The sequence below is a fragment of the Triticum aestivum genome, chromosome 6D (genome assembly GCF_018294505.1).
Source record: "Triticum aestivum cultivar Chinese Spring chromosome 6D, IWGSC CS RefSeq v2.1, whole genome shotgun sequence".
Lineage (NCBI taxonomy): Eukaryota > Viridiplantae > Streptophyta > Magnoliopsida > Poales > Poaceae > Triticum > Triticum aestivum.
Window position 1 is genome coordinate 48839434 of NC_057811.1, and position 72089 is coordinate 48911522.

At 46.7% G+C, this 72089-nt stretch overlaps 1 pseudogene; it reads right to left on the bottom strand.

Moving 5' to 3' along the window:
- Positions 1–9179: 9179 nt before the first annotated feature.
- LOC123142406 (putative F-box protein At3g16210) lies at positions 9180–32031 on the bottom strand (annotated as a pseudogene).
- Between the last annotated feature and the right edge of the window lie 40058 nt (positions 32032–72089).

Consider the following 72089-nt stretch of genomic DNA (forward strand, 5'->3'; position numbering starts at 1 on the left):
AACCATGGCGTCTTCCGTACAACAGAAACGCCACGGTGAATAGCGTAATCAAAAGGGTTAAATCCTGAAAAAGGTTTGTAATTAGGATCAGATTACGTTATGATAAACAAAGGGTTAAAACAGTGGTTTTTGCCACCGTATCTTTGAAAAAAATGCGGCGCCGTGCGTAGGTCAACCCAGGCTGCTGCGCGCGGGTGGGCCGGTCCAAGCTGGTGGGCTGGTGCGGTCCATGTGCGCGGGCAGGCTGGCTCAGGCGTGTGTGATGCGGGGTTGCGGAACATGCACCTCTGGACTGAAGCGGCACACGCAGATTTGTTTGTTGATTCAAGAGGAAAGGAGCACACATGCACGAGAACCTTCCAGGCTTGGGGCGAAAAACATATGCATGTGTGTCATGCCTGACGTGTGCTTTCGCTTGCAAGATGATATTTGCGTTATTTGCTAGCGAACACAAGAAAGGCTACACGGTTTGTTATGTGCTTGCTTGCTTGCTTGTACCCTATTTTGTTACAGTACAATGAAGTGATCTGGGAGCAGAGCAGGTGCGGATGTGGCCGACTCTGTACATGGCCAGTGCCAGCTGGCTTTGGGCTCTCTTTTTTTTGTCCGGGTAGCAGGTTTCTGGGGGAAGGAGTGGGTTTTGCAAAATTTGAACCAAACCATCACACGCTGAATAAGTTTGTGTGCCTCCGATGCATTTACCTCTCAGCAAATCATTCAAGTGTTAAAAAAAAGGCAAATCATTGAATGATCGATCAATTCGTTTTTTATTACTCCCTCCGTTCCCAAATATTTGTCTTTCTAGGCATTTCAAATAGACACAACATACGGATGTATGTAGACATATTTTAGAGTGTAGATCACTCATTTTGCTCCGTATGTGGTCACTTATTAAAATCTATAGAAAGACAAATATTTGGGAACGGAGGGAGTATTATTTCATATTCTCGGGAAAATATATTATTTCATATGCATCCCAGCTCACACTACTTAAAAAACCTTTGGAATAACCAATCCATACAAATCATCCTCTACGTGAGTACTCTAGGACCTCATTTGTACCTTTTTTTTTTCAGGTGTGTGCGCGCGCCTGAGCGTGTGTATGTGCAGGGACAATTTTTCTGGCCGGGTATCTACACACATACACGTTTGTGCCTGAACCCAGTAAAAAATCAGGATTGAACCCATCAACTTGAACGCAACACTTGATGAGAAGCCCAAAACCCACAAAGTAAAACCCTTCGTGCAACTTCTAGGGAGTATTTTCAGAGAGAGTTGGTTATAAAAAGGTCGATGAACCGCCTAGCTTTGTTGTTCGGTAAAACCAGACAAAACTGTTACTTGATGGTAATGAAGTAACAAAGGCTTATCGCATAATTGTTTGGAATAGACTTTCTGATATGCGGTAAAAAAAATAATACTACATGGCACTGACGATCTCACCCTGAAAAGAGGCAACTGATGATCCATACCGTAGGACAGACTGATGATCAATAGAATATGTGTGGTTTATGGGCATAACCTGTGAATATCCGCACACATCTAAACGAAAGGAGTTAATTGCACGTTGGTACCACACTTGCGCACTTACTCACGAATCAGTACCATTAGTCATTTTTTTGCCATGCAATACCAACTCTAAGCCTAAGTGTTGTAAAACGGTCTGACAGCCGTATAAGCGCGTATTGACCACGTATCTGACCGCTGGGACCCGTGTGTCAGGGGCTGACGTGGCATGCTCTTTTACAAAAACAACCCTTACTTTTTATTTAATCACGCATATATCCTCTATTTTTTCAAAAAAAAGGTCTTGCCACAAGAACCCTTTTTCAAAAATAACCCCACGCGCGCGTCCCGCCCGGATTTGATCCCGCACCGTGCGTTTATACGAGGACGCTCGCTGCCGCTGCGCTGCTGCTCCTTTTCGGCTAAACTGCACGCGTAAGTTTATTTATAAGCTTTGAGCCATTCGTTTTTTTTCTACAAACTAGAAAATCGCGCGACCGTCCGCCCGAATCGATCCCGCCGAGTTCGTTCGCCGTGCGCACTTGTTGCCTCTGCCACACGCGCCATCCTATGCAACGCCGAGTCATTCAACTAGTGGCAGAGGATGCAGAGGATGTATAGACGCCGAGTCGTTCAACTAGTGGCTGCCTCAACTAGTACATGTATACTATGCCAAAAAAAAAACCTAATACGTGTATACGTCTTTAAACTCCGAGCCGTTCCGGTTTTTATGTGATACTAAAAAATATTATATGTCCATCGTGTCGTACAATTAAAAAAATGTTCGCCGCATCGTTTAATATGTATATTGAACATTTTTTAATATACAATGATCTTATTTAAATATACGATATCATATTAAAAAACTTAATCGTGTATATATTGAACATTTTATAATATACGATGTCTATATATATGTGTGTGTATGATTTTTATCAATATACACACACTACGTTCGGTCTGAAGAATAAACCTGCTATTCTCTGCATTGTTTTTGGGTTGAGTTCAAAAATTTTAAAATTACTCTGAAAGGTAAATAAAGTGTTTGTGCATTTAAAAAAATGTTCAGAACATTTTTGGGAAAAGTTGAACGCGTATTTAAAAATTGAAGTATTTTATAAAATGTTCAGCATGCATTATAAAATTTACTACGATTACACAATAATGTTTAGTACATGTTATCAAATTTTTAAGTAACTGTGCATTAAAATTTGTTTAGTTGTGTATCTAAAAAATATAATGAGGATGCATGTTCATTAATTTCAAACACAATTGATCATGCTGCCGGTGAGAAGAAGCTCCATTTTCTGATCTTGCACTTGTTCATTAATTTCAAACACAATTGATCAGTACACAATTAAAAGAACATTATTCAGGAATTTAATATGTCATCACTTTTTTTTGAGCTGTCAGAGCACCCACAGGAGGAAAAGCTTTCAAAATGGTGGGCATTCACTTGTAGTTTTTCTTCATGCAGATAGGCCTTCCAACTTTCCAAGATTCTTACTCTGGGTTAATTAATTACACAACATACAGAAGTAGAGTCATGTTGCTGGTCTATTGAGCATAAAAATAAACTATGCATAAAAGCAGGGTTGTTAAGCCTATTCTCTACAAGATTACCTTCGTAGAACTATTACACACGATCGAATGTGAGCACATAAAGTGAACTTTCCAAGATTAACTTAACTTGTGAGAGATACTACTAGCATCTTCTCTGCATCTTCAGTAAATTGTCATTTGGCAGTTTAAAAAAACTCATAAAGTGGAGTAGGAGCATAAAAAATTCAGGGGAGTATATGTTCAGTACTGTCATGGTCACTACTGTTATGGTCTCTACTGCCATGGTCTCTGTATGTGGATGTCTTAACAGTTTGCTGTCAATTTTCGACTGAGTTTACTGAACTTGGTAATTTAATCTCCACTTGTTTTCTTTTGATAGTGAAATTCACTCTGAATTTTGTAAGCAGAGAAGCAATGTAGTGACTGTACTCCAAGTTAAATTCAGTCAAACAATGTGTACACAAAGTAGTGACTTTGTCACCAACTGAACTCAATTATCACCAATACTGTTTATACTGATTTTATACTGTATGTTTATCTACTGTATGTTCACCAATACTGGAAGCATGCAAAGTGCAAGGCTAACTGAATCTATACTGTATGTTCATCTACTGTACTCCATCTCCATGGCTAACTGAATTTTGTCAGTACTGTACTCGTACTCCCAATACATGGCTCACGTGCACCAAAAGAAGCAGCATCCATTCCTCTGCAATACTCCATTCCTCCTCCAATCTCTGCACAAACCAAGCGCTGCAAAAAATCAGCTCACCTGCTTGCTTCAACAGACAGACATCACCTGTAAATTCAGAAGACAGACCTGCGCTGTGGGCGAGCGGGGAGCAGAAGCAGAAGCGGCAGCGGCGGCGCTGGTCGAGCCAAGAGTGCAGGTCCTCCATCATCAGCCCACCAGCTCGAGGAGCAAGACGAGCTGCTGGAGCAAGTCTTCGTCTTCCCCATGCCACCGCCGCCGGAGCTCGAGGTCTGGAGGAGGTGCTCGAGGACGAGGAGCGGGCCATCGAGCGCCGCCGCCGGAGCTCGAGGTCTGGAGGGGGTGCTCGAGGACAAGGAGCGGGTCATCGAGCGCCGCCGACGCAGCCGGCAAGGCACGAGCTTTACAGAAAAGGGGATCCCTTCCCTCTTGATCTCCTAGTGCGGACGCAGAGAAGAGGCGAGACGAGGGGGAGAAGGCGGCCGACATGCGGCGAGGCGACGGAGCAGGCGGCCGGCGCGTGGCGAGGCGACGGAGCAGAGAAGCAGACGGAGGGAGGGCTGCGTAGTTTGTCGGGAGAAAGGGAAGGTGATTTTCGCAAAATGTTGGCTCCTGGCACACGGGTCCCAACGGTCAGATACACCGTTAATACACGTTTATACATAGCTTAGACCGTTTTGCAACACTTAAGCTTAGAATTGGTACTGCATGGCAAAAAAAAGACTAATGATACTGATTCATGAGTAGGTGCGCAAGTGTAGTACCAACGTGCAATTAACTCAAATTAAAGGCTTTGATCTGGCGAGCAACTGAGTAACCACTCTGTTAATTATCTCAGCTATATGCTCAAATGTGTGACTCTGCTGGTGCAGAGGCAACTGGTGTCGCAGCTTGTGTAGATACATCGATGTGTAAATGCTGTTCTGGCTTTTGATTTACCTATCCCTGTCCTGATCACAGCAAACAGACATTTTATGACTAAACTCATAAAAACTCAAAATTTACAAAATTCATCCTAGCCTCCGCAGCATCTCAACGAGAGCCAAGTAGCACCGATTGACCTCTTTATGCGTTAGCAAATACTAGTAGTGCCAGAACTTAGATTCTAAATATACTGAACTTCAAACCAGATAGAAATTAAACAAAAAACACACACAGAATGGGACATCATGGAACATGAGCAGATATCGGAGGTAGAACATCCGTTAACCGGCATGAATGGTGAAAGGTACATTGACTTGCTTCGGTTAATGAGTACTTGACTTGTGTTTCATTCAATTTGTTTTCCTTTATTTTTCACGCAAGCATGTTGTGGCAGGCTCCCTTGCCAATCGATCTTGCTTGCATTTCAGTGTGTACGCATGCGTGCAAGCGTTTGGTTATCTTACATATATAGTATCAGGCAGGTGAATGTCCACAAGAATCAGATAATAGACAGGAGTTACCAAATTAAGAGATTAATTCTTACAAGTCCATTTCACAGCTGATCAGTGCATATGCTACATAGATGGTCAATCTCCTTGGTTGAACACACAAAATGCAAATACCTACACCCAACAAGCCCTTTCAGCGTTTCAGTCGCAAGAATATGTAAAGAGACCTGTGGAGCAAGCAATATAATCAACCAAACAATTTTCTACTATTCATTCAGGACTATCCGTTGGGAATTATTCTCATGACTTCTGTATGACTCGAATAAAAAACATTAGCTTCACCATTGTGGAAGTTAAATCATCTCAGAGTTATTAGGAAAAAACAACATAAGAAAAAGAAAACACTACGTAATTTGTAGCGTAGTATCACACATTCGACCTCAAATTTAGCAGTTTTTTGCTACATTTGATCTGAATAGAAGCTAAAAGAACAATGGGCATATGAGGGGCTCATGGTCTTATGGAGTAGAAAAGAAGGGGCAGGTTTCTAGCTAAAGGCATACTTTTTAGAAATGCAGGACCCAGCTAGACACTAACAAATCGGAGCAAGGGATCATGCGTCTCATCTTATTAACTGAAATTTCCTTAGATCCAAAATGACTGCCATTTTCTTTGTACTCTTCACAGCATCAAGCAATAATTTCAACACTACACCAAAGATTATGCTAGTGAAACTAAAAAGATCTTATTAGGGATGAAGCAGTTTTATGTGACGAATCTAGTCATGATTATGAAGTGCTATTAAACATCCATGATGGCCAAAACTGAAGAACATAACTCCAGATAATGCACGGCCAATGTATGTCGGACCGACCAAATTATTTAAGTGTCTAGTGATCAATTACAAATATATGCAAGTTTAGCGGACAATGAGTGACGTGCTGAGAAAATGTTTAATAAAACCACCTGAAACTATGAAAATTGCCCAAAACTATACTACTATAATAACTCGAAGCAAAACGATGATTAGCAGTATAAGATTTAACAAAACTGCCTACAGTAACCGCCTTCCAGCAATGAACAATCATTAATTCACTAGGTATCACAATGACCCAAAATAAGCAGCAATGTAAAATGGCATACCTATACAACCATATAAATAAAGGAAAATCTGAAACCAGATATGCGGGTATTGTTCGCTATCACTTACTTATTTACTTGTGTAGACAGGACAACATGCAAATCACACTAGGACTTGATAGACCCATAACCACAGGGGAAAAAATGTAGAAGGCAGCCACGACAAGTAAAACAAAAACAAAAATATAACCCTGTTATGACCGGTTTAGCTTATAACCGGAGGAGGCCCACCGGGCAGTAGTTAGGGGCTTGGCCCACAAGCTATCTTAGGTTAATTCTTATGCAAGTTATCTAGGTTATAAATATAGGTTGTAAGACTCTTTTTGGAATTAAGCAATAAGAATATTATTATCCCTATTGCCTAGCTCCCAGAGGAGCCGGAACCCTAGCCGCCTCTAACCCTAGCCGCCGCCGCCACCTCCCTCCGACGCGACGGCGCCAAGCCGCCGATCAACGCCCCGTCCCACTCCATCCTTCCCCTACAACCTACGGAGCAGGTTCGGTAGGACCCCTGGTTCTACCAATTTGGTATCCAGAGGCTTGGGTTTGATCATGTCTTCTTCGACGCCATCACCGCCCCTGCCCGTCGTCACCTCTGCACCGATGACCACCGCCCCGATGACGTCCACCCCGATGACCACCGCCGGGGCCCCCACACTGTCGGACCCGGTCACCGCCGCGGGCTCCTCACCACCACCGCCCCCCATCACTTCCGCGCCGCCACCAGCCGCCGTCTTCACGCCGGAACAGATGACCAGCACGCTGCAGCAGCTCGTGACGGCCGTCCAAGGGCTCCACATGAACCAGTACCACCAGTACATGGCAGGAGCGTACGGCCTTCCGCCAGCTGCGCCGATCGCCACCTACAGCCACCCTGCGCCGTGGCTGTTCCCGGGCGCACCCGCAGGCGGCGGGCCCCCGCTGTTGCCGTTCCAGACGAGGAACTCCAGCAGGCCACCACCAGCCGCCGCGGGCCTGTGGCATCTGCCGCCGCCACCATCGACGGCGCCCCTCTGGCACCTGCAGCCGTTGCCGTCCCTGGCAGCCGCTGCCCCCGTCCAGCCCCCTCTGCTGCCGCTGCAACCACCGGCGCTGCCCCTGCCCAGCTCGGGGGCACCCTCGCCGACCGGCCTCCCGATCCATCAGGTCCGGTTCCCGCCCTCCCCGTCGCCACTTCCAGCATGGGCGGCTGGGTCTTCGCCATCGCCGGTCTACACCACGGCCCCCGAACAGCCGACTCCGTTCCCGCAGTTCGGTGGGCCATCCGGTTCTGCCGGTCCCTACTCGGAGTACTCCGACCAGGCGCCACCCGCCTCGCTGCTCCGCACCTCTGAGCAAGCTCGACACGGCGCTCCGACCCAGACACCGCCGCGGTTCGCCAAGATCGACTTCGCTACCTATGACGGCACGGAGGACCCCCTCGACTGGCTCAACCAGTGCGACTAGTTCTTTCGCGGGCAGCGCACCCTCGCATCGGAGCGTACCTGGCTCGCCTCGTACCACCTCCGCGGCGCGGCACAGACCTGGTATTACGTCCTTGAGCAGGACGAGGGTGCCATGCCCCCTTGGGAGCGCTTCCGCGAGCTCTGCCTCCTTCGCTTTGGGCCTCCGGTGCGCGGGAGCCGACTGGCGGAGCTCGGCCACCTTCCCTTCACCTCCACGGTGCAGGACTTCGCCGACCGTTTCCAGGCCCTGGCGTGCCATGCGTCGGGCGTGATGGCGCAGTAGCGGGCCCACCTCTTCGTCAGTGGACTTTCGGATCACATCCGCGTGGACGTGGAGCTTAGGGGACCCCAGGATCTCCAGACGGCCATGTACTACGCCCGCGCGTTCGAGCGCCGCGCGGTGGCTATCCAGCAGGAATCACTGTCCCGGGCCACTGGGTCGCTACCCTCGCCAGATTCCGCGCAGGGTCGGCCTACGTAGGCTTCCGCGGCACCCCTTGCCGCGACCGCGGTGCGCCCGTTCCGCCGGCTCACCTCAGCCGAGCTACTCGAGCGTCGCCGCCAAGGGTTGTGCTTCAACTGCGACGAGCCCTACACGCCCGGCCACGCCTGCCCGCGACTCTTCTACCTGGAGGTTGCAGACTACATTCCGGAGGACGCCGTCGCCGCCGACCTGGCCGCCCCAGCTGTCGAGAAGGTGTTTGACGCTGGTTGATCACCTCGAGGATTTCAGCAAGCGCTTCCCCACCTTACAGCTCGAGGACGAGTTGTTTGTGCAGGCGGGGAGAAGTGTTATGACCGGTTTAGCTTATAACCGGAGGAGGCCCACCGGGCAGTAGTTAGGGGCTTGGCCCACAACTTATCTTAGGTTAATTCTTATGCAAGTTATCTAGGTTATAAATATAGGCTATAAGACTCTTTTTGGAATTAAGCAATAAGAATATTATTATCCCTATTGCCCGGCTCCCAGAGGAGCCGGAACCCTAGCCGCCGCCATCTCCCTCCGACGCGACGGCGACCAGCCGCCGGCGCGCCCGATCAACGCCCCGTCCCACTCCATCCTTCCCCTACAACCTCCGGAGCAGGTCCGGTAGGACCCCTGGTTCTACCAAACCCTAAAGCACAATAAGGGTTAGTGCTTCATTTGCTACTACTTAGTATGACAATATTCTCATTTCCAAGCAGGCACAAACATAAGCACAATATAGAAAGAGGAAGGTCCTAAGCCATTAGTCATCAGAGGGGCTAGAGGGAGAAGAACCCACATTACCAGAAGAAACTTGGGAGTACTAAGGAGTAGGTAAACTGAAACCAAGGAAGCTGGACGGAAGGGAGGGCAATCAAAGGAGCATATCCAGTAGAGGAGGTAGAACATCAGTTGGAGATAAGCTTACCTGCTCAACCAGCAGGTCAAATAGCATGTCCAACCAGACAATCATCTTACATATCAACCAAAAGCTCAGCCCCATCGTGTCCAACATCAACAAGTGTTCCTACAAACATAAAAAGTCAAACAACATGTCATGTGGGCAGAGAACATCGCCGCCACAACAAGGATAAGGTGAAAGAGCTCAAAGCTTGATCCTCAAGTCAGTCCCCCTGATTTCCATATCAAGAATATTAGATTGTTACTGCACCATATCCATATGATACATCTAAAGCTTTCGCATTTACTAACTCGCTATATAATGGGAGCCCTACTCTGTAACCAATACCAGCGATCAATAAAGCACAAACGTGAGTTTAGGCTCAAAACCCTAAGCACACGACGCCATGGCATTCCAACAAAAGATAAAAAGAAACGAGCACGTGTCAACTAGGTATTAGAAAATCCATTGTTGTAAATTCAAGAAAAGCAACTCAACTTTGATACAGTAATACTCTACTTTCTCTAACAGATAAACATTAACACACCTATGTCAAATATTTTATTCTTCCTCCATCTCTTCTACTTACAAAATTTGGAGTTGACAGTGAGTTCACATGTAGGACCAACAAACTTCACAAACAAGCAAATGCACTTCTACCCACATGCAGGACCGGCAAACTTCAGAAATAAACAAATGCATTGCTAGCTACCCCCCATGCAGGACAAGCGGCCTTCCAAGAAAAAATGCACTTTTACTAACATGTGGGACCTAACACAAATAAACAAATACACTACTACTTTCATGTGAGACCAACACTTGTAAAAGGTACAAATAACAAATACCAGATAAGACTCCAACTCAAAACCGTGCTCTTGGTTTTAGTTGCTATTCCCAACCAATACTTCTAGTTCTCCACCATAGCATAAGAGAGAGTGAACAAACTGTAAATTGTAATTCCAACGCGACGATAGACCTCTATTGCTAGTTTGCTACCGGATCCACGACCTTGTGCGGTCTCCTTACTAATGTCTATCCTCTTCTGTTTTACAATTCGAAATGTTGCATCACTTTAAATCTAGCAAAGGACCTACTTTCCTTAAGATTATCCAAGGCTTGCCACATGCAAAACTCTCTTTGTAATATTGTATTTTCGCTATGATTTTAATCATGAACGGCCCAACAGCCACATGACACCAACGTCTTTCAATGATATCCTAAACCAATGGCTTAAGTCCTCATACTTTTTTGGTGGCTTCATAGCAATGCATGGGCATTGTGCTAGTTTACTGAATATTCCCATAACAGCGTATACTCATTAATATCGTAAAAATGAAGAACATGGACAATCATACTGTTAACTGGTCAGAATGGACAAGTTATCTAGAGCTATCCTGAAGCTCATCATACGCCATATCAGAAAATAAATCTCATACTAATAAATCTTGGTAACATGTTGGATCATGATTTAAATCATCTTTAAGTAAATTTAGCATGAAAAGATGAAAATGAACTCCGCTTATTAGTGTTTCCTGGTACAAATAGACTTGCCACATGGAGGGCAATCCTACAAATGATAAATGAATAATTACTCATAATTTCAAACGAAGTGGTTATTTTTTATTTGAACTCTGTTAGAAATATCAGCAGAGGTAACATCCAGAACAAAATAAATATAACTAAGCTTAAGCTTCAAAAGGGTTCAAGCCAGTTTTCATGTAGTCAACTTGCAGCTGTTGTGTATCTCCTCTTCAGAGTTAAATGGCACGTCAGATATGCACTAACATTACCATTTGGGAATTATATCATCCTTCAATAGGCAGGAAACAATAAATTCTATAAAGGGATTTGTCAATCTTGTTAATCATTGTATATTTCTGGAACACATACACATGTAAGCATTGTTTTATTGTATGGATATTCATATAATAAGCTGATGATGACAGTTTGCTAGTTCTGACTTAAACCACAAAAATAACTAGAAGAAGCTAACCAATTGCAGCCTAGTGCCTGGCTACAGAACATAAAGAAAATGAAATACCAGAATATATTTTTGTTAGTCAATCATAATCATTACGTACATAGAAGAGACCACACACAAATCAGAACAAAACACTGCAGAACATCATCGATGTACATTGAAGAGGCCATGAAGCAGCAAAAGAAACAAATGATATGATATTAACACGGAATGATGTGAGCATAATTTCATCAGCCAATTGTTGAATAATAATTTTCTTTTGTATCGACAATGTAATCCATGGTATTACCTGAAGTGTGGACACTTTCGAATGGATGATAGTGAGGACGTCTTGCGGTGGTTTCGGCAAGCTTCTTGAAATTCAATGACTCAAGGTGGATCGTGAAGATGCCATTAACTGTCCAAATTAACACCACATTATTCTGCTCAACAAACCCTAGTATCGATAGGGCTATGGGGTTTTTATCCTCCGACTTGATAGAAAGTAGCTTGTCCATTTGAATAGTTCTTCCAAGCTCCCATGAAGCAACACCATCGCAATCGGCCTTCTTCTTCCATAACTGAGCAGTGTAGTTTGACACTGACATGAAGAGGAAACCCAGCCCACCGCCCTCGGCCCTCATAACCTGGAAGTAGTTGCCCTAGCCATACATATCCACTGGCGGCACTCGTATCACAGCTAGGCTCTCCTTCTCCAAATCAAACTTGAGAATTCCACCAAAATTCCCAGAAAGCATCCAGTAAAGGGAATCTCCAACCAGCACAGCATCAAGCTCATAAAGCATGGTGGGAGAACCACTCACATCAGGTTGATATGGAAGCGGTGTTGAGATACGATCTCCCCATAAGCCGGTCTTTGACGAGTAAACACAGGCAATCGCACGTGTATGTTGCTCGTCATCCCAATGTCTCACCACCAAGACCACCTGAAAGTGTTTGTCTCCGGTGGTGCGAAGCACCGCCCCGTGTGCCCTGTCGAACCCCGGGGGAATGGCAATGCGGTGCTGGTCTCTGGTGACGGGGTCCCACACCACGACCTGGAAAAGCTTCATAGGCCAGAAGAGTAGGAGGCCATGGCGGCACCCAAGCGAAAAGCGGTAATCGTCGACGTCGTCGAACGGCGAGGAGAAGCGCCCAGGAGAGACGCAATTGGGGGCATCCAGAGTAGGTAGGAAGGACAGATCATCGTACTTGTTGAAGAAACCGAGGAGAGGAGGGTTGTGGCGGTGGCAGAGGCGGAAGCGGCGGAAGAAGCCGGGGTCGGAGAGGAGGCTGCGCCAGCGCTTGCAGACGAGGAATGCGCGCGGGAGGGGGGAGGGCTGCAGGGAGAGGCGGAGCAGGATCTCGGGGAGCAGGTCATCTTCGTCCAGCGGTGCGGCCGCCGGCGAGCGGACGTGGCGGCGGCGGCGGTGGCGCATCTCGCATGGGGAATGGGCGAATGTCAGTGGACTATGAACCAGCACGCAAGTTGTGTGGCACTGGCAGTGAAGACAGAGAGCTCCTCCTCGGCGCCTATAGCGCCAGGAGAGGAAGCTGGCGCTCACGCGCCGTTAAAGTGGGCCGTGGCCCATTAAGCGCTCCTCTTCCAGCTTGCTCTGGTCTTCGCTCGCTCGTGTGTGCCGCTTGCTCTCTAGGCTCACGGCTGTTCGCTCAGGTCTTCGTGGTTGACTGACCTGTTGACTTTCCGATATTTTTTTTCAAAAATAACATAAAAGGATCACAAAAAAAAGGTTAACCGAATTTGAAGAAAGTTGGCAAATTTGAAAAAGGTTCATCAATTTTTAGGAAATTTCATGAATTTGAAAAAAAAAGTTCATTGATTTTGAAGAAAAGTTCACAAATTTGAAAACATGTTCATCGAAGTTGAAAAAAGTTCGTGGAGTTTTGAAAAAAAGTTCATCGAGTTTCAAAAAAGTTCATTGAGCTTCAAAAAAGTTCGCCGAGTTTGAAAAAAGTTCATCGAATTTGAGAAAAAAGTGCATCGAGTTTGAAAAAGTTCATCGAGATTGAAAAAAAGTTCACCGAGTTTGAAAAAAGTTCATCGAATTTGAGAAAAAAGTGCATCGAGTTTCAAAAAAGTTCATCGAGATTGAAAAAAAGTTCATCGAGTTTGAAGAAAGTTCATCGATTTTGAGAAAAAGTTCACCAAATTTGAAATATACCGTTCATCAAATTTGAGAAAAAGTTCATCGTTTTTGCATCAAGCCAGGAAGAAAGAAAAAAGAAAAAGGAAAGAAGAAAAACGGAAAAATGGAAAAAGGAAAAAAGAAAAAGGAAAAGTACAAGAAGAAAATAACGAGAAAGATGTATGTAACCACATTGGGCGTGGTGGCGTGGTGGCTAGTGCGGTGTACTGCGAAGCAGGAGGTTGCGTCTTCGAATCCCATTTCGCGCGCTTTTATTTTGCTTCGCGTTTTCAAAACCAGAAAGAAGGTAAAAAGGCCGGCCATACCCCCCTTTACGAAATGGCCTATATTCGGCGCGCCGAATAGGATTTGGCGTGAAGACATGAGTAAAACTATCGCTGGCAGAGGGCCCCGTGGGTTCATTTCGTTCGATTGGTTCGAAAGCCCATGGCCCATGGCTACACAAACATTGAAGCCGATGGCCTGGCCCATGGCTACACAAACATTGAAGCCCATGAATTGCCTTTTATTTTTTTATTTTGCCAAGGAAAACTCCACCAGAAGTTCAGAACAGGACTGGCAAAAAAATAGTACTGTACTGTGTTCCTTTTGCTTTCGCGGGTACTGCACACATGTATACACATCATTTGCTCCCGTTGCCAATCGACGAAATTGTATATATGTATGTAAGTGTAAGGTGACTATGCATGTACTTACGTGTAAGAGCATCTCCTGCCGTTGGCCCCCCCAGGGGGCTCGAAAAATCGCCGCCTGGGGACGACCCAGCGAAAAAATCGGCTTGGGGCCGATCGGGTTCCCAGTCGCTGGCCCCAGGGTCGCCCCAGAAGGCTTTTTTTTTAAAAAAAAAAAGACATTCGGCTATAATTCGGTAAACGGGCATAAACTTCGACGACCTAAAGAGATTTTACATAGCAAACTTAAAAAACAAAGGCCTAAACTACAGGAAGAACGCGCTGAGCGTGGCGAAGTCGCCGTCGTCGCCGCCATCGCCGTTGTCCTCGTCGTCGTCCTTCTCCTCCTTGAAGCGGGCGCCCCTGGACCCCTGTCCGGGGTCGCCCTGGCGGACCGGTGGCGGCGCGTCGTCGTCGCTGTCGTCGTCGAGAACGACGACGAGCGGCGAACTGCTCTAGGGCGCGGCACTGGCGCTCTAGCTCCGTCCGCTCCCAGTCTTCGCGCGCCCACTTCAAGGCCGCCTCGTCGGAGAGCCCCGACTCTGTCTTCACCGCGGCGAGTCCTGGCTCCGTCTTGACCGCAGCGAGCCCGGGCTCCGTCTTCATGGCGGCGAGCCCCGGCTCCGTCTTCGGCCTGACGAAGCGGGGAGGAGCCGAGGACGAGGCGCGCCTGCCATCGTTGATGACGATGCCGGCGCTGCGTGTTTGCCAGCCGAGAGGCGTCTCGGCGGACTCGGTCTTGACGCTGAGCAGCATCGGCGACCTGGAGGAGGAGGAGCGGGAGGAGGAGGAAGAAGAGGATGCCGTCCTTAATACGTCTCCAACGTATCTATAATTTTTTATTGTTCCATGCTATTACATTATCTGTTTTGGATGTTTAATGAGCTTTAATATGCTCTTTTATATTATTTTTGGGACTAACCTATTAACCGAAGGACCAGTGCCAGTTTCTGTTTTTTGCCTATTTCAGTCTTTTGCAGAAAAGGAATACCAAACGGAATCGAAACGGAATGAAACCTTCGCGATAATCTTTCTTGGAACAAACGCAATCCAGAAGACTTGGAGTTGAAGTCTGGAACTCCGCAAGGCAGCCACGAGGCAGGAGAGTGCACCCAGGGGGGTAGGCGCGCCCCCACCCTCGTGGGCCCCTCGGAGCTCCACCGACGTACTTCTTTCGCCTATATATACTCTTATACCCTAAAAACGTCAGGGGGAGCCATGAAACCACTTTTCCACCGCCGCAACCTTCTGTACCCGTGAGATCCCATCTTGGGGCCTTTTCCAGCGATCTGCCGGAGGGGAATCGATCACGGAGGGCTTCTACATAAACACCATAGGCTCTCCGATGATGTGCGAATAGTTTACCACAGACCTTCAGTTCCATAGTTATTAGCTAGATGGCTTTTTCTCTCTCTTTGGTTCTCAATACAAAGTTCTCCTTGATGTTCTTGGAGATCTATTCGATGTAATACTCTTTTGCGGTGTGTTTGCCAAGATCCGATGAATTGTGGATTTATGATCAAGTTTATCTATGAATAATATTTGGTTCTTCTCTGAATTCTTATATGCATGATTTGGTATCTTTGCAAGTCTCTTTGAATTATCGGTTTAGTTTGGCCTACTAGATTGATCTTTCTTGCAATGGGAGAAGTGCTTAGCTTTGGGTTCAATCTTGCGGTGTCATTTCCCAGTGAAAGTGAAGGAAATATGCCCTAGAGGCAATAATAAGTTATTATTTATTTCCTTATATCATGATAAATGTTTATTATTCATGCTAGAATTGTATTAACCGGAAACATGATACATGTGTGAATACATAGACAAACAAAATGTCACTAGTATGCCTCTACTTAACTAGCTCGTTAATCAAAGATGGTTATGTTTCCTGGCCATAGACATGAGTTGTTATTTAATTAACGGGATCACATCATTACGAGAATGATGTGATTGACTTGTCCCATTCCGTTAGCTTAGCACTTGATCGTTTAGTATGTTGCTATTGCTTTCTTCATGACTTATACATGTTCCTATGACTATGAGATTATGCAACTCCCGTTTACCGGAGGAATACTTTGTGTGCTACCAAATGTCACAACGTAACTGGGTGATTATAAAGGTGCTCAACAGGTGTCTCCGAAGGTACTTGTTGGGTTGGCGTATTTCGAGATTAGGATTTGTCACTCCGATTGTTGGAGAGGTATCTCTGGGCCCAGTCGGTAATGCACATCACTATAAGTCTTGCAAGCATTGTAATTAATGAGTTAGTTGCGAGATGAGTATTACGGAATGAGTAAAGAGACTTGCCGGTAACGAGATTGAACTAGGTATTGAGATACCGACGATCGAATCTCGGGCAAGTAACATACCGATGACAAAGGGAACAACGTATGTTGTTATGCGGTTTGACCGATAAAGATCTTCGTAGAATATGTAGGAGCCAATATGAGCATCCAAGTTCCGCTATTGGTTATTGACCGGAGACGTGTCTCGGTCATGTCTACATTGTTCTCGAACCCGTAGGGTCCGCACGCTTAAAGTTTTGGTGACGATTATATTATGAGTTTTTGTGTTTTGATGTACCGAAGGTTGTTCGGAGTCCTGGATGTGATCATGGACATGACGAGGAGTCTCGAAATGGTCGAGACGTAAAGATCGATATATTGGACGACTATTTTCGGACACCGGAATGGTTTCGGGGAGTTTCGGACATATATCGGAGTACCGGGGGGTTATCGGAACCCCCCGGGGAGTTTAATGGGCCAAGATGGGCCTTAGTGGAGAAGAGGAGGGGCGGCTAGGGCTGGCCGCGCGCCCCTCCCCCTCTAGTCCGAATTGGACAAGGAGGGGGGCGCCCCCTTTCCTTCCCCCTCTCTCCTTCTCTTCCTTTCCCCCTCCTACTCCAACTAGGAAAAGAGGGAGTCCTACTCCCGGTGGGAGTAGGACTCCTCCCTGGCGCGCCCTCCCCTAGCCGGCCGCCTCCTCCCCCTGGTCCTTTATATACGGGGGCAGGGGGCACCTCTATACACAACAATTGATCTCTTGATCTCTTAGCCGTGTGCGGTGCCCCCTCCACCATATTCCACCTCCATCATATCGTAGCGGTGCTTAGGCGAAGCCCTGCGTCGGTAGCATCATCATCACCGTCACCACGCCGTCGTGCTGATGGAACTCTCTCGTGAAGCTCTGCTGGATCGGAGTTCGCGGGACGTCGTCGAGCTGAACGTGTGCTGAACTCGGAGGTGACGTACGTTCGGTACTTGGATCGGTCGGATCATGAAGACGTACGACTACATCAACCGCGTTGTGCTAACGCTTTCGCTTTCAGTCTACGAGGGTACATGGACTACACTCTCCCCTCTCGTTGCTATGCATCACCATGATCCTGTGTGTGCGTAGGAATTTTTTTGAAATTACTACGTTCCCCAACAGTGGCATCCGAGCCTGGTTTTATGCGTAGATGTTATATGCACGAGTAGAACACAAGTGAGTTGTGGGCAATACAAGTCATACTGCTTACCAGCATGTCATACTTTGGTTCGGCGGTATTGTTGGATGAAGCGCCCCGGACCGACATTACGCATACGCTTACGCGAGACTGGTTCTACCGGCGTGCTTTGCACATAGGTGGCTGGCGGGTGTCAGTTTCTCCAACTTTAGTTGAACCGAGTGTGGCTACGCCCAGTCCTTGAGAAGGTTAAAACAACACTAACTTGACGAACTATCGTTGTGGTTTTGATGCGTAGGTAAGAACGGTTCTTGCTCAGCCCGTAGCAGCCACGTAAAACTTGCAACAACAAAGTAGAGGACGTCTAACTTGTTTTTGCAGGGCATGTTGTGATGTGAGATGGTCAAGACATGATGCTATATTTTATTGTATGAGATGATCATGTTTTGTAACCGAGTTATCGGCAACTGGTAGGAGCCATATGGTTGTCGCTTTATTGTATGCAATGCAATCGCCCTGTAATGCTTTACTTTATCACTAAGCGGTAGAAGCAATAGTTGGCGAGACGACAATGATGCTACGATGGAATTCAAGGTGTCGCGCCGGTGACGATGGTGATCATGACGGTGCTTCGGAGATGGAGATCACAAGCACAAGATGATGATGGCCATATCATATCACTTATATTGATTGCATGTGATGTTTATCCTTTATGCATCTTATTCTGCGTTGATTGACGGTAGCATTATAAGATGATCTCTCACTAAATTTCAAGATAAAAGTGTTCTCCCTGAGTATGCACTGTTGCCAAAGTTCGTCGTGCCGAGACACCACGTGATGATCGGGTGTGATAAGCTCTACTTTCATCTACAACGGGTGCAAGCCAGTTTTGCACACGCAGAATACTCGGGTTAAACTTGACGAGCCTAGCATATGCAGATATGGCCTCAGAACACTGAGACCGAAAGGTCGAGCGTGAATCATATAGTAGATATGATCAACATAGTGATGTTCACCATTAAAAACTACTCCATCTCACGTGAAGATCGGACATGGTTTAGTTGATTTGGATCACGTGATCACTTAGATGATCAGAGGGATATCTATCTAAGTGGGAGTTCTTAAATAATATGATTAATTGAACTTAAATTTATCATGAACTTAGTACCTGATAGTATTTTGCATGTCTATGTTGTTTGTAGATAGATGGCTCGTGCTGTTGTTCCGTTAAATTTTAATGCGTTCCTTGAGAAAGCAAAGTTGAAAGATGATGGTAGCAATTACACGGACTGGGTCCGTAACTTGAAGATTATCCTCATTGCTGCACAGAAGAATTACGTCCTGGAAGCACCGCTGGGTGCCAGGCCTGCTGCAGATGCAACTGAAGACATTAAGAACGTCTGGCAGAGCAAAGCTGATGACTACTCGATAGTTCAGTGTGTCATGCTTTACGGCTTAGAACCGGGGCTTCAACGACGTTTTGAACGTCATGGAGCATATGAGATGTTCCAGGAGTTGAAGTTAATATTTCAAGCAAATGCCCGGATTGAGAGATATGAAGTCTCCAATAAGTTCTACAGCTGCAAGATGGAGGAGAATAGTTCTGTCAGTGAACATATACTCAAAATGTCTGGGTATAACAATCACTTGATTCAACTGGGAGTTAATCTTCCGGATGATAGTTTCATTGACAGAATTCTTCAATCACTGCCACCAAGCTACAAGAGATTCGTGATGAACTATAATATGCAAGGGATGGATAAGACAATTCCCGAGCTCTTCGTAATGCTAAAGGCTGCGGAGGTAGAAATCAAGAAGGAGCATCAAGTGTTGATGGTCAATAAGACCACCAGTTTCAAGAAAAGGGTAAAGGGAAGAAGAAGAAGGGGAACTTCAAGAAGAACAGCAAACAAGTTGCTGCTCAAGAGAAGAAACCCAATTCTGGACCTAAGCCTGAGACTGAGTGCTTCTACTGCAAGCAGACTGGTCACTGGAAGCGGAACTGCCCCATGTATTTGGTGGATAAGAAGGATGGCAAGGTGAACAAAGGTATATGTGATATACATATTATTGATGTGCACCTTACCAGAGCTCGCAGTAGCACCTGGGTATTTGATACTGGTTCTGTTGCTAATATTTGCAACTCGGAACAGGGACTACGGATTAAGCGAAGACTGGCTAAGGACAAGGTGACGATGCGCGTGGGAAATGGTTCCAAAGTCGATGTGATCGCCGTCGGCACGCTACCTCTACATCTACCTTCGGGATTAGTTTTAGACCTGAATAATTGTTATTTGGTGCCAGCATTGAGCATGAACATTATATCTGGATCTTGTTTGATGCGAGACGGTTATTCATTTAAATCTGAGAATAATGGTTGTTCTATTTATATGAGTAACATCTTTTATGGTCATGCACCCTTGAAGAGTGGTCTATTTTTGTTGAATCTTGAAAGTAGTGATACACATATTCATAATGTTGAAGCCAAAAGATGCAGAGTTGATAATGATAGTGCAACTTATTTGTGGCACTGCCGTTTGGGTCATATTGGTGTAAAGCGCATGAAGAAACTCCATACTGATGGACTTTTGGAATCACTTGGTACTTGCGAACCGTGCCTCATGGGCAAGATGACTAAAACGCCGTTCTCCGGAACTATGGAGCAAGCAACTGATTTGTTGGAGATCATACATATTGATGTATGTGGTCCAATGAATGTTGAGGCTCGCGGCGGGTATCGTTATTTTCTCACCTTCACAGATGATTTAAACAGATATGGGTATTGAAGGAAATATGCCCTAGAGGCAATAATAAAGTTATTATTTATTTCCTTATTTCATGATAAATGTTTATTATTCATGCTAGAATTGTATTAACCGGAAACATAATACATGTGTGAATACATAGACAAACAGAGTGTCACTAATATGCCTCTACTTGACTAGCTCGTTGATCAAAGATGGTTAAGTTTCCTAGCCATTGACATGGGTTGTCATTTGATTAACGGGATCACATCATTAGGAGAATGATGTGATTGACTTGACCCATTCCGTTAGCTTAGCACTCGATCGTTTAGTATGTTGCTACTGCTTTCTTCATGACTTATACATGTTCCTATGACTATGAGATTATGCAACTCCCGTTTACCGGAGGAACGCTTTGTGTGCTACCAAACATCACAACGTAACTGGGTGATTATAAAGGTGCTCTATAGGTGCTTCCAAAGGTACTTGTTGGGTTGGCGTATTTCGAGATTAGGATTTGTCACTCCGATTGTCGGAGAGGTATCACTGGGCCCACTCAATAATGCACATCAATATAAGCCTGGCAAGCATTGTAACTAATGAGTTAGTTGCGGGATAATGTATTACGGAACGAGTAAAGAGACTTGCCGGTAACGAGATTGAACTAGGTATTGAGATACCGACGATCGAATCTCGGGCAAGTAACATACCGATGACAAAAGGGAACAACGTATGTTGTTATGCGGTTTGACCGATAAAGATCTTCGTAGAATATGTGGGAGCCAATATGAGCATCCAGGTTCCGCTATTGGTTATTGACCGGAGACGTGTCTCGGTCATGTCTACATTGTTCTCGAACCCGTAGGGTCCGCACGCTTAAAGTTTCGATGACAGTTATATTATGAGTTTATATGTTTTGATGTACCGAAGGTTGTTCAGAGTCCCGGATGTGATCATGGACATGACGAGGAGTCTCGAAATGGTCGAGACATGAAGATTGATATATTGGAAGCCTATGTTTGGATATCGGAAGTGTTCCGGGTGAAATCGGAATTTTACCGGAGTACTGGGAGGTTACCGGAACCCCCCGGGGGCTTAATGGGCCATAGTGTGCCTTAGTGGAAGAGAGGAGAGGCGGCCAGGGCAGGACCACGCGCCCCTCCCCCCTAGTCCGAATAGGACAAGGAGAGGGGGGCGGCGCCCCCCCTTTCCTTCCTCTCTCCCTCCTTTTTCCCCCTCCACTCCTAGTCTAACTAGGAAAAGGGAGGGAGTCCTACTCCCGTTGGGAGTAGGACTCCTCCTGGCGCGCCCCTCCTGGCCGGCCGCACCTCTCCCCCTTGCTCCTTTATATACGGGGGCAGGGGGCACCCTAGAGACACAACAATTGATCGTTTGATCTTTTAGCCGTGTGCGGTGCCCCCCTCCACCATAGTCCACCTCGATAATACTGTAGCGGTGCTTAGGCGAAGCCCTGCGTCGGTAGAACATCATCATCGTCACCACGCCGTCGTGCTGACGAAACTCTCCCTCAACACTCGGCTGGATCGGAGTTCGAGGGACGTCATCGGGCTGAACGTGTGCTGAACTCGGAGGTGTCGTGCGTTCGGTACTTGATCGATCGGATCATGAAGACGTACGACTACATCAACCGCGTTGTGCTAACGCTTCCGCTTTCGGTCTACGAGGGTACGTGGACAACACTCTCCCCTCTCGTTGCTTTGCATCACCATGATCTTGCGTGTGCGTAGGAAATTTTTGAGATTACTGCGTTCCCCAACAGGTATATCTACTTAATGAAACATAAGTCTGAAACATTTGAAAAGTTCAAAGAATTTTAGAGTGAAGTTGAAAATCATCGTAACAAGAAAATAAAGTTTCTACGATCTGATCGTGGAGGAGAATATTTGAGTTACGAGTTTGATCTACATTTGAAACAATGCGGAATAGTTTCGCAACTCACGCCACCCGGAACACCACATCGTAATGGTGTGTCCGAACGTCGTAATCGTACTTTACTAGATATGGTGCGATCTATGATGTCTCTTACTGATTCGCTATCGTTTTGGGGTTATGCTCTAGAGTCAGCTGCATTCACGTTAAATAGGGCACCATCAAAATCCGTTGAGACGACACCTTATGAACTGTGGTTTAGCAAGAAACCAAAGTTGTCGTTTCTTAAAGTTTGGGGCTGCAATGCTTATGTGAAAAAGCTTCAACCTGATAAGCTCGAACCCAAATCGGAGAAATGTGTCTTCATAGGATACCCAAAGGAAACTGTTGGGCACACCTTCTATCACAGATCCGAAGGCAAAACATTCGTTGCTAAAAATGGATCCTTTCTAGAGAAGGAGTTTCTCTCGAAAGAAGTGAGTGGGAGGAAAGTAGAACTTGATGAGGTAACTGTACCTGCTCCCTTATTGGAAAGTAGTTCATCACAGAAACCGGTTCCTGTGACACCTACACCAATTAGTGAGGAAGCTAATGATGATGATCATGAAGCTTCAGATCAAGTTACTACCGAACCTCGTAGGTCAACCAGAGTAAGATCTGCACCAGAGTGGTACGGTAATCCTATTCTGGAGGTTATGTTTCTAGACCATGACGAACCTACGAACTATGAAGAAGCGATGGTGAGCCCAGATTCCGCAAAATGGCTTGAGGCCATGAAATCTGAGATGGGATCCATGTATGAGAACAAAGCGTGGACTTTGGTTGACTTGCCCGATGATCGGCAAGCAATTGAGAATAAATGGATCTTCAAGAAGAAGACAGACGCTGACAGTAATGTTACTACCTATAAAGCTCGACTTGTTGCAAAAGGTTTTCGACAAGTTCAAGGGATTGACTACGATGAGCCTTGATGCGGAGCATCCTACGATCATCCCCATGGACCTACCATCGTCTCATCAAGAGCAAAGAGGACCCATGACACGAGCACGAGCTAGAGCTCTCGAGAACGAGGTGACTTCCTTCCTTAGTGATATCACATATGATCCACTCGAGACATGGCTACTACCTAAGTCCGATATGCTATGCATGATCAGGTGTCAAGAGGACCCTCCCGAAGATGCTCGTGAAGACGGACAAGCCGCCAAGTCCATGGATGAAGAGAACCAACGGAAACGGGCAAGTTCCCCTTCCAGGCCCCAGACATCCGGCCAAGGCCCCGGACATCCGGCCCCTGAAGATGTCAACAACAGCAGCAGCCCAGCCATCGAAGTGCTACAGGGCCCGGACATCCGGCGTCCAGCCAGGACATCCGGCTCCTCCCGAAAGCCCGGAAATCCGGCGCCTGCCCGGAAATCCGGTGCACGCTATCCAGAGCCAACAGAAGTTTTCATCGTCAGCCCGGACATCCGGCCTTCCTGAAGTCCCAAACATCCGGCCCGACGCCCGGACATCCGGCTCCGTCTGTCTGCGCACAGTAAAGGGCTGAAGCCCATGTACCTCTTCGCCCCCCTAGACTATATATACTCCATCCCCTTCCTCTTTCTAGGGTTAGCAAAGGATTAGCTCATTTAGAGATAGAGCTTTGCTCATCCATATCGGATCTACTCCACGAGAGAGACCGCGGCCCCTCTTCGGAGACGATCCACCTTGGATTCAAGACCTCCTCACGGAGAAGACCCCCATCAAGACCTCCTCACGGAGAAGAACCGGTTACATTTGTATCGTCCTTTGTTGGATTTGGATCTTGTATCTTACCTTTGTGTTCATCGATCTAGCGCATGTGTGATCTATTCTTGTTGGTAGAGTGATTTCTCTCGTGTTCCCCTCGTGTTTCCCTCGTGTTTCCCCTCATGTTCATCACGTTCTTCGTAGGGATCCGCTCCTTTCGTGAAAGATCGGCCACCTAGGGTTCCGCCCTACATCATCTTGGTATCATGAGCCACGTCGATCACGATTTCGGAGCCCCCTCTCTTTGTTTTCTAGCTTGATTTTGTTGTTTTTCGTCCTAATTCAAAATTGCCCCACAAAAATAGCCCCAATTTTTTTTGTGATTTGTTGGTGTGATGAAGTTTTGTTGGATTTGATCCGCGGATTTCGTGTGTTGCAGGTAGATCTAGCTTTTCCCCATCTTTTCCCCAAATTCCACCCACAAAATCTTCCGAATTTTGCCACGGATTTGACCTCTCCACACGGTGTTCTTCGAGTTCATCCACGGATCCCGGGCCCGGACATCCGGCCCGACAGCCCGGACATCCGGCCCGACCTGGACATCCGGCCATCAGCCCGGACATCCGGCCCCTGACAACATCACTTCCATCCTCCACTCCGTTTACCGCCTAACTTTCGTCCAACTTTGTCCCGGTGCCCACATACACTTCCGCATACCACCACCACTTCCGCATACCACCACCATAGCCTTTCCCGCTACCAACTCTGACAATTTTGACCCGTTTTTCTTTGAGAATTTGAGTTGTGGTTTCCGTGTCCTATTGTGTTTCGGCTATCTAGGTACGGTTCGGAATCAAGATCACCACCGCTCATCTTCGCCAAGGACTACTACGAACGGCTACATCACTTTGGTATCACCTTCACTTCATATCATCGTAGTATCGTCATATCATCATACTCTCTTGCATTTGCATCGAGACTAGCCTTTGAGTATTGCCGGCAACGTGACTTGTGCACATTAGTGTTCATACTTCCCATAGCATACATACCATCATTGTGTTGCATATCTTGGTATCATCTCTTGTGTCACAAAGTTGTCTTCGCATACACAATTGCTATCTTGGTTCATGAAGCATTGCATGAGAAAAGAGCTCAAACAACAAAGAGCCAAACAAGCTTTTAAGCAAAAGAAGAAGATAAGCAAAGAGCTTATAAGCAAGAACCATAGCATCATACAACATTAAGATTGTCATACTCGATCATCTTGGATCAAAAGCATAGAAACATCATACATATAGCATACTTGGGATAGAAGTCGTTGCATTTTTGCTTAGTAGGTTGTGCACAAGTTCGTATCCGCCTATTGTGCAATCGTGCTAGCGTCTCTCTAGTGTTGTGCAACAAGAGCATCTTGGTGGATTCCACATTTTGGCTCATCCTTGGTTGCCCAACCCCACTTATCTATTTGCGTGTGTGTTTCCGTGTATCATATCTTGCTATTGGTCTACTTGTTGCATTTGCAAATTTGTGAATCTTTTCCAACATTATTGAGTCTCACTTACAATCGCATCAAATTTTGTGCCACCATCCTAACCAAGGTCCACCATAAGCTTTTACTTGTGTAGGTGTGAGAACCGACAAGAATTGGTACCAATTATGCTATTTCATTGCTACACATTGGATTGATCTTTGATCCATTTTCAACATCGGTCAAGGTACATTTGGTATTGGTTCTTCTCTTTCTCCCACTCACATATCTTTGTTTGGAATGATGGATAGGCCAAGTACTTCTACCAACCCACTCTTTTTGGAGCAAGACGACGACATGTCATCCTATGTCACCAAGACTCAACTATTTGGTGCACATCGGGCTTTGCATCAAGAACAACTTGCTTTGGGCGACCGCATCGACAATCTCGCCACCGACCTACGACAATCCGAGCAACGTACAAGAGACTACTTCGACACATCCATGAGTTCCCTCAAAGAAGATATCCGAACCATGATGGTCCATTCTTCTACAACTTCGTCCTCGTCAAGACGGAGCCGCTCAAGTCGACACTCCGACGACACCATCTCCGGTTCAAGTACACCGACATCGAACACTCTTCGTCGTGCCACGCGTCAAGACCGTCAAGCTAATCGCAATCCTCTACACGACACCGACTCTCAAGAGCATCGACATCGTCAAAACCAAGCTGCTTTCGCACAAGCACAAGAACGGCAACGCCAACGACAACAAGAACAAGAGGAGCGAGCGCGACAAAATCAAGATGCACAAGACGCCGAGGCGCAACGTCAAGAACAACAACTACGTGAAGCTCAAGCACTTGAGGCGCAACGTGCCCTTCAAGATTCAAGTCGTGCCGTAGCCAATCAAGGCCGACAAGCTCGACTACATCAAGAAGCACTTCGCGACGAAGCTCAAGAAAGGATTTACCAAGCACGTGTGCATCGACAAGCTCCTCGTCAAGATAGACAAGCTTCTCCTCAGGCGAGACAAGAACGTCAAGTCCATCGAGAGCAAGAAGACAATGGACCCCGTCCTCGCCAAGAGCAACAGGAGGTCGACAACCCTCCTCGCCAAGAGCAACAGGAGGAAGACAACCCTCCTCGCCAAGAGCAACATGAGATTGTCAATCCTCAACGACATGGGCGTCATCATCCCCGACCCCAACACAATGAAGAGCAACGATATGGCAAGCTAAAGTTCACCATGCCCAAGTTTACCGGAAGCAATGACCCCGAAGAGTACATATCATGGGCATTAAAGGTTGACAAAATCTTCCGCTTGCACAACTACGAAGAAGAGAAGAATATCGCAATGGCATCCCTCGAATTCCAAGACTACGTCCTCATTTGGTGGGAACAAGTCATTGAGCGCCGAGCGGCAAGAGGTGAACCACCCATCACCACTTGGGCACAAATGAAGGATGTCATGAGAGCACGATTCATGCCAAACTACTACAACCGCGACCTTTTCAAGAAACTCCAATAACTCAAGCAAGGAACCAAGAGCGTTGAAGAATACTACAAGGAAATGGAGATTGCCATGATACGAGCCAATGTCAAAGAAGATGATGAGCAAACTATGGCACGTTTCTTGAATGGACTCAATCACCCTATCAAAAAGATTGCCGACTTCCAACCATACTCGAACCTCATCGAGCTAGTGCATCAAGCTACCAAAGCGGAACGGCAAGTACAAGACGACTTCAAGTATGCCAAGTTCTCATCCAAGTCCTACGGCTTCTCCAACAATCAAGCTTCGACGACTCCACCACCTTCTACCTCAACCAAGCCATCTACAAGCAACGGCGACAAGTCAAGTTACAAGAAAGCTCGACAAGCTCAAGTCGTCCTCCTACTACAAGCAACTTCAAGAAAGCTTCATCATCATCTACTCCAACCGATGAGACCATCAAGACGAGTTCCATCAAATGTTTCACATGCGGAGGCCGAGGCCACAAGTCCTTGAGTGCACAAACAAGCGCACCATGATCCTCAACGACGACGGAACCTATGACTCCATGAGTGAAGGAGAAATGGAAGCTCTTGAGCAAGTGGCCATGCACCGACAAGTGAACAATGAAGAAGAAGATGATCACATCTTTTGTGACGAAGACTCAAGTCCCGCTCTTGTTGTCTCCAAGGTCTTGACTCTTCAACATCAACAAGACGAAGATCAAAGATGCCATATCTTCCACACAAAGGCCGGCATCAATGGACGGTCCGTCAAGGTCATCATCGATGGAGGGAGTTGCCATAACTTGGCAAGTGAAGAACTATGCTCCAAACTCCAATTGGTCAAGATGAAGCACCCGCACCCCTAAAAGGTTCAATGGCTAAGAGACAACGGCACCATCCAAGTCGAGCATAGGGTACAAGTCTCTTTCAAGATCGGCGCCTATGAAGACACTTTGGAGTGTGATGTCCTTCCGATGACCATTTGCCACCTCCTTTTTGGACGGCCATGGCAATTTGACCGAGGTGTCATTCACAATGGGCGTACAAATCACTATAGCTTCAAGATGAAAGGGCAAGAGTTTGTGCTACGTCCTATGTCTCCAAGCCAAGTGCTCGCCGACAAGCAAAACACCCATCGTGGAGAGAATAGTGAGAAAGCGAACCACCAAAAAGAGAGTGAGCGCCACAAGCCCAAATTGAGTGCCTCCACGATGAGCGACAAGAAAAACTTAGTTCTCTTTGCCACCAAACGCGAGATGAGAGAAGTGTGTGAGAACCCATCAAGTGTCCTACACTATGTCCTATTGTGCAAGGACGAGGCACCAAAAACTAACAGCTCTCACGATCTACCTTTGGTGTTATCTTCTTTATTGCAGGAATTCCAAGATGTTTTCCCCGATGAGCTACCTCCGGGTCTACCTCCACTACGAGGCATTGAGCACCGAATCGATCTCATCCCCGGAGCGCCGCTTCCAAACAAAGCTCCCTACCGCGTCAACCTCGAAGAGACCAAAGAAATACAAAGGCAAGTAAAGCATCTCATAGATCGTGGACATGTGCGTGAAAGTTTGAGTCCTTGTGCCGTACCGGTCATTCTTGTGCCAAAACGAGACGGTAGCTTTCGCATGTGCTCCGATTGTAGACCTATCAATGCTATCACCGTTCGTTATAGGTACCCCATTCCACGCCTTGATGATATGCTTGATGAACTTAGCGGTGCCACTATCTTTTCCAAAATTGATCTTAAAAGTGGTTACTATCAAATCCGCATACAAGAGGGTGATGAATGGAAAACCGCTTTCAAAACAAAGTTTGGTCTATATGAGTGGTTAGTCATGCCTATGGGTTTATTGGAAGCACCCGGTACCTTCATGCGTCTTATGCATTATGTGTTTCACCCTTACATTGGTGAATTTGTTGTTGTCTAGCTAGATGGCTTCTTCTCTCTCTTTGGTTCTCAATACAGAGTTCTCCTCGATGTTCTTGGAGATCTATTCGATGTAATACTCTTTTGCGGTGTGTTTGCCGAGATCCGATGAATTGTGGATTTATGATCAAGTTTATCTATGAATAATATTTGGTTCTTCTCTGAATTCTTATATGCATGATTTGATATCTTTGCAAGTCTCTTCGAATTATCGGTTTAGTTTGGCCTACTAGATTGATCTTTCTTGCAATGGGAGAAGTGCTTAGTTTTGGGTTCAATCTTGCGGTGTTATTTCCCATTGACAGTAGGGGCAGCAAGGCACGTATTGTATTGTTGCCATCGAGGATAAAAAGATGGGGTTATCATATTGCTTGAGTTTATCCCTCTACATCGTGTCATCTTGCTTAATGCGTTACTCTGTTCTTATGAACTTAATACTCTAGATGCATGCTGGATAGCGGTCGATGTATGGAGTAATAGTAGTAGATGCAGAATCGTTTCGGTCTACTTGACACGGGCGTGATGCCTATATTCATGATCATGCCTAGATATTCTCATAACTATGCACTTTTCTATCAATTGCTCGACAGTAATTTGTTCACCCACCGTAATATATGCTATCTTGAGAGAAGCCACTAGTGAAATCTATGGCCCCCGGGTCTCTTTCTTATTATATTGCATCTCTTTTATTTACATCACATCTCGTTTTACTATTTTATAATTTTTACTTTCCAATCTATACAACAAAAATACCAAAAATATTTATCTTATTATCTTTATTAGATCTCATTTTTGCGAGTGACCGTGAAGGGATTGACAACCTCTTTATCACGTTGGTTGCAAGGTTCTTGATTGTTTGTGCAGGTACTAGATGACTTGCGTGTTATCTCCTACTGGATTGATACTTTGGTTCTCAAAAACCGAGGGAACTACTTACGCTACTTTGCTGCATCACCCTTTCCTCTTCAAGGGAAAACCAACGCATGCTCAAGAGGTAGCAGTCCTCCTCGGCATCCACTAGCCGCCCTGGGCCGTCGCGGCAGGGTACGTCAAGGGCGGGTCGTTGCCGCCCTCGAGGTGCCGGAGAACGGCGTGAAGCGAGCGGCCGGGGGCGCCCCACCACAGGCAGCGCCCCTCGCTATTCTTGGTGTCCCGCACCACCGGCGCCCCGTTGGTGGAGGCGAGCCGTTGCGCCTGCCGGTGCTAGAAGTACGCCGCCCACGCCTCGTGGTTGCCGGCGGCGTATTGCGGGAGGGCCCGCTGCTCGTCTGTCAGCGACGCCCAGACGCGGTTGACCTCGTCGACGAAATTGGGGCGCACGTCGACGTCGGGCACCGGGGGAATGGGGACGCCACAGACGCTGAGCCTCCCCCCCCCCCCCCCGGCCCTGCGCGCATGTCGGGAGGCGCCGGATGTTGGCCTCGAATAGCAAGTTCGCTTCCCACTCGTGCAGTGAGCGACGGCCGCAGCCGTTGGCCGCCGCCCCATCGCCGGGGAATCGCTCGCCCATCGTCGCGGCTGGGCTTGGCGAGAGAGGGGAGGAACATCGACGGCGGCAACGCACGGGGAGAGAGGCAGAGCTCAACGACGGCTGTGGGCGGGTGTGGCCAGAGGCGAGGGGGAGGCGTTGCTTTTATAGCCGGGAGCCGTGTGTACGCGTGGCGGGAGGGGGGTGTCACCGCGCCGCCCGTGAGAAATCAATGGAAGGCTGACCGACGACAGCCTTGGCATTGATTCCCCGCGAGAAACCGAGGCGTTATGAGGATGACGAGGTGAGTGTCGCTGACTTAGCGAGCCCGCGGTTCCCCGCCCCTCCCCCCCCCCCCCCCCAGCGAGCCGGGTTCAGCCTGGGTCCGCCGGCGTGAGTTTCAGCCCAAACCGGCGAAAAACAGGCTCCTAGGATGCAACTGGACCGATTTTTGGGCGCCGGCGCGGAAAAATCGCCGAGGGAGGGAGGGGGCCTGTTGGGGCTGTTGGGGCGTGGCTGGAGATGCTCTAAGCACCGCTGCTTTTGAACAAACCAAAAACTATCACGTGTAATACGTATAATTTTTCAATTTCCTCCACATCTGCATAGACGCTGATTATTGTATGCGGTTAGATTATCATCTTTACCATACGCACCAACATTGCCTATCGCTGTCCTGGTCACGGCAGCTAAGATTATTCATCTTTTTTGAGAAGTGAGGCCTTATTTCTTAAACACTCATAAAAGAATCTAAATGTTAGATAGTTAATCCAAACTTTCCCCAAAATCAAAATATAGCAATGAAACTGACAAAGAGCAATGCTATAAGGCAGGCGCAATTCAACACACAGGAGCTTCTTCACAACTCCCAGGCCCGACCGATGCGACGGAATCAGACACAGATTCAACCAAAACACACAAGATGGCACATGCTAGAACATAGGCAGAAACCTGGGGCCAAAATCTCCACGTCCGATACAACACTGGAGATAAATCAAAGTGCGAACACATGCGAGCACACTAAAATGCAATGAAAGATAATTTGCCAGGTTGAACCATGCTTACTTGGAAAGCATAGAGCAGGTTAAAGAAACCACATGATGAGCACTCATTAACCGAAGAAAGTCGTTGTGCCGTCAACCTTCAAGCCAGCTGACAAATGCCTACAGAAATTAGATAATAGATAGGTGGACCAATTCCTACAAGTGCACTTCACAGCTAGTCAGTGCATGCTGCATAGGGAGTCAATCGCCACTTCGAGCATACAAAATGGAAGAATCTACACCAAACAACCCATTTCTGCATCTCAGACAGCAGAATGTAGCTCTAGATAGATACCTGCAAAGCAAGAAATAACATCAGTCAAATAATTCTTTGCTATTTATACAGGAAAATTCGTTAGGAGTTATTCTCACAACTATTGAAACAGTGAACATTAGTTTCACCATCACTGTGGAAATTGTGCTAAAAGTTCCAAAGGTGAACCATCTCGGCAATATTACTATATTAGACAACATTAGAAAAGGCGTGAAGGAGGGAGATAAGCACGAGACCATGGCGGCATCCATGGGAAAAGGCGTGCACGAGATCCTCGTGGTGCTGCATGGAGAAGCGCTCGGGAGGAACACGATTGGGGGCCTCCAGGGTAGGTCGGAATGTCTGACCTAGAAATCTGTCGAAGAAACCGAGGAGAGGAGGGTTGCGGCGGTGGCGGAGGCGGAAGCGGCGGAAGAAGCCGGGGTCGGAGACGAGGCCGCGCCACCGCTTGCAGACGAGGGATACGCGCGGGAGTGATGAGGGCTGCGGGGGGAGGCGGAGCAGGATCTCGGAGAGGAGGTCGTCGTCGTCCAGCGGCGCGGCCGGCGGCAAGCCGACGTGGCGGCTGCGGCGGCGGCTGCTCATCTCGCCCTAGAGCTCGCTCGTGGGGAGTGGCGGTGGGCTCGAACCAGTGGCAGGATGCGAAGTGGAGTGATACCGAAGACGCTGGCCCCCGTGAGTCCATTTTGTTCTGATGCTTCGGCAGCCCATGGCCCATGGCTAGACAAACATCGAAGCCCACGATTTGATTTTTGTTTTTATATTTGCAAAGGCAGAAGTTCAAAACATAAAATGCAAAAGAAAAATGCTTCATCTGTAAAGAAATATAAGAGTGTTTAAATCAGTAGTACTTTCAACTTTCAACAGTACTGCACTTAATCTGCAAACAAATTTGTGGGTGCACATGCACAAACTAACAAACACTTGCACTCAACGCGAAAAAGGGGTTGTCAATCCCTTCACGGATACTTACGAGAGTGAGATCTAATAGAGATATATATAAAAGATAAATAAAAGGCAAAATAAAGTAAATATAAATAAATTGCAGCAAGGTGTTTTTGGATTTTTGGTTTTATAGATTTGAAAATATATGACGGAAAATAAATACGGTGGCCATAGATTTCACTAAAGGCTTCTCTCTCGAAGAAAGCATACGGTGGGTAAACAAATTACTGTTGAGCAATTGATAGAAAAACGCTAAGTTGTGACTATATCTAAGGCAATGATCATGAATATGAATATAGGCATCACTGATGCGTCTCCAACGTATCTACTTTTCCTAAGGCTTTTCCTCTTGTTTTGGACTCTAATTTGCATGTTTTGAATGAAACTAATCCCGGACTGACGTTGTTTTCAGAAGAACTATCATGGTGTTGTTTTTGTGCAGAAATAAAAGTTCTCGGAATGGAATGAAACTTTGCGAGGAATTTTTATATCAATAAAGAGAATTTCTGGAGCCAAGACCCAACAGAGGGGGGCACCTGGGTGGGCACAACCCACCAGGGCGCGCCCCCCTCCTGGCGCGCCCAGGTGGGTTGTCCCCACCTGGTGGCCCCGCAGACCCTAAAACCGATGCTATAAAATCATATTTTTCCGAAAAAAAAACCAGGGAAAAAATTATTGCGTTCCACGAGCCGGAGCCGCCGTCACCTCCTGTTATTCATCGGGAGGCTAGATCTGGAGCTTGTTTGGGGCGCCGGAGAGGGGGGTCTTCGTTCTTCGTCATCACCAACCCTTCTCCATCGCCAATTCGATGATGCTCCCCACCGGGAGTGAGTAATTCCTTCATAGGCTCGCTGGTCGGTGAGGAGTTGGATGAGATTCATCATGTAATCGAGTTAGTTTTGTTAGGGCCTGATCCCTAGTATCCACTATGTTCTAAGATTGATGTTGCTATGACTTTGCTATGCTTAATGCTTGTCACTTTGGGCCCGGGTGGCATGAACTCAGATCTGAACTGTTTATGTTATCATCATTATATCCATGTCCTAGATCCGGTCTTGCAAGTTATAGTCACCTACTACCTGTTATGATCCGGCAACCCCGGAGTGACAATAGTCGGGACCACTCCCGGTGATGATCGTAGTTTGAGGAGTTCATGTATTCACCGTGTGTTAATGCTTTGTTCCGGTTCTCTATTAAAAGGAGGCCTTAATATCCCTTAGTTTCCAATATGGACCCCGCTACCACGGGAGGGTAGGACAAAAGATGTTATGCAAGTTCTTTCCATAAGCACGTATGACTATTTATGGAATGCATGCCTACATTATATTGATGAACTAGAGCTAGTGTCGTATCGCCCTAGGTTATAACTGTCTCATGATGAATATCATCCAACAAGTCACCGATCCAATGCCTACGAATTTATCTTATATTGTTCTTGCTAAGTTACTACTGCTATCATCACTGTTGGACTTGCTATAAAACTACTGCTATCATTGTTACTATTACCATTGTTGTTGTCACTACTATCAAAACTATCATATTACTTTGCTACTGATCACTTTGCTACAGATAATTAATCTCCAGGTGTGGCTGAATTGACAACTCAGCTGCTAATCCCTTCAAATATTCTTTGGCCCCTGTCGTGGATTGTCACGGCAGATGTCCTAGTGTGAGGACTTAGTCGTGAGGCCAGCGCATCTATGTAGTAGCCTGAGAGGGGTTGATCGGAATTGAGAGACGCACCACAAGACAAGGGTTTAGACAGCTTCGGGCCCCGGCAAACATGATCTGGTAATAGCCCTACATGCTGTTTGTGGCTAGGTCTCATTATGCTCATGAGGGAGTCGCCGTAAACCGGCTCTCCTAGTTGTGTCTAATCTTAAGATTGTTTCCCCCCCTCTTGGGGTGCCCTGCCCCTCCTTATATATGTTGAAGGGGCGGGTTACATGACTAGTCCTAGTAGGATTAGGATTACTCTATTACAAGTGGAGTCCTAGTCTTGCTTCTTTTGTAAGGGAATATTCCTTATGCCTTCCTCTTAAACCGGCCCACCATAACATGAGCCGGCCTTCCGGGCCTTGGGCCTTGTCATCCGTGTGACCCGCCCGTCGGGTTACTAATGAGTTGTCAAGATCGGGCGGGTTACCTGTGAGTCGCCAAGCTCTGGGGGGGTCACCAGTGAGTCGCCACGATCTAGCCGTGTCATACATCCGGCGGGTTACACCGCGGGGTATACCCGACATGCATTAGCCCCCAGTTTAGCTTGGATTTATCCATGGTAAACTTATGCTACAAAATAAATACAAGAACAAATTTGACAGGTTGTGCTCCGGGTTAAGAATTCTTGTAAACCGGCACCTGAACATCCTTAAGTCCTTGTCATTTCCTTCTTCTAGAAAATCCGGGTCAATAAGCCAACTTCATAATCAATTTGCTGACGCTGGTTTCTCACAGAGAAAAATTGTGAAGAGTAATTCATTTGACTCAGCTCCCAATGCTTAAAAATATTGATCTTGAAATACTTATCTGATCTTCAGCCGGCTTGTAGATCTTGCCAATTTATGATAACCAAAATTTTCGGGTTATAAACAGATGATGCTGAGTCATAATTGTTACTGACGCCGGGTCATAATTATTGGTAACGCCGGGTCATGATTGTCGCAGACACCGGGTCAATCTGGTTTGCTCAAAACTGAGAATTTTGAAGATATTTATCCCTTACATCCATATTACCTGTAGCCCCCAAGTCTCGAGCAGAGCAAAGTGATGACTTAAGACTTGCTTCAATATGAATACCACCACTTTGAATAAATCCATGTTGTTCATCTCAGTCACTAGTAAAAACTGAATATTCCTCATATGTAGCCCCCAAGTGTCGGGTTGTTATGCTTGCAGCATCCTGGGACTTGTAATTGCCTTATACTCATAAAAACCTCAACCAGTGTAGCCCCCAAGGGCCGGGTCATTATGCAATAATGAGCAGGGACTTTGTAGATATGATCATGTATACTTGAGCTGCAACGTATAGCCTCCAAGGGCTGGCTTAGTAAGATAATACTGAGCTGGGACTTTATATATACTTCATTGAATATAACATCATATGATGTAACCCCACCATGGGGACGTCCACAAGGTTAAGAGTCTTGTCCTCTACCAACTAAGCAATGAACTTTTCAATATAATGGATTAAGGCTTGTGTACCTTGAATTTTTGATAGGAGCAACTGGTAGCCCCCAAGGGCCGGCTCATTGTGATGTGATGAGTTGGGTCTTCAATAAGGCCAGTAAAAATGACTTTGCATTAGCCCCCAAGTGCTATGGTGCATGCTGGCAGTGACATGGGATTTGCATATTTGATGTAATCTCAATTTGAATAATGTAGCCCCCAAGTGCCGGGTCGTAAGCCTGTAGTGATTCGGGACTATTCCTTCCATTGTAGAATAAATCATATCCATTGATAATATAATAGCCATTGCGCTAAAGCGACTTTGAAAACCACAATCATAATAGTGGTTATTGATAACCATAATAAAAATCCAGCCATGTTGGCTATTGAAGATTTGAATAATATAGCCCAATGATTTATAAGAACATGATTCCCATGGCGCAATCCCAATATATACTGGCAACTTAACGTCCAAAGCCAGACCGGGTTAATAAACACCGGATAATTTCTCATCATACACTGACGACTTATCGTCTTAAAGCCAGGCCGGGTTAATGAACACCGGGTAATGTCATAGATGACTCATAAAGCATTATAAGCCTTATCGGTTTTCAACCATGTATTACTATGTCACAAATGAAAAAATTTCAAAAAGACGTTCAAATCAAAACTCCAGAAAATCAAGGCTTTCATAGGCCGCCAAGCCAAAATATCTTCTTCAATGAAACTAGCCTTTTGGCCACTGGAAGGTACGCGCTTTCCGTGAGCCGGCCCTCACATTACCCAATCGACATTTTAACCCAGATAAGTTCAGTTCTTATTCAAAGATAGACTTATCAGGAGTACGCGGGGTCAGAGTAGCATCGTGCATCACAGGCCGATTTATCCAAGTTTCAAGGAAGGCGGCTTATCAGCCTGAGCTTCTCCTTGCTTTCCGTAAACCGTGCCTTCACATGACAAACCGGCGTTTTAACCTTAACGAGTTTAGGGTCTTGTTTAAAAGATTGACTGTTAAGAGTTCGGCGGGTCAATCAGGATTACCTGATGGAGAAGCATCTGGCATACATGCAGGATAACCCGGGGTTTTAGGTGAATACACCCGGCTTCCAAGCCTGGCTTTTAAGCCTATTACAAGGGTTATACAAACTCTTTGTTCTTTAGAACAAGGAGCCCCCAAGCAATATTTTTGAGCTGTGCTCAGCGGGTACCTATGTTTGAGTTGTGCTTTGTAACAGACTCTCTTTGGTCCCTTTAACTTTTCTGAGAACTCAAACTTGCGAGAGATTAATTCTTTTTGAACCGGAAATTCTTAAACCGGATATTGAGAGCTTCAAAGCTTTGTGGGAGACAGCTTTCCCTTGAGCCGGATTGTAAACCGGAAATTTGAGAGCTTCAGTGAGACTGACTTCCCTTGAGCCGGATTTTAAACCAGATATTTGAGAGCTTCAACGCTTCATGGGAGAGAGATGTCTCTTGAACCGGATTTTGAACCGGAATCCTTTCTGATGACCCGGAACTTCTTCATTGAGCCGGGATTTTGTAATTGTCATATACTTTTTAAGCCGGAAATTTTCTGACGGTCTTTAAATTTTCATCAATATAGCAGTAGCCTCCGGGACCGGGTTATCTTTCCCTCCATCGTCCTGGGGTTCTTAAATTTGCTGAAACTGACAAGATTTGCTGAGTCATGTCATCGTAGCCCCCAAGTCTTAAGACGACTCGAGGAGTTGTCTTGAGATTCTCCGTATTTGACCATAGCAGAAGGTGTATATCATTGGTGTTGATAGTGCGATGTGAATCCACAGAAGGTTGAGGTGACTGCAGCGGGTTATAAATGATCTGTATGAGCTGTGTCAGCAACTCGGCCAATGGTTCCTTCCAACTGACTATTTGAAGTTAACCAAACTGTAGTGGCGACGACTTGTGCGCCTGCCCATTGAGCCATCCAGTGCAGACGGCGGTTGATAGTATAGAGAAAATTCCTTATTTGACATTATCTTAAAATCTGCTTCCTTATTTGACACTGGAAAAAAAATTCTTCCCTATTTGACACAAGTTATAAATTTTATTCCCTATATGACATTTCCGTCCATTTTGAACCTAAATGACACCTGAAAAGACTCTTTTGCCCTCATGTGGTATGTGTGTGGGGGGCAATAGCGCACACACGCAGCATCAGTGCGAGGGCAGGAGCACACACGCAGCAACACATACACATGCACCAACACACACGCACACATACGCAACAACACGCACGCACGCGTGCGTGCACACACGCGCACACACACACAGCAACACACATGCACGCAGCACACACACACATACACACACGCACGCAGCACACACACATACACACACACGCAACAGCAGCACACACGCAGGCAGCACATAGGCACGCAACAGCACACACCACACACACGCGCGTGCACATACACACGCAGTAGCAAACACACACGCAGCAGCACACATGTGCGCGTGCACCCACACACGCAACAGCACACAAGCGCGCGCACACACATACCACATGAGGGGCAAAATCGTCTTTTCAGATGTCATTTAGGCTCAAAGGGACGAAAGTGTCGTATAGGGAATAAAATTTAGGACTAGTGTCAAATAGGGAAGAAAAACTTTTCCAGTGTCAAATAAGGAACCAGATTTTAAGACAGTGTCAAATAAAGAATTTTCTCGATAGTATATGATAATTTGCCTCCAATTTGTTGAAAGAAAACCGGGCTACCCGAGCAATGACTGGCTTTATATTCAATAAACAGCTCATGCAGACAGGTGCGGCCCGGTGTGTTGATGTAGACTAGGCCGCGAGAGACGGACAGCAAAGACGACCGCGGCTTCAGAGGCAGCACAGATAGCTGAGTCGGCCGCGGTGTTATGAGCCGGTGCGAACGGACGAGTCAATCGCAGGCGCGGTAAGCCGTGCGGATGGGCGAGTTAGCCGCGTCGTGTTGATGCAGACTGAGTCACAGAAGCCGCAATTTGCACATATATTCCTTGAGCATTATGGCACGGTCATATGCTAACGCATGACAATAATTGCGCGATTTATATATCCATGATATGACCATTGCCTTTGGAGTGACCAATTGTCCTGCATATAAAATACACAGACCAAAGTAATTGTTCTTTGACAAAAACAATATGTGCTAATAAAATATACTTAAATGTATATCATCTGATTTGTTTCGGACGGCACATGATCCGTATGTGCGTTTGTCGGCATGTTTCATGCAGACGGCAATTGATGTCGCGTTTCTCCTCATATAGTACTCTAGTGAAAAGTCCTCACAGAGTACTATTAGCAGTTGGCATTGAATTTGCTTCTCCACATAAATAGGATTCCTTCAGAACCTAGGAATTTGTGCATATATTCCCTTTATGCCAGTGGTAGTGAAGTGATAACTCTTGGGCGCTTTTCATTGTTCCAGCGATTTCTGGAACTTTTGTCAAAAAGACTACCTATCCAATGAAATTGATAAAAAAGACTACCTTCAGATGAAATTGACGAGACCAGCCCAGCCGTGGCGGCAGACGCGGCAGCCGACGCGTGGCACCTGCCGCCACGCCGGCAGGCGGCAGCCCCTGCCACCACATTGCCTGGCGGCAGCAGGCGCATAACAGCCAGCAAGCACCCAAGAACGGAACGGGGGGCTGCATGTGCTCCCTGCCGCTTAGTGGGGTGGTGGCAGGACTGTTTGTCTGCTGCTAGTTTCATCTATGTTTTGTTTCGTCTGCGTTTCGTTTCGTTTCGTCTGACGAATAATACCATATATTTCTATGTCCCTGCTATTGATTTCTAGGCATGCAGTCCACTAGTTTTGCAAATAATAATTGTTAATTTATAAATAATAATACGAGCCTCCGTCGCGGGCCTCATCATCGGCCTTCTCGCACCGGCCTCAACGCCCCGCGGAACATCACCGCCGCAGGCCTCACCGTCTGCCTCCTCGCGTCGGGCGATTCACCCGGCGGACCTTCACCGCCGCGGGTTTCATCGTCGGCCTCATCGCGCCGGCCTCCTTGCCTGGCGGACCTGCTCCACCGCGGGCCTCATCGTCGGCCTCTTCGCACCAGCCTCGTTGCCTGGCGGACATTCGCCGCCGCAGGCCTCATTGTCGGCCTCCTCGCGCTGGCCTCATCGCCCAGCGGACCTGCTCCGCCGCGGGCCTCATCGTCGGCCTCTTCGCACCGGCCTCATCGCCTGGCGGACCTTCGATGCCGCAGGCCTCATCGTCGGTCTCATCGCCTAGCGGACCTTCGCCACCGGAGGCCGACGATGAGCCCCGTGACGGAGCAGGTCCGCTGGGCGATGAGGCTAGCGCGAGGAGGCCGACAATGAGGCCCGTGGCGGTGAAGGTCTGTCGGGCGATGATGTCGGTGCGAGGAGGCCCATAATGAGAAGCGGCGGTGAAGGTCTGTCGGGTGATGATGTCGGTGAGAGAAGGCCCATAATGAGAAGCGGCGAGGAAGGTACGCGAGCAGGCAGACGGGCGTTGAGGCCGGCGTGAGGAGGTCGACGATGAGGCCTGTGATGGAGCAGGTCCGCCGGACGATGAGGCCCGCGGCGGTGAAGGTCCGCTTGGCGGTGATGTTGGCGCGAGGAGGCCGACGATGAGGCCTCTGGCGGCGAAGGTCTGCCAGGTGATGAGGCCGGTGCGAAGAGGCCGACGATGAGGCCCGCGGCGGAGCAGTTCCGCCGGGCGAGGAGGCCGACGATGAGACCGCGGCGGTGAAAGTCCGCCGGGTGAATCTCGGTGTGAGGAGGCCGACAATGAGGCTTGCGATGGTAATGTTCCGCCGGGCGTTGATGCCGGTGCGAGGAGGCCGACGATGAGACCCGGAGGCTTTATTTGTAAATAACGATTATTATTTGCAAATATAGTGCACTATATGTATAGGAATCAACGGTAGGGACATACGAATCTATGGCATTATTCGTTAGACGAAACAAAACACAGACGAAACGCCCTTATTCGTTAGACGAAACAAAATGGCAAACAGTCATGCCGCCACGCCACTAGGCAGCAGGGATCACATGCAGCCCCACATTCCGTTTTGGGCGTTGGCTGGCTGTTATGCGCCAGTTGCCGCCTGGCCTTGTGGCGGCAGGTGCTGCCGCCTGCCGGTGTGGCGGCAGATGCCACACGTCGGCTGCCGCACCTGCCGCCACGGCTAGGGTGGTCTCTTCTGTCAATTTCGTTTGAAGGTAGTCTTTTTTGTCAATTTCGTTGGACAGGTGGTCCTTTTAAAGGAAAAATCGCGATTTCTGCAGACTGCGGCCTATTGTTCTTGCAGGAGGTTCTGTGAGGTTGTAGTATGGCCGTAACAGCAGCAGCTTACATCGGGCCACGCCGTCCGATCGCGCCGTCATGACACGCATTTTCCTGTTAATCTGGTAGAGCATCTGACGCGTAGGGGTTCTCGGGGATTTGCTTGTTTGCATATATAGGGTCGATCTCCACCCCTTCCCTTTGAACCTTTTGTGAGACCAACGCTTGACCAAACCGCAGCACGTGCTAGCACTGCTGCCGCAGTCTTCACCGTTGTCCAGTGTGGCCTCACAAATAATGTCTACTAATTTGAACTGTGTACTACTCCTGACAAGGGGGTATTTCCTCGTTTTCTGAATCGCCTGTTTCAATGTGTGATGGCTTATGTTCTTTGCAACTAGCACTGACAGAGGAGTTGATAAACAGACAAACCGGCGAGGCACGACTTGTCACAGCCACATGCCCACAGCCGAGGCGGAGGCGAGCTCAAAGGCTAGTCTAGAAACGGGCTCCTCTTGACGAAGGCGGCTCGAAATGGCCGCAGGCGGGTCCAGAAGGCGGAGCGGCTCAGAGACGAGGCCACTTGGGGACGAGTCCGAGTGGAGGTGGAACGGGGCCAGGGCAGCTTGGCGCGGCTGCCGCTTAGGAGGCCCGCGGGGAGGCGACTGGTGGCCCAACGCGCGGCGGCTCGAGGCGGAGGCAAGGCGGGTGAAGGCGATGGAGGCTCGACATGGGCGGCTCAACGACGAGCGGCCGAGGCAGGCGACGGCTCAAGGACGTGCTTGAGGCAGCGGGAGCGGAGGCGAGGCCGCTTCGGCCAGGGCGGCCCAAGGCGGAAAGCGGCTCAGATATGAAGGTACACCACGACGGCCGATTCGAAGGTGGCCGACGGCGGCGATTTGAAGACGGAGCCCAGCGACTTAGCGTAGGGCGGTTCAGCGCGAGATGGGCGACTTAAGCTCTGGCGGAGGCGACTCGGAGTCGCGGCGACTCAAACAGGCCATGGCCGCGGTAGCAGTGGAGGCGCGAGGGCAAAGGGCGGGGAAGACGCCAGCGTGGGCGGCTGACAAGGCGGGGCGCCGGGCCAGTCCGCGGCCAGAGGCGGCAGAGGCGCTCGCGAGCCATGGCCGAGTCCTCCTCTGAATTGTGGAGGTGTCGTGGTATTCTCACGGGGGGCTTGCGAGTCGACAGATGCCACAAGGGCTTAGTGTGAGGGTAAGACTGCTGCTGATAGGACCGGGAGCGGGTATGTGAGTTGCACGCGCTAGTTTACCCAGGTTCGGGGCTCTCCGGAGAGATAATACCCCTACTCCTGCATGTCTGAGTATATATATCTGGGGTGTATATCGGGCAGTACAAAGTGCTCCTGGAGCTGTATCTGAGATCAGTGCCACGGGCATCTGACTTTGTATATGTGCATGGCCGGAGTGAGCATGCGTGCTCTTGTGGCTGAATGGTTATGGCCGTGGGTGTTCATGCGTGAGTGCATGTGTGTGCCCCTGGGAGTGGATGGATGGATGTGTGCCCATATATATAGGCATGGCTAGCTTAGGAAGTAAGCTAAGTGGTGGCATGGGTAAGGCATGGTGGGGTGTCATACTTGTCCCCTGGGTCACTTCATAAATAGTGCCAGGGGACAAGTGACACTATACATGATGGCTGGGGTGACATGCGAATAGTGCTCGGGTACGGCCGTCTCGTCGGTGTCTTGTCGGTGTCGGGTCGGGCTGTAGTCGGTAGCCGGCTGGTTGGCGCAGTCGGCAGTCGGCAGCCAGCCGCGTGGAGCAGTCGGACGGGGAGCCGGCCGGAGCGGCCGGGCAATCGGACTGAGGGGCTTTGCAAGCCCCGATGTCTTGAAATGTTGTCTCGCCGTCTTCGGGGTACCCCTGGTCAATTACTCCGTCAGGAGGTTTGACCAATCCCGTTCGGGTCCTTCTCCAGGTCGTAGCTACTCCTCCTCCTTTTTTTAAACATATCGCTTCCTGTTTCTTGATGCGTGGAGCAACCGCAGCTTTTCCTCATGTGCACACGTCGCCGCACGTACGAATCGGTAGGTTTGATGGATTGGTACTGCTGCTTCCGATTAGACCACAAGTCGTAGTCGTAGGTACGGATATGATCTCCGATGAAAAAACTCCTTCGCCTCAGGAACGTGCTCCAAAAACTGATCTGGCTTCGGATCGTCGGATCGCAAGCACATGCCGTGCCGCGCCATGTAACCCTAACTTCTGATGTAGATTTTTTCAAACCGGCTCTTCTTCACCGGAAAATTGCGATCTTCTCGATCCTGAGAAAGATCCCTCCAAGAACTCAACACCACCGTGCGCAGGTCCCACGGTGGGCGTCAACTGTCGTGGATTGTCATGGTAGATGTCCTAGTGTGACTACTTAGTCGTGAGGCCAGCGCATCTATGTAGTAGCTTGAGAGGGGTTGATCGGAATCGAGAGACGCAACACAAGACAAGGGTTTAGACAGCTTCGGGCCCCGGCAAACATCATCCGGTAATAGCCCTACATGCTGTTTGTGGCTAGGTCTCATTATGCTCATGAGGGAGTCGCCGTAAACCGGCTCTCCTAGTTGTGTCTAATCTTAAGATTGTTTTTTCTCCACCTCTTTGGGGTGCCCTGCCCCTCCTTATATATGTTGAAGGGGCGGGTTACATGACTAGTCATAGTAGGATTAGGATTACTCTATTACAAGTGGAGTCCTAGTCTTGCTTCCTTTGTAAGGGAATATTCCTTATGCCTTCCTCTTAAATCGGCCCACCATAACATGAGCTGGCCTTCCGGGCCTTGGGCCTTGTCATCCGTGTGACCCACCCGCCGGGTTACTAATGAGTCGTCAAGATCGGGCGGTTTACCTGTGAGTCGCCAAGCTCCGGGCGGGTCACCAGTGAGTCGCCACGATCTAGCCGTGTCATACATCCGGTGGGTTACACCGCAGGGTATATCCCCGACAGCTCCCCTTGTGTCGAATCTATAAATTTGGGTTGAATACTCTACCCTCGAAAACTGTTGCGATCCCCTATACTTGTGGGTTATCAAGACCTTTTTCTAGCGCCGTTGCCGGGGAGCATAGCTATATTTGTTGAGTCACTTGGGATTATTATCAATTTATCACTATGAAGAATCTGAAGGATGCTAAGACTAAGATTTATCCCTCTAAGACGAGGGGAGGTAAGGAACTGCCATCCAGTTCTGCTTTAGATTCACCTTCTGTTATAAGTAAACTTGCAACACCACCACATGCTATTAATCCTGATATGTCGTAAGTTATTGATGATGCTACTTCTTCTATGAATGATACTTAGGATGATGCTAGTACCTTGCTTGATGATGATGTGCCTCTTGGTGAATTTCTTGATGAACAAATTGCTAGAGTAATACAACATGATGTTGTTGAATCTAATGATGAGCTTGAAACTGAAACTCCTGAAACACCTGCTAGAACTAGCCTTCCTTGATACGAATTGCCTAAGGTACCGGAAGGTTATGTTCTGAATGAGGAGACAACTAGAGATATTATTGTTTGTAGGGATAGAGATGATCTAGAGAAATTATTATGCAAGTATAAAGAAAAATCTCTGAATGCTAGAATGAAATATGATCCTAACTTTGCTACTTCACCAATCTTTATTGATGATAAGGATTATGAATTTTCTGTCGACCCAGAGTTAATTCCTTTGATTGAATCTGATCCTTTCCATGGTTATGAAACTGAAACTGTTGTGGCACGTCTTACTAAGTTGAATGACATAGCCACCCTTTTTACTCATGATGAGAAGAATCGCTATTACTTTATCCTCAAATTATTTCCGTTCTCATTAAAGGGTGACGCTAAAGCTTGGTACAATACTCTTGCTCCTGGTTGTGTGCGTAGTCCCCAAGATATGATTTATTACTTCTCTGAAAAATATTTTCCTGCTCATAAGAAACAAGCTACCTTACAGGAGATATTTAACTTTGTGCAAACTAAAGAAGAGAGTCTCTTACAAGCTTGGGGGAGACTTTTCCAGCTACTTAATGCTTTGCCTGATCATCCTCTTAAGAAAAATGAAAAACTTGATATCTTCTAGCCGATGCTTCTAGGGACTTCCTATATAGTTGTGCTGGTTGTGTTTTCAGGGAACGAACTATTGGGCAAGCTGAAGAATTATTGAATAATATATTAAAAAATCATGATGATTGGACTCTTCCTGAACCACCGCCTAAACCCACTCGAAAAAAGAGGGGTATATTATATCTCAGTCCTGAAGATATGCAACAGGCAAAGAAATCTATGAAGGAAAAAGGTATTAAAGCTGAGGATGTTAAAAATTTACCTCCTATTGAAGAAATACATGGGCTTAATACACCACCACTGCCTAAGGTGATAGAGGTAAATTCTCTAATGAAATTCAATGATAATGACAATCCTCACAATATGCACCCTAGCTAATGCCTTTATGAGTTTGAAAACTACATTAGAAAACAAGATCACTTCAATGCAAATGTTATGAAACAATTGAAATATAATTCTGATATGATTGCTTGCTTGAGTGACTTGTTATTTAGAATCTCAAATAATGTTAGAGGTGTTGGAAAGCATGCTTTTATGGTTCAAACCCAGTTAGAACAAGTTGTTAAATAACAAAGAGAATTGCTTGATGAAATGAATAACAACATACATGATTTTGCTGTTAGAGTTGCAACTAGAGGAGGTAAAATGACTCGGGAACCAATTTATCCTGAGGGACACCCAAAAAGAATTGAACAAGACTCACAAAGAAATAACACTAGTACACCTAGTCCTTCTAGAAAGAAAAAGAAGAAGAAGAATGATAGGACTTTGCATGCTTCTAGTGAACCTGAAGTAGAGAAACCTCCTGATAATGATAATGAAACTTCTATCTCTGATGATGAAACTCAATCTGGTAATGAACATCCACCTAGTGATAATGAAAAGATAATGCTGATGTTCATGAAGATACTCAACCAAACAATGAAAAAGAACCAGATAATGATGTTGAAATAGAACCACCAGTTGATCTTGATAACCCACAACCTAAGAATAAAAGATATGATAAAAGAGACTTCATTGGTAGAAAACACGGTAAAGAAAGAGAACCGTGGGTTCAAAAACCAAAGCCTTTTCCACCTAAGTCAACTAAAAAGAAAGATGATGAAGAATTTGAATGCTTTGTTGAAATGCTGAGGCCAGTCTTTTTGCGTACTCGCTTGACTGATATCTTGAAAATGCCTTGATACGTCCATTTTGCATCATGTTTTCTTACTGTTATTTATGATTTTTTATTCATAATAATGCCTTTTGGACTAATTCTAATGCCTTTTCTCTCATAATTTGCAAGGTACACACCAAGAGGGAGAATTCCCGCAGCTGGAAATCTGGACCTGGAAAAGCTACGTCAGGCTACCTATTCTGCACAACTCCAAACAAGCTGAAACTTCACGGAGATTTTTTATGGAATATTTAAGAATTATTGGAGCCAATAACTACCATAGGGGGCCCACCATGTGGGCACAACCCACCTGGGCGCGCCAGGGAGCCCAAGCGCGCCCTGGTGGGTTGTGCTCACCCAGGCCCACCTCTGGTGCCCATCTTCTGGTATATAGGTCATTTTGACCTAGAAAAGATAAGGAGAGGACTTTCGGGACGAAGCGTCACCGTCTCGAGGCAGAACTTGGGTAGGAACACTTTTGCCCTCCGGCGGAGCGATTCCGCCGGGGGAACTTCCCTCTCGGAGGGGGAAATCATCGTCCTCATCATCACCAACAACTCTCTCATCTTGGGGAGGGCAATCTCCATCAACATCTTCAACAGCACCATCTCATCTCAAACCCTAGTTCATCTCTTGTGTTCAATCTTGTTACCGGAACTATAGACTGATGCTTGTGGGTGACTAGTAGTGTTGATTACATCTTGTAGTTGATTACTATATGGTTTATTTGGTGGAAGATTATATGTTCAGATCCATTATGTTATTTAATACTCCTCTGATCATGAGGATGTTTATCATTTGTGAGTAGTTACTTTTGTTCTTGAGGTCACGGGAGAAATCATGTTGCAAGTAATTAATCATGTGTATATGATATGTGTTCGATATTTTGATAGTATGTATGTTGTTATTCCCTTAGTGGTGTCATGTGAACGTTGACTACATGACACTTCACCATATTTGGGCCTAAGGGAATGCATTGTGGAGTAGAAATTAGATGATGGGTTGCGAGAGTGACTGAAGGTTAAACCCCAGTTTATGCGCTATTCCGTAAGGGACCGATTTGATCCAAAAGTTCAATGCTATGGTTAGAATTTATTCTTAATACTTTTCTCGTAGTTGCGGATGCTTGTGGGAGGGTTAATCGTAAGTAGGAGGTTTGTTCAAGTAAGAACAGCACCTAAGCACCGGTCCACCCACATATCAAATTATCAAAGTAGCGAACACGAATTAAACCAACATGATGAAAGTGACTAGATAAAATTCCCGTGTACCCTCAAGAATGCTTTACTCACTATAAGAGACCGTTTTGGCCTGTCCTTTGCCTCAAAAGGATTGGGCTACTTTGCTGCACTTTTGTTACTACTATCATTACTTGCTCGTTACAATTTATTTTGCTATCAAACTACTCCACTACTTACAATTTCAGCACTTGCAGACATTACCTTACTGAAAACTACTTGTCATTTCCTTCTACTCCTCGTTGGGTTCGACACTCTTACTTATCGAAAAGAGCTACAATTGATCCCCTATACTTGTGGGTCATCAAGGCTACCCCTCAACCTACTGCACCTACTGAAAATATTGAATATGAAATTCCTTCGGGTATGATAAAACAACTGCTAGCTAATCCTTATGCAGGAGATGGAACCGAACATCCTGATATGCACTTGATATATGTAGAACAAATTTGTGGATTGTTTAAGTTTGCAGGTTTACCCGGAGGTGAAGTGATAAAAAATGTTTTCCCTTAATCTTTGAAGGTAAAAGCATTGGCATGGTATAGGCTATGCAATGATATTGGATCATGGAATTGGAATCATTTGAAATTGGAGTTCCACCAAAAATTTTATCCTATGCATCTAGTTCATCGTGATCGGAAAAATATATATAATTTTTGGCCTCGTGAAGGAGAAAGTATCGCTCTAGCTTGGGGGAGGCTTAAGTCAATGTTATATTCATGCCCCAATCATGAGCTCTCAAGAGAAATTATTATCCAGAACTTTTATGCTCGGCTTTCTCGTAATGATCAAACCATGCTTGATACTTCTTGTGCTGGTTCTTTTATGAAGAATACTATTGAATTTCGGTGGGATCTTTTGGAAAGAATTAAACGCAACTCTGAAGATTGGGAACTCGACGAAGGTAAAGAGTCAGGTATTAAGCTTAAGTATGATTGTGTTAAATCTTTTATGAATATTGATGCTTTTCAAAAGTTTAGCACTAAATATGGACTTGACTCTGAGATAGTAGCCTCCTTTTGTGAATCATTTGCTACTCATGTTGAACTCCCTAAAGAGAAGTGGTTTAAATATCACCCACCTATTAAAGAAGAAATTAAAGAACCGGTACCGGTTAAAGAAGAAAGTATAATTTATAATGGTGATCGAGTTGTCCCTTCTGCTTATATTGAGAAACAACCTTTTCCTATTAGGATAAAGGAACATGCTAAAGTTTCAACTGTGGTTAACAAAAGATATATTAGAACACCTAAACCTGATGAACAAATTAAAGTAGAACCTATCATTGCTATGGTTAAAGATCTCTTACAAGAATATATGGATGGGTATGTTATTTATTTCTATGAAGAAGCTGCTAGAATTGCTAAACCAGATAAAAGGGATAAACATAGACCTGTTGCTGGCATGCCTGTCATCTCAATTAAAGTAGGAGATCACTGTTATCATGGTTTATGTGACATAGGTGCTAGTGTGTGTGTTATTCCTTACACCTTATATCAAGAAATTATGAATGACATAGCACCCGCAGAGATAGAAGAAATAGATGTTACTATTAAACTTGCTAATAGAGACACCATATCACCAATTGGGATTGTTAGAGATGTTGAAGTCTCGTGTGGGAAAATAAAATACCCTGCAGATTTCCTTGTTCTTGGTTCCCCACAAGATGACTTCTGTCCCATTATTTTTGGTAGACCTTTCTTGAACACCGTTAATGCTACAATAGATTGTGAGAAACAAACTGACGGTGTTAGCTTTGGTAATGAGTCTCATGAGTTTAATTTTTCCAAGTTTAGTAGAAATCTTCATGAAAAAGAGTTGCCTAGTAAGGATGAATTAATTGGTCTTGCTTCTATTGCTGTGCCACCACTACAAAAAAATACACTTCCGTGATGATACGTGTTTGTCACAGTAGGTCGCGTTTTCTGTCATGCATGTACATCCATGACAAATTTATGACAGAATCAAGATAGTCATACCTGTGCTGTCGTAGAAGTGTTCCATGACATTGCCAAAATTATCATCACGGAAGTGTCCACTTCCATGACGATAAATCGCGCGTCACAGAAGTGCTTTCGTCAAGGGTGACCGACACGTGGCATCCACCGTAACGGAACGCCGTTAAGCTATCGGGTCGGGTTTTGGATCCGATAACCCGTTAACAGCCCCGACCAATGGGGATTTTCCACATGTAAAATCATCATTGGCTGGAGGAAACACGTGTCGGCTCACCGTTGGGACAGATGTCATCCGCTCATTGGACCGAAGGCGCCTATGATACGGCGACACGTGGCACGGCCCAACAGAGGCCCATTCCTGTGAAAAGGCTGGCCCGTTTGACTTGGTCAAAAGGTGGCGGGCCGGCCCACGGAAAGCCTGTTAACGGCTTGTTCGCATATAGCCCATTTATAGCCCGCTAACCCAGGGCCCGTTACGCCCTATCCGAATTAGGCCCAGTAGCGTCATCTGGGCCATCCAATATGATTCAGCCCGTTTTAACTTCCGGCCCATGTGTGGCCCATGACTTCTTTCGGCCCATATGAGGACCTTTGTAACTCTTGGCCCATTAACGGCCCGTGGTGAAACTGGCCTGTAATGAATAGTGTATCACTTTATACCCATTAACGGCCCGTTATTCCACTGGGCCGTTTCCAGCCCAAGTTATCTTTTGGCCTTCTCAGGGCCCATTGATTCTTGGGCTCATTTGCAGCATTCGGTTACATACGGCCCGTTACTGTCATTTTCTGCTTGTGGGCCAAATTCAGCCCATCGTTACAGTCGGCCCGTTTGGGGACCGTTAATACGTTGGGCCGTTTTCATGTCAAAAAAACCCGTTGGGCTATTTTCATAGAGTTATCAAATACGGCCTATTAACGGCCCATTATGGTCCACGAATAGTATGGCCCATGATTGGCGAAATGATGATACGCCCCGTAGAAGGCCGATGGATCCTACGGCCCGTATGAGGCCCATGGATAGTACGGCCCGTAGAAGGCCCATGGATCGTACGACTCGTAGAAGGCCCATGGACCCTACGGCCCGTAGAAGGCCCATGGACCCTACGGCCCGTAGAAGGCCCATGGACCCTAAGGCCCGTATAGAAGGCCGATGGATCCTATGGCCAGACGAAGGCCCATGGATCGTACGGCCTACAGGAGGCCCATGGTTACAACAGTCCGTGTGTTGCCATGATTATTTTGGCCTAGTTACCAAAAATAGGCTATTGTGGCCACTAGAAAAAAACAGAAAAAGAACTGCAGTGACTACAAGCAAACAACTAAACAAGACAATAAGGAAATAAATAAGCAAGCAATTAACGCTAGCCTATTACCGCTATTACACATATTACATCCACTGGGCATCAAAGTTCGCCACCAGTGCAAATATAGGGAACAAAGCAGCACATTACATACACTGACCGTCAAAATTGGCCACCAGTGCAAATAAACGCGGCAGCAAAGCAAGAGCATAACTGAAACAACTTCAGAAGAGCTCAAGAAACGTTATCCTGGGTATCCACCATGCTAGCAATAAGCTTAGCAAGCTGATTAGCTTTGTCCTGTTTGGCGCTAAAATCCTCCAACGCTTGCTGTTGCACCAGAAAGTATGCATCTAAATGCTCCAGGGACTTCCGCAGTCCTTCCGCTTCTTGTCGCAGCACAGCTGATCGATGTCTTTCAGCTTGTAGTTGAGACTCAAGAAACCGAACTGATTCAGACAGTGAGTTTGAATAGCTTGTGCAAGCGGTAGTGGCCAGTAACTCGAACACTAAACCAAGACAGGACTTTGGGGTTGTCTCGCTGTCTTCAAGATAGTCTTCCTTAGCTGTTTTATCAGCTTTGTTGGAGAGCAACAAGGATGTGTCACTATCCTGAACCTTATCTGCATTACTTCCTTTACCATTGCTTAATTAGGCACTCTTCCCCAATATTCTGTCAGCATTCTAAAAGAAGAAACAAGCAGACACATAACAAGTTTAGCCTGTACTAGTATATGAAACTCATTTCGGTGAACCAGTTCATTAGTAAGGTGGACAGGATTAAACTACCAAGTCTTCTATTGCCAAGTACTAGTACATAATAAAAGCATCAAACAAACATATATCTATGTCCTATGGTCACTGCATTCTCTTGCCAAATCAAAATAGAGACACGGTTCAAATCATATCAGTTCAAGACAATGCAGCAGTGAAAGAATACAAAGCGTGGGAAACTACATGGCACAACAAGATTTCAGATGGGTACCACGGGTCTACATGTACAACAACACTATTGGCTCTGTTGTGATGCTAGTAATGTGCATGATATGAAAGTCAACTGTATACACAATTGAAATTGAAATCAACAGAGCTATTGATAAGAGCAAACCTGTTAAAGAAACATGCGTGAACATACCTGTTGTGCCATTGGAGTTTCGATTGGATCCTTCAATTTAAAAATAAGTTTGTATGAGTAAATACAGTGATACAAGAGCAAAGCAATCATAGTCAAAAAGGCGCGCCTAAGCGAGCGCTTAAACGCACCTAGGCTCTAGGCGTTGGCAAAACGCATTACGCATAACTACGCATAATCTGTGCATAACTGCGCATAAGCATGCACTTTGGTCAGTAAAGCGCAAGGCGGTGGCAAAATGCACAATTCACGCCTAGCGCTTTTTTGAACTATGATAGCAATGGAATCTTAAATTAGAACAGTTATTCTTCAGGTTTAGGCACTTGTTCTACATGAACAGAGTACAGTAAGACGCAAGAATATAATACTTAAAAATAGAAAATGAGCTCATAGACCTTACCACATTCTTGGTTCGGGACCAGTACAGAACAAGGCGTTCCTAGTCATCGTCCAGTAAATGTGTCTCAGGAGAATGTAAGGGAATTTGATGAGTTTCTTTGCCGGTGAAGTGCGTTTTCTTCAGGTAATTCTGATACTGCCACCAAGCATTCTTGAAGATAGCAGAGGTATTAGCACAGGTTACCTCATCCTGAGTTTCCAAATCGGTCCTTCTCTATAGAGAAAAATGGGAAAATTTGCTGTATTATAACCATCATGGAGGTAGGATGTATGGGACGAAGCAAAGTAATTGCCATGAATAACATTACTTACACATAACTCCTGGACAAACACCTGCAACTGGCATTTTCCTTCATCTTCAGTATAATATTTCCAAGATGGGAAGATACACACATACAATTTAACAACATCAAATGTGATAGATGCTAACCTATGACTAGCTGGTTGTGCTTCCTCCACAGGAATAGGCGTACTAACTGGTGGAGTTGGGGTTCGCCGTGATAGTACTGGCCCTTTGGGCACTGGAGCTGCCTTACTAACTGCTCTTGTTTGGGAGCTCTGTGGTGGAGATGGTGCTGTGTCAACAGGAACTGGGTTACTATCGGCTGGGGTTGGGGTTAGATTGGGTGAAGCTGGTTCTCTGTCCATCGCAGTAGGGGTACAATCTGCGAGAGTTTGGGTTATGTGTGGTAGGGCTGGTTCTTGTGCATGTACAACCGGGGTGCTATCTCCACCAAGAGGTAGCACTGTTTTATTTGAAGACTGTGTTTTTAGTCTGCTAGATACTGGCATCACCCGCTCCAATTCAAATGGCTGATAAACAGGAAACATAGTTGAATGTACAGACATTGTATGAGAGACAGATGCAATAGATAGTGTGGAAAAAAGAGGGCATGAAATAGTTGACATGTATATTGTTTAACTAAAATGGATAGCATGACATAATTTCACATATATGATATCTATCTAAACTGGATAGCATAGCATAACATAATTCAAAGATATGATGAATAACTAAACAGGATCGCATGACATAATTCACCTACATGTTATCTAAGTAATCAAGATCGCATCATTTAATTCACATATGTGATTTATATGCTAAACAGAGGGCATTTGATATGATGTCTGAACTAAGAACATGGTGTTGAATATTGTGTGTATGATGTCTAAACTATGCAATGCAAGACACCGTATGCATGATATGAGCAGTATAACCGTGCCAAGTTAGAGCATACACCTCAGTGGGGGAATAGGACTGGTCATCTGTCTCTGAATCCATCTCTGAGGAGCTATCGGGACCCAACAAGAGATCTGCTTCGACATGTAGCACTGTCTGCTCTGAAGGCCTTGTTTTCACTCCAGATTTTTCACTCTCCCACCCAAATGGCTGATTCACAGGAAGAGTAGTTTAATGTACAAACATTGTCGACAAATGGAAATGTAATGAAGAAAAGGATGGGCAAGATATCATTCAAATATATGATGCCTGGTTAAACAGGATGACATTGCACATTTCACATATATTATGGCTGGCTAAAAGACATGAGACTGCATAATTCCCATATATGATATAGAAACTAAACAGGTGGCATTACAGAACATGTCTAAAGTAAGCAGATGACATATATGATGTCAAAAGTAGGCACTGCAAGGCAATATATGCATGGTATGACTAACATCATCATGCCAAGGTAGAGCAAACACCTTGGGGGGTAAATAGGAGTGGTCAGCAGCATCTGAATCTGCCTTAGAACAGATATCTTCCTCTGGATTACAATCTGGAGAGGGGTGGGGAGGGTTTGCCATTGAACCCACCATGGAGCGATGTATGCATGACATTGTATTGCCGCGCAAAACTCTTCTCTTTTTCTCTACATGTTCAGCATGACTGTGTACAATATCTGACATGCATACGAAAAAAATATGGTGATATTACGTAAGGAGAGCATGCAGAAATTTAGAGTGATGGTAACAACTAGTGGATCGACGTTTTTCCATTGAACCAAAATAGCCCTAATGGATCGACGTGAATGTATAGTAATAAGTGATGCAACAAGTGTACAACCTCTTTGCCGTAGCCGTGTCGACCTCAGCATCATTGGGTTGGTCGCTGAAGCAGTTGAGGCAGAGGTGGCTGTCGGAGGTGTGGAGGAAGATATGAGGAATCTGTAGACGGCGTCCAGGGCACTGCTCTGTTGTGATGGATCGTTCTGTCGTTGGAGCAGCTCCGGTGAGCCGTAAGACGTCAAGGCTGAAGCAGCACAAGACAGACATCGTCAATCTCAAGTGGGATTCTAATAGCATCTCCAATAGATGATGTAAAATGGATGTAAAATTAACATCACCAAAAACCACCTGACTACAATAGATGAGGTAAAAACTATTGACTCTGAACTTAACTGTCGAAACTGAAATTTACTGTGGAATCTGAATGCTACTGTCGAAACTGAATGCAATGGTAGCAGAGAGGCACTTGACATGTAGTTTAGGGAGGGCCTGCAGTTCATCTTCAACCTGCACCCCCCTGAGCCGCCAGCCACCACCGGCCGAACCGCCGGCCCCAGCGCCGCCTCACCGCCCCGAAACAACTCGCCACTGCCGCCCCGGCCAGCTCTCTAGGCCCCCCGCCCCCACCCTGAACCCTAAGATAGATAGTGGGGTACCTCTCCGGCGAGCCCCCGTCCCCGCTGCGGGTGGTTCTTCCTTAACTCCGGCGAGCCCCTCCAACCCCTGAAAATCGACTGACCCAAAAGTCGATTCAGTCGACTGAAGTGTGGCTTAATCGGAGCAGAGCAGCAGCACGAGCGAGGGGGAGAGCAGCAGCAGCAGCTGAGCGAGCGAGCGATCGAGCGAGAGCCGGAGCAGCAGCCGCAGCGCGAGCGAGCGAGCGAGAGCCGGAGCAGCAGAAGATCCGGCTGGTATGGACGCCGCCGCCGAAGGGGCCTCGCACTGGAGGAGAGCCGCCGTGGAGATGTCGCCTGCGGCGCCGGCTTCAAGGTAGCTTCTCCATGGGGGTGCGGGATGGAGCACCGTCGGCGCCGGGAGGTCGAGATAAGGAGAAGGTGCGATGCGATGAGTGTACAACCTCTTTGGTGGTGCCGAGTAGGCCTCGGCTTCGTCCGAGGAGTCGATGAGGATGCTGCGGTTCCGGTGGAGCAGGTTAAGGCGGCGCTGTGGGGATGGAGCAGCCATGATAGACGAGGCGATCGTCGGAGCAGCTCCTTGGAGGTGGAGGACGGGGCGGCTGGACCGGCGGGACGGCGAGATGGACGACGGATCCTCATCCGGGGAGGTGGACGAGGGACGCCGAGCTGTTGCGGTGGATGACGTCGTCGGGGAAGAGGCTCCGGCTGGGCAGCGGTGACGTGGCAGACGGAGGAGGGTGGGGTTTCGCGGCTGGAGCGGAGAGGTTATGGCGGCCTGGGATTTCGAATGGCGAAAAGGGGGCGATGGGAGGGGGTGAAGCATGACTTAGGGACGCGCTTGTCCAAAATGTAGGGTGTGTTACAAAAGTACCCCCCACCGATTTGAACTAGCGGCCCTTTCGGCTCAGGGTTAGAAGGGGGATTTCGCGTGTCGGGATTTGGCAGCTAGAAGGAGTATTCGCGCGCGTTGTAATTTCGGGATAGCAAGGCGCGGGTTGTGAAGGCGCCAGTTTTGGGAGCATGATATATGAATTTTCGGGATATAACAAGACGCGGGATGAATTTTAGGGACAAGCCTAACGTGTAGTAATATTGTACTTATACGTACCAAATCAATTCGCACTTGCCTCAACCAAAAAGAAAACGAAAAAAATAAAACTATTCACACCACACAAAGAGAGAGTCTTGCCCCGTTTTACTATACAAATGCTATTCAAAGCTACTCCCTCCTTCCATCTATATAGGGCCTAATGCGTTTTTTGATGCTAACTTTGACCAGATATTAGAGCAATGATATATGACATGCAACTTACACAAAGCACACCGTCAAATTCGTCTGTGAAAGGTTCTTTCAATGATATGATTTTCACATTGTGCATGTCATGTACTATTAATCTTGTCAATAGTCAAAGGCGGTCTTAAAAATCTCATTACGCCCTATATAGATGGAAGGAGGGAGTATGAATCCATGTTATGTCCGATTAATTTTTTTCGCTTGTTGTATAATGCATGTAACCTACTCATACCAACATTTTAGTGCATTCCAAATGTCTATACTACCGCTGCAATTCGAACTAAATTTGAATTCGTTTCTCTATTTCAATAAGAATCTACAATCATGATTGTTGCCAACTTCAACCATCATAGTTTCCTTGCTATCCGCCAGATATAAATCGGACGGCCTATAATGCAGGATGGCAGGCACACCATCATCAACAACTCGGTTTTTTTATAAGAGTAGAGATAAAATATATTAAATGTAGTATAACATGTTCATAACCACACCATGTGTATCACCGTTATATATATTCACACATGCGTCGGTTTGAAACACTATGATAAATTCTTCAAATATCCAAATTCGCTTTTTATAATGAAGTATATATGATCTCTATTCGTCTTTTACACCCACACAACCCTCTTATCTGTGTAGCTAGCGCTAACTTTCTCTTGTGCATGCACACGCCCGCATCCCTCTCACCCTCCCTCAGCATTCTCTAGCTCCATCGCGCAAATTCGTCTTTTCACTTTAGGTCGTTCACCCACGGTGTGTGTAGGCCCCCAGCTCCTTCTTTACAGCACACATCGATCGATATGCCTCTCTAGCCAGGTGTGCCTAGCACAAACACAAGCTTCCCCTCTTCTCTTGTTACCGTCCATGCCTCACTCCCACCACTCTTTTCATCGTTCTCGTACTCGCACACTCCTCCCCACTCGATATAGTATGCCTCTCATACCACCTCCTACATGCATCCCTCTCTCTCTATCCTTCTCCCCGTGCCTCATTTGCTTCTAACACACACATGCATGTATACCGATCGATCTCCCAACATATACCTAGATCAACTTTAACTACCCCCCCATCGATCGACGTACCTCACAAGTTATGTCTCTCCTTTCTCTAACAAAGGGCGATTGATCTTCCTATGTAGTTACGTCTGCTTACCACAGCTACATCGTCCCCCCTCATCATTCGTGCATGCCTCCTGACCCGTCTCTCACACGCACGTGCATAGACAACAAGCAGCCATCTCCTCTCTTATTGACATTGCGGGCGTGCCCTCCGTTTGTCTAGCAAGCCTATCCCACCATTTGTTAGAAGCAACTCCACTACCACCCCCTCCAACACTCTAGCTCTATCTCTCTCCCAACCTTATTCCTCTCCTGCTCATATGCATGGATGCCGATCGATCTCCCTTAATACATGAGGCAGATCGATCTCCTTAATACATGAGGTAGGCCTCTCTCCTCCTCCACACATATACCAGCCATTGTACCTCTATAGTTAATTGGGCCTCCCTCTTCCCCCACCACACACCGATAGTCGAGCGCTGCAGGTAGGTATCCATGCCACAGAGACAAACTGCACATGTCCCATCTCACGTTCCAGTAGGCCAGCCACTCTATATCTTTGACGTGGGCACACACAAATTCGATGGCACTCTTTATCGATCGCGCGCGCGCACACACACACACATCATCCCTCTCTTCGATTCTATGGACACCTAAAGCCGATGATACCTCCACTCTCTTCTCGTGGATCGCCCCCTCCATATATATGTTATATCCAGGACTCTATTTCACACACATTGCATATGTTACATTTTTTGATTGACCCCCCCCCCAAAAAAACTCTCAAGAACCCACACACTATATCTCTCTAGGTTTGTATCTCTCTCACACAACCCCACATAGGTGGTGTACGTATACAAGAAGAGAATAGGTGCACCGTGCACGTACTCACGCTTCGTGCCCAGCCACACCTGCGCAGGTACACGGTGGAGCTCATTTCTTTACGAAATGGCAGCCCACGTGCTAATTTGAACGCCTGTAGCGGTTGTTTACCTAGGGAGGTCGTGTACCACGCGTGCACGAAACAAAGTTCGACTTGACGCGTTGTCGCGTTATTTTTAAATAAAGTTATAGCGCTCAATGGCACGTACACAGAATATAAAACAATTTTTATGGAGAAAAAGGTAGTCCGCTCACTATATACAATGGAGCCTGCCTGCCTGGTTTGTCGCTCTTCAGAGTATCTCACACAAGGCTGCGGTGGCCTCTCTCTCTCTCTCACCGTTGGTCACTGATCCGGCCGCATCCCGTCCGCCGGGGGAAAGGGAGTGCGGTGGCCTCTCTCTCTCTCACCGTTGGTCACTGATCTGGCCGCATCCCGTCTGCCGGGGGAAAGGGAGGAAGTGCATCGTTTCTCCGTCTGACGGCGCCGAGGTAGCACGTCCTGATCTGCGGTACACGTTGTTCTCTCTAACCAAGCTCCGGCGCGGCAGGGCCTACACCACCTACTCGCAGATTCTGCCCGCCGCTCACCTAGTTACATCGCTGCATGTGGATCTTCCATAGTTCTTTGCCCAAAACGTAGCTCGTCCGGCGTACTTTCCCTATTGCATTCTCGTCCTCACACCGTTTTAGACAAACACAACCGTGTTGTTATCTTCCCTTAGGACAAGGAATATGCTTCTTTTTTGTCGTCGCATGTGTCATCAACTGTTATTGGCCAGTAATTGTTTCCTTTCTACTCGTTGCTATTGCGACCTTTTGGTGAACTACACAAATCACTTTTTTCTTAAGAGTGTTTTGTGCAGTTGTACTAAAATGTCACATGGGCAACGTCTCTACATTTCAGTGTGACTGCACAAAGGGAGATTGGTTTTGCTCTATCCTCCTCATCCCAACTCCGAGCCTAATCTTCTCCAACTAGTTAGTCTTAAGAGAGACTGCAAAGGTGACCGGCTTCTATTTGTGTGTTTATTGTTTCACCAGCAGTCCTCTATTATCGTAATCACACTTAATATCTTTGGAACAGGGACGCTCAGCTCTATTTTAGTGGAACTGCACAAAATGATCGGAATGTTGCATGCTCCAGACAGCTACTTTTTTCCCAACATGCCTTGTTGATTTAGAAAGAGCTGGGGGGACGTTGCTGCCTATGAAAGCATGGATCAATTTTAATTTAACACCTTCTCACAACTCTGTCTTCAGTTGTGATGTAATTATTAGCTCTGATCTGCTAATAATTGACATGCATTAGCAAGGAAGTTAGTTTTTTATTGTTTCCGAAAGAGCATCGATGGCAAGACACGCGAAACAAAAGCTGAAAGCTCACACCATTGTACAATTTCATGTCACTGGAAAATTATTTGTATAGTACGTCAATTATGTAAACAAATGATGGAAGCTTGATAGCATTGCCAGAAGCCTCTTCATCATCCGGGTCCATGTGCCATGCACAAAATTATACTCCTTCGTTCCTAAATATTTGTCTTTTTACAAATTTCAAACGGGCATAGATTCACTCATTTTGCTTCGTATGTGTACTCCCTCCGTTCCTAAATATTCTATTCGTCTTTCTAGAGATTTCAACAAGTGACTACATACGGAGCAAAATGAGTCAATCTACACTCTAAAATATGTCTATATACATCCGTATGTGCCAGTCCATTTGAAATCTCTAAAAAGACAAATATTTGAGTAGCCACTCGTTGAAATATCTAGAAAGACAAATACTCCGGAGTATATTTAAGAACCGAGGGGGTAGTGCACAACCGCATGGGAGACTCAGCCTGGTCTTTGTGCCGCATTAATAGTGAGTAATGAGCAGTCAAATCATAAGCCCCACCTTTCCCACTGTAAGTTGCTCTGAAGAGCCAACCATCAATACGCTCTTCTTTGAATCCGCTCATACTACTCCATCCGTCACTGTTTATACAGTGCGCTTCAGAAAAAAAGAAAAAAAATCTGTGGGACCAAGGCGACTAGCGATCGGCCTGAAAAATAGCATTGGTAGTTATAGCACGGCGTCTATTACTAGAGGGAATAATGCGTACACACATGCATGCAGTGCTTCCACCCCGGGTACACACATGCATGCACTTACTCCACTCCGTAGTAGTACAGTACATGGAGAGAAAATTGTGGCCTTGATTGCGGTTACCACACCCTAATTAATTGAGCATTAAACCAAACGCGTCTAAAGTCTCTCTGGTGGTGGAAATGCATTGAGAGAAATGCATCATAATGAAGCGCGCCCTGTAAACTGTGACGGAGGGAGGAGTAGTATGAAGGTGCAAAACCAAGTACGCGTATGGCCAGTCGGTCAACGCACCTCCTCTTGGCATATCACTGACATGTGGGACAGGAGTGTGAGCAAACCGATCTCCATTGATGGCAAAGAGCCAACCCGCCGTTCCTTGAGAGAGACGAGGAGCGAGAACACATAGACGGGCTCGCACGGAGGCCAAGATATATTCGAGCATGGTTGGTTGATCGATATCATTCATTACATGTTGGGCTGCCGTTTTCCGCCCTTCTCCGGAATAAACATGTACTTCATCAGAGATAAAAAAAATAAGAGTACAGATGCTCCACCATGCGGTTCTAGTAGTAGTACTACTCGTACTACTGCGCTTGGCTCTTCGCCTCTTCGTGAAGTCGAACAATGATGGTACTCTGCATGTTGGGTACTACAGTGTATGCCTCTGACAATCTGACACCAAATGGACTGATGCATGTCCACTGAGGGTAGGTTGCATTAGTCAAAAGGCGTAAGCGAGCTTCACCTTGTCCTGCAAGCTTCTCCTCATTCTGCGAGTTGACGGGACACACCAAAAAGTAGTGCTAGTCCATACTCCCTCCTTTCCGGTTAATATGGCTTAATCTTTTTTGTGGGTAAATGAGAGAGCTTTATTCATATATAAGCATTCTTAGGACGATCAACCAATACACTGGTCACTAGGAAGCGAGGTACCCCGCAAAAAAATAAGTAGGAAGCGAGGTGTTTCATCAAGCCATCTCTCGGCCACATTCAAAGTGCAGCAAGCATGGTTCGCACGAAGATGCGCCGCAAGGTTTGCTGACCTGTTTACATGCTGAATAACAAAAAAAGAGGAAATATTACCGAGCGCTACTATTTGTAACAGGATATGAGCCAGAATTAAGCGAGAATTGTGGCGAGTGTTCCATGCAATCAACTTCCATTATCACATGCGAGAACCCTCGAAGAAAACCAAATGTGTTGAAGATTGCTTTATCACATTTTAAAATTATAATAAGAGTGCAGACACTCCTCCATCCGGTTCCTAGTACTAGTATAGTACGTACCTTTATAGACTATAGTAGTAGTACTAGTAAACTTTGCGCTTGGCTGTTCGCCTATTCGGGAAGTCGAACAATAATAGCACTAGTAATATAGTGTATGCTTCTGGCAATCTAACACAGAATTAACTGTTGCACGTCCACCGCCTGAGCGAGGGAGAGCTTGCATTAGTCAAAAGTTTCTCCTTGTCCCGCGAGCCACCACGCGCAAGTTTCTCCCGTCCTGCAACCTTCTCCTCGTTCGGCAAGTTGACGGGACACAGCAAAGTAATGCTAGTCCATACTGCCTCCTCTCCGGTTAATATGGCTTAATTTGAAACGAGATAAATACACTGTCTGTCATTGTATATTTGTAAAAATACGGTCAGTGGACTTCATAATATGCTCATTGCGCTCAATATATATATTTTCCGGTGTTTATACGGTCACTAGCTCACCCTTACTGAGTATGTGTGTGCATGCACGTGTAGGTTGAGCACTTGAGCGTGACCGTGTGTGTTTCGTCGTGTGCTCGGACATGCATGCATTAGGGCGTCGCGCACGTTTTTGCGTCCATGTGTACGTGTGACTGTTGCATACACGTAGGGGGAGTACGTGCAGGGGCCACTAAGGAGCAGTCAAATCACAGAGTAAGTTAGTCGGAAGAAGCAACCATCATTTCACTCTTGAATGACATGTACGCAATATAAAATGGTTGATATGGAGAGAAAAAGAAAACCACTATATATACACTAGCAGGAGCCTAAGCTACAAGCCTGCTTGCTTAGGTTGCTCTCTTCACAAGCATAGAACGACGGGCCTGATCCCGCAGCTGGGGGAAGGGAACAATGTTCTGTGTAGACGCGGTCGACATCGGCGAGGGAGAAAACCCACAGTTGGTGCGTCCCAATCGGGGGTCACCGCGGTATGGGCCGATGCCGCGTCCCAACCGCCCTTCTAGCTACTGCCCGACGTCCCAGGTAGTCCATCTTCCTTTTGGAGCCGGCTTGCTCCACTGCCGTAGCTCCATCTCCATGTAGATCTTTCTCTACTTCTACCGGCTTCTACTTGTGATGAGTTTATGTCTCATGAACTAGTGCCAGTACTATTATTCTAATCACACTTCTTCAATATCTTTGCCATCAGGGATGCTCAGGTCGATTTTAGTGGAACTGCACAAAAGCATCGGATGATCCGAGGGTGCCAGCCGTCTTTCCTTTGACAGGTTCTACCTGGCCAGGAAATTAAATCATGTTTAGGGTTTAGGGTTTAAGTCGTAGTGACCCCATCAGTAGTTTTTCTTTCGTACACGCTCTCACAACTTTTTTCTTTAGTTGTGAAGTAAATATTGGCTATGATCTGTGAATCATTGAGATGCATCAGCATGCGTGTTAGTTTTCCTTTGTATTTGATGGAATGTTGTAACGGGGCAACCTTGGAATAGGAATGAAAATGGAGTGGAAAGTTTCCGTTTTTCCGGAGAAAAAATGGAAACGGAGAGAAAACAACGTTTCATTTCGTTGGATCGCGCCATCGAGCAAAACCAACATTTAAATCACGTCTGTCGTGTTCGTGTCTCACCCTCCTCCACGGCTCGACCCCACACGGTCGCTTGGCATGCCACTCACCGCAAACCGAGTATACGATAACTTTCCCGCCTGCTTGTCGATGGATCGCGCCATGGAGTACTAGCACTACTGGAAGAGATTGACGAGTTGGGGGAGGACAGCTAGCTGTAGCACGGACTCCCAAGAACTTTTTACATGCATGTTGTAGCCGGCTATTGTGACCTTTGAACGCGGAGCAGCCGCGTGCACCCGGAAGCAGCGCGGGCGACGCTCTCTCGGCCGGCGTGCCGCTTCAGTGCCGGCGCCAGTGAGAGGTCGCGTCCGCTCTGGCCGGGCATGAATGCGGCACTGACCATTTTGGGCGGGAAGCACGCGCGGGTGATGAAGAGGGTTCGGGTTGATGAAGAGATGCTGTATGTTAATATTGCTGCGTATATAATTAACAACGTAAATAATGTGCCAGTTGGACAAATATGATTGGAGATGGAGATGGAAATGGAATTTTACGTAAACATGGATATGCATGTCTATGTCTATGTGTGTGTGCGCGACGACTCTCGCGACCTGGAAGCGGGGGCGTGTTTTTGATCGAGTTTTCTTTCTTGGTACGTTAGAAAATCAGTTTGTCTAATTCACATCTAGATGTTATTTACTGAGAAGAAACAGACCACAGTGAGGATTTGTCGAACTTCATAGGTGCCTCACCCAAACTTGATGCCAAATGGATGATGCATCACCACGATGACCTATCGATGCTCATGGTTGCGCCTCATGGTTGCGTCGGCTGGTGAAGCTGATCGATTTTCAATGAAAAACAAGCTGTCTTCCATCAGTGCTCTTTGCTTGTTACGCACAAAGATGATATCCTTTGTCAGTTCACCTTGGTTGCATTGGAGACGCAGTCGTCTTTCACGTTGGTGCAATTTTATCACACAATTGGCTATGAACCAAATGTTTCCTCGAAGAAGGATCTACGTTGGTACTAAGAGCATAAGTTTTGTATTGATTTCTAAGCCTTCTCACAACTTTGTCTCCAGCTCCCCTGTAATTTTATTTATCCAACTATTAACTTTGATTTAAAAAATGGTGTGGACTAAAAACCCGGATGGACATAGTAGCCCTCCATTTTTATTTACTCCGCATATTAGATTTGACTGAAGTCAAACTTTGTAATACTCTCAAACCTTTCCGATAATTGAAATTAAAATTCTTTATTTGTACACACTCTCACACGTTTCCGATAATTTGGCGCATGTGTGGTTGTTCACTTAAGGGAGGGTAGTGTACCACCGTGAAGGACAGGAAGTGCGACCAGGACGCGTGGGCGTGGATCGTTAGTTCATCGGAAGTAGTACTAGTTTTCTTCACTGTACATTAAATAAAGAGTTTCGTTTCGTACTTACACAGTTTAAAACGATTGTTATGGAGAGAATAAGAAAAACCACTCCACTATATATTAGTCGTATACACGAGAGTACTATATGCACACAGCTTCATTGACTTAGTGCACCTGCCTTTGGATTTATGACAGGTGGGCCCAAAATGTGGCTGGCTCACCTGTTATACAGCCAAAAGCAGGTGCAGTGAAGGCATCGGAGCTCAGTCCGTACTACAGTAGTATATATATAAGCGGGAGCCTCAGCGCTTGTTCGCTAAGGTTTGCACTCTCCACACGCTCGCCGCACTACATATATGTTACACGCTGGAGGCTCAGCGTTCATTTGCTAGGGTTTGCTATATTCACAGTCTCTCACCCTCTCTTCACCAGATCTAAACAAGACTGCGTTGGGCTCTTGTCTCTCTCCCCCTCATAGCTGGTGAAGGAGGCGTCCGTATCCCGTCGCACCGGGAAGGGGAGGAGGTGCAGCATTCACTCTATCGCCTTCGGCGAGGGAGGCAATCCACTGTCGGCTGCGCTGTTCTCTTTCACCCAGCGCCTGTGCGGGAGGGCACCGACCCCTTCTTCCTCGATGCCGTACGTATGTGGGCAGATCCGGCCTCCCGCCGCACGCCTTGCCACATCCCGACGACCCTAAGGTATAGGTTTCTTTGAAACCGTCGTTGCTCTAGCTGCATGTGGATCTTTTTCGATCTGTAGTCGAATCTAGGTCTTGGTTCAAAGTGGAAAGAAGGGTGCGGTGGGATGGAGCAAGAATCTAGGACATGGTTCAATGAGGAAAGGAGGGGCGGAAAGTAGTATAGACTGGCTATCCAGCCGCTTTGTAGGTCGAAAAGGGAAAAATGGGGTAACCCAGTACACACATCTGTAAGGAACCGATCTCTTTGTTGAAAAGGGAAAGAAACTGGGGGGTCGGGTAGTTTGTGCAAGACTAGATTTGCTGCCCTCACATAGGAAGAAGGTTCAAAGAGAACAAATATGGGACCAGCGCATATATGCTGCTTGGCTACATACTCTGCATCACCCATTTATACGTGTGGACGCACATGGTGCTCGCATGTCCCATACAACTATTTTGCTGTTGTTAATCTAAGAATGCCGCCGGAAAATATAAGCAATGCCACTGTTAAAAGTAAATTACATTTTTTAACGAATGTTGTTTCAAGAGAATGTCTCTGTTAATATGAATCAATGCAACCGTTTTAGAAATGCTACTGTCCTACTTTGTTTTCCATCCAAGATAAGTTAGATGCTTCTTTATGTCACCGTTTGTTTCATCCTCCTTTATCGACAAGTAATTGTTTCCTTTTTTGCCTCTGTTAAAACAGGGCTATCGATTCAACTTGTTGCTATTGCGACATTTTGCTTCGCTACTCGAAACACTTATGTTTTAAGAGTGTTTTGTGCAGTTCAAGTTGAATGTCACACCGGTGACTTTGCTTAATTTTGGTGGAACTGCACAAAAGGAGATCGAGATTTGTTTCCAGTCTTCGTGGCGAGTTGTTTCAAATCTTGGTCTCAACCACATGATGTGCAGTGTGCTTTGAGATGTTGTGCTACTTGTTTTGGTATTGTTTTAAATAAATGTTGAATTGAAGCTATTGTATTGCTGTCTTTTCCCATTAAGTAGTGAACAAAAATGGGACCAACCCAGACATGATGCTTGTTGCTTTGTTACAACAAACTCTGCATCACCCCCTTTATAAGTAGATGGAAGCACATACTGTTGTTGCGCCCACTCTCCTCTTCGTTAATCTAATGCCACCGGTAAAATTAAGCAATGCCACTCTTAGAATTAATTAACTACTGAATCTTAGTTCAAAACTGCAACACTTGTTAGGAATGGTACTATCCTGCTTTGTAGTTCTTTCTACATGTTTAACCAAGGTATTGTTAAGATAATGTCTCTGTTAAAATGAATCAGTTGCATTGTTTTAGGAATGGTACTTTTCTGCTTTGTCGTTCTTTATACATCTTGAAACAAGGCATTGTTAAGATAATGTCTCAGTCAATATGAATGCATCACACTGATGAAGAATTGCTACTCTCCTGCTTTGTTTCCCATTAAGATAAAGTAGATCAGTAGATGCTTTTCTTCTGGGAGTACAAGTCATCAACCCTTATTTCTCAGTAATTGTTTCCCTTATACCTATTGTTGCTTACAGGGATATCAAAATTAAAGCTCGGTTTTATTCCGACTTTGATTTTAGCTGAACTGCACAAAAGGAGCCAATGTGTCCAAGGCAAACTGCTGCATTACTGGGTCCAGTTGGTCGTTCCACTTTGCAGAAAGAAGCAGTCACTGTTTGCGCTAGATTACAGAAGGAATGACCGAGAAGCTTTACAGAGTATTATTAGACACCGGTGACATGACTAGTGTGCAGAGACCATTGGCAATTTAACAACACGTGGAGTGCCCTGGGAAAAAAGTGCCCAAACAAGTACAAGAAGCTACGACAGGACTCCACGATCATAGGCATTACATATTTTGAATGGGAAAAGCTTGTCAAAGTTTAATCATTGATGTTAGCAAGAAGATGTTAGTTTAATATATTGGAATTGGAAAACCTTGTCAAAATTTGCTCATTTATGTTAGCCAGAAGACATGCATTTGATATTTTTGAGTGGGACGCCCTTGCTGTGAGCAGCGTCGAGTGTTTTTTACTATTCCTGTGTTCAGTTTAGAAGTAAATAGTCACTCTGCTGAGATATTCCTGTGTTAAGAGTTTGTTCTGAATATTGTCTATGTAATGCCAGGCCTTGTGTTTGATTGCAAAGTTGAGCTTGGAATGTTGTGGCATGCGGCATCATGAGCTGTTCACCGTGCCTCCTGAGAATAATGCTTCGTATTGTTTTGCATTTCGATCTAATGCCAGTGATTTGCTTGTTAAGAAGATCATCCTCTTCTGTTGTTTCCGTGCTTAAGAAGTTCATCGTCTGATGTTTCATTCATAGCCTATACGACAAGTCGGGTAGGTTAGACATGAAACCATATGATCTTCCGACCAGCTCATGATATTAGGCCGTGATTGGATCGTCGTTTTCCAACCAAAACCGCTTGTAAAACTGACGCTTGTAAATTAAAGCATATGGTCTCGGGCGAAGGCGCTTGGTTGGTCGATTTCGACTAGTAAAATATCGGAAGTACTTCACACACGATAAAAACGCTGAACGACACTCGGACGATTGCTAATCCAGTCGTTAGCTGCTATTTCAGCCTTGCCCATGGATGGCATGATACGCAAGTCGTGCATGTATCGTCTGGTAATGTCGTCCATATAGCAGTGCTCGTAAAATATACACTAGTCTCTCAAATTACACGCGTAACCCGCCGGTTTTACTTACAGACCTCGGGCCCTCGGTTTCATTATGCCTATATTTTACGCGTTGTTTCCGATGACGAGTAAATTACACTTGTATGTTAATACAGGTTTGAAATAAACCAGAGCTCCCAAGCGCGGCCTTACCGTTTCATGGCGTCTCAGTTTCTCGAAGGTGCTCATAGGTGTCCGATGATCCTGACTTCCTGAATGAGCAGCGGGCGCTGTATCAGACCATTCGTAGGGCCCGTGAGGCCCTCTCCGTTGTCCTTCGAGTTGTTGCGCTCGCCGTGGCGCCGAGCATTGTTAACATCGTCAACGAACATGAGGATTTAGGAGATGACTTTATTTTGACTGGATGACACTAGGGACCCACTAGGGCCATAGCCGTACGTACGCAAGTGCCTCCTTATTATGTACAACTATATTTTTTTTTGCTTTCTCCTGGTTTCCTGACATCATGGTCCCAGACCATTGTCAACCTATGTAGTCAATATAAACGAGAGAATTGCACAAGGTGTGGCCGACATCTAGGACCAAGCAGCTCGAGCAGTATTTGTGTTTTTGAGGCGTGAGCACTGCAGAGTTTTTCTTGGCGATGATTTCGTTGTTGTTCAGAGGAGAGCAGGGTATTAACTGGGCGGGCTGTGGCCCGTCTAGCCTAGTCCACATATCCAGCCCAGATACTAATTTTTTCAAGATGAAAATGGCTAGCCCAGCTATACGTCTTTTTGAGGAATACCCAGGCAAGGTCAACTTGTTATTCTCCACCCCGCTGGGCTGCAAATCTTTGCTAGGAGGGATGCATTACGCTTAACAGGAAAATGGGCTTTAAAAAATAATAAATGGGATGTAATTATAAAAACTGGGCAGTAACTATAAAAAAATGCACCAAACAGAAAATTAGTTTATAAAATATTATTTATGGATTTTGAAAATCTTAAATTTTCATTGTTGCGCGCGCAATGTTTCGTTGGATTTTTACGTAATACAAATTTATATTTAATCTAACTAGAAATTCCGGGATAAAAATATTTCGGATCTCATCAAAATGTGGGAAATTTTATTGAATTCTGTCTTCAAGGGTTGGTTGAAATTATTAATCGTTGTCCGAGCTAGAAATGGGTTGTACTTTTAACAAACTATAAATGGGCCGTTGTAAATTCCATTAGAATTCAAAAATGGGCTGTACATTCTTACAAAACGCAAATGGGCTATAAATTCTCTGCCACACACTTGTGGGCCTACTAAGTGACGCGTCCCCTAAAAAAATAAGTTGACGCTGCAAGGCTTTGTCAACTTATTATAGTCAACACACGGTTCTAGCAGCAGTGGCCGTTGGATGTCTATCCAACGGATGTCGTGCTTCTTCTTCAATCTCGGATATTCTTAGCTTCGGCCGCCCAAAAAATGATTCCTCCCCCTGACATCTGGGGCGCACCGTTTCGGAGGCTGACCTGTGGGCCTACTAAGTTGGAGCGTACCAAGGGCTTTGTCAACTTAGTCAATATAAACGATTCTAGCTTCAGTGACCGTACGAAGTCCATCCAACGGCCGTAGTGCTTCTTCAACCTCTGGTCTTCTTGGTCCAGCCGCCCAAAGCAGCGCCGGTCGTGCCGCCTGCTCCTGCCTCCCGTGGCCGGCTGTGCTGCCGCGGAGGCCTCACCGCCCCCATACTACTCCCACCGCTGGCCAAGCCATCCCTCCACTCACCCACACCCCCTGTTATTCTGCGGCGACGGCAGCCTCACACCGCAGCCGAACCAGTGAACCCTCGTACTTCTCTCCGCGCGGGCTTCCACTGTTGCGTCTTCCCCGGCTTCGCGTCATCCCCTTCCTAGGCCTCGCCGTTGTTCACAGCCCTGGTGCTCTCGGCGCGGCGTGGTCAACATGGTCAACGACCGACTTCCATCGGAAGAGTACTGTACGTGGAGAGGCTGACAGCTGGGTCCACGGCGGCCGCAAGGAAGTGCCTCCTTATTACGCGCAAAATAATTATTCCTCCACCTGACAGCGGGGACCCACCGGACGGGCCACCTTATTTCGCGAAAAAACGTTTCCCCCCTGACTGCTGGGACCCACCGGACGGGCCACCATATTTCACGAAAAAAAACATTCCCCCCGCTGTCAGCTCGGACCCACCGGAAGTGCCTCCTTATTACGCTTAAAAAAATGAATACTCCCCCTGCTAGCTGGGACCCACCTTGGTGGGAGGCTGACTTGTGGGCCTACTAAGTTGACGGGGATGGAGGGCTTTGTCAACTTAGTTAATATGAACGATTCTAGCTCCAGTGACCGTACGATGTCCATCCAACGGTCGTAGTGCTTCTTCAACCTCTGGTCTTCTTGCTCCAGCCGCCCAAAGCAGCGCCGGTCGTGCCGCCGGCTCCTGCCTCCCGTGGCTGGCTGTGCTGCCGCGGAGGCCTCACCGCCCCCTACTATTCCCACCGCTGGCCAGGCCCTGCGGCGACGGCAGCCTCACACCGCAGCCGAACGAGTGAACCCTCATACTCCTCTCCGCATGGGCATCCACTGCCACGTCTTCACCGGCTCCGCGTCGTCCCCTTCCTAGGCCTCGCCGTCGTCCACTACCCTGGTGCTCTCGGCGCGCCGTGGTCAACATGGTCAAGGAACGACTTCCATCAGACGTGGACTGTACGTGGAGAGGCTGACAGCTGGGTCCACGGCGGTAGCAAGGAAGTGCCTCCTTATTACGCGGAAAATAATGATTCCTCCACCTGACAGCAGGGACCCACCGGACGGGCCACCGTATTTCGCGAAAAAACATTCCCCCCTGACTGCTGGGACCCACCAGCTACACCTTCGCACGCAAGGAAGTGCGTCCGGGCAAAAAAAACGATTCGGCCCCTAGACTGCTGGGACCCACCAGCTACATCTTCGCACGCAAGGAAGTGCGTCCGGGAAAAAAACCAAAACGATTCGCCCCCCTGACTGCTGGGACCCACCAGCTACATGTTCGCAGGCAAGGAAGTGCCTGACAGTCAGGACCCACCTGGTCGAAGCGTACGTAGCGTTGTCATTCTGGTCGCGAACGTGTACGTACATATATACTGGTTGATGTAGAGGCGCGCACGTGTCGTAGTAGAGGCGCGTACGTGTCGTAGTAGAGGCGCGCACGTAGCATGTACACGTATGTACAGCGGCCAGGGTGCAAGAAAGAAAATACGGCCACGTACGTACATACGGGCAGGGTCTCAAACGCCTACTCGCGCATACGTACGGCGAGGGCTCGTGTAGATGGCTGGGTCAGAACGGAGAAACAGCGTCGTCATCGTGTTCATGGGGAGGCAACGGAATGCTTCGTCTTCATGGGGAGGCAACGGAATGTGTCGTGTTCATGGAGAGGGGTGTGGTGTACCGCAAAACGGAGGAAACGGACCTCCTACGGTCGAACCGGGGGTCCTGTTGATCGGGAGGAGTGTGGCGTACCGCAAAACGGAGGAAACGTACCTCCTACGGTCGAAACGGGGGTCCTGTTGATCGGGAGGGGTGTGGCGTACCGCAAAACGGAGGAAACGGACCTTGTAAGGTTGAAACGGGGGTCCTGTTGATCGGGAGGGGTGTGGCGTACCGCAAAACGGACGAAACGGACCTCCTACGGTCGAAACAGGGGTCCTGTTGATCGGGAGGGGTGTGGCGTACCGCAAAACGGGACTCCACGGGATACTGTTCATCTCCACCGTCGACCTCCTCCAGCCTCCACGGGCTCCTGTTCATCCAGCCTCCACCGCGCGCTACTCCACCGGCTACTGTTCAACCACCCCTCCACGGGCACCCCTCCACCATCTACTGTTCATCCAGCCCTCCACACCACGGGGTCCTGTTCAACCACCCCTCCACGGGCACCCCTCCACCGTCTACTGTTCATCCATCCCTCCACACCACGGGGTCCTGTTCATCCAGAGGCAACGCCACCGCTCACTGTTCATCCAAGCCCCCTCCCCCAACACTCACTGTTCATCCAATCGATCGGCTTCAGTTAGCAGCAGTAGCGAAGGAATCGCTCGACCGGGTTCAGTTAACAGCCATCGATCGATCGCTCGGGTTCAGTAATGCGTAGCCTGCAGTGCAATCGCTCGGGTTCAGTTAGAGCCCAACGCCTCGCACGGGTTCAGTTAGAGCCAACGCCTTGCACACACGCGCATACGTGTACGAGAGAAACGCGCATCGCTCGGCCCCCGACCTCCCACCGTAACCGGGAACTCCCCGAAATTTTCCTCGCCCTCGCTTCTACCACGGTTTTTTCCGTCATGGACGGCCCAAAGAATGTCATGCAGCTGCGTCTCCGGCCCGCCCAGGACGAAAAGCCCATTTTCTGTCATGATTTTTTGTCATAGAAGTAGGAGCCCACCACATCTATGATGATACCGGGTTTTGCCACAATTATCGTCATAGAAGTGTCATATGTATGACAGAAAAAAATATCGTTCGGCCCAAAATGTCACGGATGTGTCTTTTTTTAGTGCACCTACTGATCCTTTAGAACAATATTTGCTATACCATGAAAATGATTTA